We start from the raw sequence: 72089 nt of genomic DNA on the forward strand, positions 1-72089 counted from the left end.
GGGGGTGTGTGAGTGCGTGTATGCTTGCGGGGGTGTTGTGTGTATGGGAATGAGTGCGTGTATGTCTGTGGGTATGTCTGTATGGATGTGTGCGTGTATGTTTGAATGTGGTTGTGCGTATCTGACTGTGTGTGTGGATGTTGGCATGTATGTCGGTGTGTGTGCGTGTAAGTATGTAGATGGTGCCTGCGTGCGTGTCGTGTGGGTATGGGTGAAGTGATGTTGGGGGCCGGGGTGGGGAGGGGTGCCCTGCCACCTTTGGGGGGGGGCAGGGGTGGTGAGGGTTTAGGGGAGGGAGTCGGGGTGGGGGAGACCCCTATCAGTGCCAGGGAAGGAATTCCCTGGCACTGATAGTGCTTACCGCCATGGATTTCATGGCGGTTTAAACTGCTGGAAATCCACGGCGGTAAGCCGGGTCAAAATCCAGCCGGCGGTATAGTGACGGCCTCCGGGCTGGAGACCTAGGTCTCCAGATCGGCGGTCGTCTCCGCCCTGGCGGGCGGAACGGTGAACCGGCGGATGACCTTGGCGGTAACCGCCATGGTCATAATTCCATGCAGTAAGACCGCCAGCCTGTTGGCGGTCTTACCGCCGGTTCTCCGCCTTCCGCCAGGGTCGTAATGACCCCCTTAGTGTTACAAAAATATAGGTACTTTATTTTGGTGACATAAATACCAAAAATACCATAGAGACTATACTCCCTTAGGGGGTAAGTAATACACAAATTATATACACTAGCATGCAGAAATAGGCATAAAAACTGTTAGAAAACTGTGCAATTAGTGAAAATCACAATAGTTAGAAATGGGCATAGGGAGCACAAACCATATACTAAGAAAGTGGAATACGAAAGTCGGTCCCCACCTAGGCAAGTGTAGTGTGTAGAGGGGAGCTGGGAGTACTAGAAACACCCAAAGGTAAGTACCACAGCCCACCCCGATGCCCAGGAAAACAGTAGTAAATCACAGTAGGTTTCCCAGAACACACACAGAGAAGTATAGGAGAATAATGCAAGACCCAGAAGAGACTGCAAGACACCAACAGTAGATTCCTCGACAAGAAGACCTGTTTAAGAAGGGGACCAAGCCCAAGAAGCACAGAAGAGTCCAGGAAGAACAAGAGCCCCTGCAAACCCGGATGAAGGTGCAAAAGGTGTACCACTGGTGGAGAAAAAAAGTCCCCCGCTAGATGGAGGATTGCAGTCAGGTTTTTGTCATCGGAGTCCACTAACAAGCCTTGGCACACGCAAAGCTCATGGTTAGCAGAAAAGTGCACTGCTGGGGCCCAGGAAGGACCAGGTGGACTCTACCCAGGAGAGCAGTCAGAGGGAGGCCCTCAGCGACACAGAGAGTGCACAGAAGACCAGGTAGCGCACCCAGGAATCCCACAGCACGGGGATCAGAAAGATGCAGCAGAGGCCCACGTAGCACTAAGAAAAAGGCTCCCATACCGCCAGAGAACCACTCAGGAAACTGTGCATCACAGGATAGAGTCTGGGGGGCCGGAGCATCAGGATGCACAAAGACCTTGGAGGAAGGACGCCAACAAGCCTTGGCAGCTACAAAGGACGCAGTGCACGGCGGTACTGTCTTGCATGGGGAGGCAAGCTCTTACCTCCACCAAAGCTGGAGAGTTGGAAGAGAGGACCATCAGGACCACTTTAGTCCACCACCTGTGATGCAGGATCCACACAGCTTAGCAGGAGAGGGGATCAACGCAGCTGGTTGTCATCGCAGTTGCTGCCTGCAGAAGCAGGGGAGTGAATCCTTCATCCCAAGGGAGATTCCTTCACTCTTCTGATGCAGGCTGAAGACAGGCTGTCTTCGGAGGATGCACGACCCAAAAACTGTTGCAATTGCTGGCACAAGCCAGAGATACAATGTTGCAGGAGGCATGTTGCTTCTTTGTTACATCTTGTAGGTTCCTGGATGTTCCAGATGCAGTTTCGTCAGTGAGAAGTCGAAGTGGTGGGTGCAGAGCATTCCTGCTGGTGTCTTGCAATCTGAATCTGAGGATCCACGCAGTGGAGAGACCCTAAATAGCCCTGAAAAGGGGATTGGTCACATAACCAGGTAAGCACCTATCAGGGGAAGGATCTGACATCACCTACTGTCACTGGCCACTCATATGCTCCCAGAGTTCCCTGCCAACCTGGAATTCAAGATGGCAAAACCCACGGACCCTCTGGATGAGCTCTGAGCACCACCCCTGGGATGGTGATAAACAGGGGAGTAGAAACTCCCCTTTCCTTTGTCCAGTTTTGTGCCAGACCAGGGACTGGGGATCCCTGAACCGGTGTATGCTGGTTTATGCAAGAAGGGCACCACAAATGTGCCCTTCAAAGCATTTCTACTGGCTTGGGAAGGCTACCCCTTGCAAGCCTGTAACACATATTTCCCAAGGTAGAGGATGTAACACCCCTCTCCCAAAGGAAATTCTTTGTTCTGCCTTCCTGACTTGAGCTTCTCAAGCAACAGGAGGGCAGAAGCCTATCTGTGAGGTGGCAGCAGCTGGGGCTGCCTGGAAAACCTCAGAAGGCTGAAATGGCAATACTGGGGGTCCTGTAAGGAGCCCCCAGAGTGAATGGAATCATACAACCAATGCTTGCAAAAGCCTTGGGGTATGATTCCAACATGTTTGATACCAAACATGCCTTTGTTCGGAGTTACCATTATGTAGCTGACCTATGTCCAGTACACGTGTAAAATGGTGTCCCCGCACTCACGGAGTCCAGGAAAATGGGCCTGGAGTTCATGGGGGCACCTCTGCTAGTGTAGGGTTGCCCTCTCACACAGGTACTTTGCACCCTGCCCTCAGGGCTGGAGGGCCTGCTATAGGGGTGACTTATAAGTGACCTGGTGCAGTGAAAATGGCAGTAAAAGGGTACTTGCACCTTTTCATGCAGGCTGCAATGGCAGTCCTGCAGAAGCCTTTGCATGGGCTAGGGGGACCAAAATATATGCTGCAGCTCATAGGGATCCCCTAGAACCCCAATTCCCTGGGTAACATATACTAGGGATTTATAAAAGGGCACCAGTATACAACTTATGGGTGAAATACTGTGTTAACAGTAACTAACAACCAATTTTAAGGGAGAGAGCATAACTACTTGGGTCCTGGTTAGCAGGATCCCAGTAGACACAGTCATTCACACTGACATCAGGCAGAAAAAGGGGGTAACCATGCCAAAAAAGAGGGTACTTTCTGACACATTTTCCGGATTAATCTGCCTTAAACGTGCATCGTGTTCCATGTGGGAGAGTTTCCAGATTTCGTTGTATATGGCATACAGGAATCGTTATGAGCATGGCTTCTTGGGTCCTAACAGGAAATCTTGTAAATTGACTTCCTCTGAAAGGAGTCTAAGGTGTTCTTTGACAGCTGTTAAAGTGGAAGAATGTTACCATTGTTGGCACAGTTTACCTATATTGTATGTAGTAACAATACTTGAAGCGAGACATAGCGAGGATCTTGCACTGAAACCCCATGAGGAATTAACAAATTGGGCCGGGCACCATCTGTGTCCATTGTCTACAATAACCACCCGCCAGGACTCAAGAGTGAGGAATGAAAGGTACCATTCTGAACCCAAGCAGTGAGCTGTTCTTCAGTAACATTTAGAAATGTTTGCCAATTGTGAAATTCAGCTGGTGTGGGGATACTGGGCACATTACATTTTTTGTTTACTTTTGCTAACCCCAAACAGATATCTTGTTGGACGGAGTCACTTAAAAATATCATTTGTATAAGAATAAGGCATGGTCTAAACAAAGCTTCCCTGCCCTATATCTACCAATCTTTTGTTCCCCACTCTTCAAATCAATTGTGTTTTTCCAATACTCAGAGCCTTCAACAGCAAGCCGGGAAGCAAAGGAATCTGAATAGATACATTTTGTGCCGGTTAGCAATATTTTCCTCATTCTAGAAAGCATATTTGAAATAATATGACTCAGCATTTCTAGTGTCAGGCCCAGTAAAATACTCAAACTTGTCTACATACATTTTGGAACTCCCCATAGTTGGAATTCAACAATGTTCCTATTGTGTGTAATTGTAAGCTAATCTTGGTGTACTAGTGCGGTGCAAAAAGTAATGTGAGTAATGGTGATAACAGAACATTTCCCCATAATTCACTGAGTTCGTATACATGTATTCACTTTCAAATACAGTATAATATTTAAGCTCGGAAAGCATAGAATCAACTGTTTGAACATCCCATTCATTGTAAACAATAGCAGGTGTAATAACATCACTCATTGAAATTTTAAACACATATGGAATTTGAATGACCTCAGTAGGACTGAATATATCAAATGGCACTTTATTCCAAACAATCCCATCTGGAATCTGATTTCCTGAAATGTTCACAAGGGATAAGTCTCTTCGGAGCCTTTGGGAAGATAGGTAAAGTGTCTAAACCTCATCAACCAGCTCAACAGCAGAGCGCTCAGGAAGATAATGACCATTTATCAAGAGAAATAAGACAATAATGAAACCAACCCAAAGCAGAAAGGCAAGCAATGTCAACAGTATCCACAGATACTACCATGGATAAATCAAGTAATTGTTTTTGAGCCACATAAACAGCTTCCATTTCTTTGATATAGTCTCAGATGATTCTAAAAAAAAAGTCATCAGTGTTGATGTAATAACCAGACGCAGTCTGTGCAAACACAGGAGCCTGTGCAAAGCAAATGGATGGACCCATTTGCTGTGGTGGTTCATAATAGACAATGTCATCCATATGTGTCCAATTGGAATAATAAAGTTCCACATCTTCAGATATTTCTTGTCAATTAAGTGGTAACAGAAATCAGCTGAAGCTCATTCTCCACCCTCCCCATGCTCTAGTAGGCAATAGTAGCATTGGTAGCAGAAGAGTTGTTTACTGCTTGTAGAGATATATTCTGTTGGGTAGTAAAGTACAAACCCGAAGGACCTCTTGGTCTACTGTGCAGGATCGGCAACATGATGCAATTTTGACGTTATCAATTGAAACAAATCTGTTCTGTCTGAAACCAGGCATAGGTGGTATGATGACAGTTCAGGGAGCGTGGAGCCCCAGGACTGGAACCAGTGCTCTGTAGGATGGGCCAAAATCCATCTTCAAAGCAATCATTTCACAGACTAGATCCCCGACTTTAGGAATCCTGCATGTAAATGCTGTTGGCAAATCTCTTATTCACTAGGTGGCTCCACAGGCAGATGAATTCTCATCACAGAATCATTGTAGCTACTGTAAAACAGGGACATGTTCATTTAGGTCAAACGGTGTGTCTGCTGCCTAAAACTCTTGCTGTTAAGGACTGCTTTAAGTCTCTGTTCCTTCTTTTCACAACACTATTTCCCTCTGGATGTTAGGGTGAGGAGTAATGAAGCTGAACACCCATCATTCCCATGGTGTCCCTGAACGCCCTAGAGGCAAAGGCAAGGCCCTGGTCTGAAGGGAATGCTTCAACTGCATATGTACCGATAAAGACTTGCAAATCTTTAGTAACAGTCTGAGCGTCATCCGACCATTGTGGCCATACCGACAGCAATCTTGAACAGGAATCAGCAATGATGAAGATGTAAGGGACCACAATGGTCCAGGTACACACATTTTAATGGTTTGTTTGAAATTAGGAGAGATGTCTGGTGGACGTTTGATGGTGGACTGTTTAATTTGTTGGCAAATGTCACAACTAAGGGCATATTGCTTGGTCTGTTTGTAAACACCTGAAAACTAAAAGTTTTATTGTAATAGAGATATTGTAGCCGCCACATGTGCATGTGCAGAAGCAACACCCTCAGGCACTGAGATGGTCGGAATATTTTGAAGGGTATGATTTTGGTAAAGGCTTGCCATCAGCTGAAACATTTGCAGCATCCAGTGTCTCATTATCCAACCTCGTATAAGAACGAGTTATTGCAGCAACAGACGCAGTAGCTACTGCAGATTTTGCAGCTTCATCAGCCAAAGTGTTTCCTAAAACATGTATTGCTACACATTGATGGCCCAATGTATGTATTACATGAGCCTTTGCTAGTCTGCCCCGAAGGTCAGCAACTATCCCCTACAAGTTTCTGTGTTTGATAGTGTTCATTTTGGAATCTCTGAAGCCATTCAGGTGCCAGGTAATTATTGTAGGACTAGACACAATAGCATGAATGACATACAATTAATGTTGGTAGGTCCGGATCCATATGTTCCAGTGCCAAGACAAGAGCCTTAAACTCTGACAATTGTGCAGTGCAGTCCCCTAGGGTCTGCATGTAGGTTTTTTGAGGGTGGAAGGTACCATCCCTCAACACTCTGCTAACAGCTGCTCAAGCGGCTGAGTCTTGATGTTTAGTACCTACAGTTAGTTGTGCTGAATTATCAGTGTAAATGATAGTTCAGTATTGATCAAGTGGTAATATATTAGTAGGTGCAGTGTACTCCTGTTCATATTGGAGGAATTCTTGCGTCTGAAGCTTTGAGTCAAAAATGTAATCAACATCAGTGGCAGTCAGGGAAGTTGACCATTGAATCCAGCGTGGATGTAATGCTTTAGTGACCGCCTCATGGGCTGGCACTGGGGTAACAACAATAATTAATTTCCCTTGGGCAAGCCACCTCTCCTTAACGGCAGCCATCTGACAGCAATCAGTATTTTTTGTGTGGGTGCAAAACATTGTTCTTAGTTTGAGTAGAAATGAAATTTGTATGCTATGGGTACTGCGTAACCTTCATTGAAAGTGACATAGGTTAATCCTATGGCACCAGCAATTATTCTGATGACCATATTTGTTTTGTTGTCACGTGTGTGTAACTGTTTTGCTTCTAGCATGTCCTGCTGCAGTTCTCTAAGAATGAATGTGTGTTCTGCTGTCCAGAGTTTGCTTGAATAATCTGGACGGATTAGATCATAAAGTGGTTTTATGCACTGTGCATAATCAGATATGTATATTCTGCCATAGTTAAAGAAACCCAGCAATGGCTGCAGCTTCTTAATGGTGTTTGGATGTTGAAGTTGAGAGCATTTTTCTAGAAAGTGCAGGGCCAGGCTCTTGCCTTCATCTGCTAGCTCGTATCCCAAAAAGAGGACACTGAAGAAAGTAATTTTAGTTGTCTTAAAATTGAATTTTTAGCCCTGGGCAGAAAATTCTAACACAATCTGATCCACCCTGGCAAGATGTATAGTGAGGTCATGATCTGTGATATAAATTTCATCCTCATAGGACAATGCCTCAGGATCATTTTCAGTAGTATTGATGTTACTCGGGCTGAAAGCAACCCTGGGCTGTTCTTATATGCTTGTCGTAAATGACAAAAGCTCTGCAGCAACCCTAATGAGCTAAAGGCACTAAGATCCTGACTTTCAGGTGTTAGATTTTGGCAGAAAACCATTTGGAAATATCCAAGGTTGTTTTGTATTTTTTCGCACTATATTAATAATTAGTGTTGTGTGCATTTTGTATTGCATAGGTGCGTGTGTGGCCATTTAAGTGTCTGTAGTCTAAGACTTTTCTGTATGAATGATCTGGTTTTGTAGTGGGGAATAACCGGTTAGTCATTGCAGAGACACAGGGCTCAACTACTCCCTGGTACTCTGGTTGTGTCAGAATCTCTCTAACTGGAGATGTCGCCCCATGTTTAATAGGATATTGCGGTTGAGGCTGTGGTGAAGATCTAATGGGTACTACATGGTAGGAGGAATCTTTATCCCACCCTACAAGGTTGCGATACAGCGTAGGAGCCTGCCCCAGAGCCCAAACAGAGGCATATGCTTCCTTTACAACATCTGGAACCAGGACTCAGAAAGAAGGCAAAATGACATCTTCCCCATGTGGGAGCTTGCAGACAAATCCAGGTGGCCAATCTTTTTCTGCCAAAAGTATATCACAGTTTAGGTTCTCCCAGAATATTACTTCAGTGGTGGGCTCTATGCCCCCCTCAGCTTAGATATTTAACTCAAACCTTGTCAGGTGGGTGGATGTGCCTGTCCACTGTCTCAATTACAAGAAAATCCTTAGTCGTTGTCACATCTAAATTATCTATAAGAGTCTGGCAACATATCATGACCTCTGCCATGCTGTCTATCAGTGTCACTGCCTACGTCCTGTTCTTCAACAACATTCTCAGCGTGGCTGGCATCTTTGATTGAAATTGCAGCCACCTTTTCCTTTTTAAATTAGGGCTTTTGCTGAGGAGTTTTGTCCTCTTTTTTAAATGTAAGCTTTTGAGGAACGTTGTGAGTCTTCAGCTTGGTATAGTCACTTCACATTTGTGATCATCTCAGTCTCTCACTTCATTTTTCCAGTGTGTTGTGAAGGGAACAAGAGGGATGTCTAGCAGTTTATTGCTATCAGGAGAGATTTTCTTAGAGGTCTGCAGCTGCAGAGAGTCTCCTCCCTGGCTTCTTCTGTCTTTAAGTTGTTTTTGTTTGTCATAGCATTTTTTAGAACCTTACAGTGCTTTTTTAGTACCCTCCTTAGGGTTGATACTTTGAATCTGTAGTTTAGTTGGTCTTGTCCCTAGGCTATCCCATCCTATACTATTATAGGTTTTTAAGGTCATTTTTGGCAGCTCATTCTCCTGTTCCGGTTGAGGAATCTCCCGGGAGCCATTGGTAAACGGCCAACACTGCTGCTTCCCTGTTAATGTTGCTTAAAATAATTTAGGACACTGTGTAAAAATTGTGTTTTAGTTCCACCCCAAGTCCAGGATCAGGGCTGCCCCATGTTCAGTTTTTATTTGTCTTAGCACTTCCGGTGAATTTGCAAGTGTCAGAGTACCATGTGTGGTAGTGTAAATTCTGGCAAAGACTGTACCCCAAGTGTTACAGTCCTCTATTGAGAGAACCATACCAAATGGCAATCACATTGTGAGAATTATGTGTTTGTCTTTGGGTCCCGTATGGGGAAACACTGCTTCCAGCTGATTTGTTTTTTGTGCAATCCAGAAAGGATCTTCTTCCACTCTCTGGGTGCTTTTCCCATTACTGAGTGGATTGTTTGTGGATGAATTCCTTGAACGGCCAATTGATAAATAACTGGAGAAGCCCTTGCTGGGGCAGTGTTTAAAGTCTGCATTACGAATTGTATTACACATCTATATATTGCTACTTGCTCATTGTAAAGCGTGTGTACTTCAGCTACTTTCTCATTGGGATGTGGTGTATGCATGCCAAGTGTTGGTCACATCAGTCCATCATTGCCTAAAGGACCTAGGGGAAGATTCATGGAAAGTAGCGGTGCACCGAGTGCAGCACCGCTTTCCCTGTGCCACTTATCACCCCCTACCACCACCATGTGTGCACTGTGTTTAAAATACGGCGCACCATGGCGCAGGGTAGGGGGCAATAGCATAATTTCTCATGATGTTATTGATGTACTCTGCAGGCATAGTGGCAAAATATTGGCGCTAATCCTGCAGAGTACTTAGGGTTCCATTCTAAAGAATGGAAGCCCCCTTTTAATGCCTGCTCTTCAGCAGGCCTAAAAAGTGCCGTAAAAAATGATGCAAGAAAATCTCATAAATTTCCTTATGCCATTTTTCCGGCTCCCCTAATGGGGGAATGCCCCCTTTGCATACATTATGCCTGGTGCAGGCATAATGTAGTGCAAAGGGTTACAGAGTGACACAATGCATGCATTGCGCCACTCTGTAAATACGGCGTAGGGATTTCAGCCTTGTTGGGCCACATTGACATAAAAAATAATGACGTTAATCTGGCGCAAGGTGGCCCTAGGGCATTATAAATATGCCCCCTAGTCTCACGGGTTGTATTACATGTGGAAGGGCACCATTAAACTGGTTTTGATGTTCTTGATAAGAGAGAGGTATCTCTAAGTATTGATAAGATTGGTACCTCTGTGGTTCGTTTGCTTTTCTGTATGCGTGAAATGTATGCGTAGTTGCATCTGTTTGCGGAAAGTTGACCTAAGGGTAAAATATTTCTGTTCTGTATGCATTGTGGGCTTCCACGATGAATGTAACTTTCCCACCTGGGAAAGCCATTGGCTAAAAGAAACTGCGTGCGCGGATGTCTGCAGTTCTCCCGAATGTTTATCACATTTGCCATATTAAAGAATAGGTATTAGAGTTGGGAACATCAACGGGCGAAAATCCTTTTGAGGGTCAAGCTTGTACAACCTACAGCTTAGTTAGATGCGCCCTATTCAGCTGAGGAGGATTGTCCCTAAGATCATGGAAGTCTCTCTATAATGGTACTTAGGGTACCTTCAGTGTGTGTTTGAGAGAGAGAGAGAGATGCTCAGGAGACTCATAAAATGAGTGCCTATACCATCTTTGATGCCACCATGTCGTAAGGACTCTTGAATCACAAGACTGCTGGATTTGGGAAGGCAGCACCTCTGCTTGTAGGCTATTGGGTCCCTCTCACACCAGTTGGTAACTGTCGGCCCAACCCTCCCGACTCTCTAGCAGCACCTCACCCAAACCCAAACAGTAAAGGTGATTTGTGGCAGCCTAGCGCATGGAGCTCTGAATAGCCCTCAGGGAAATCCTTGTGAACAAGCCTTACCCTTTTCTGTCCATATAAAAGTCTCTTAAATACATATATGGTGAAGAAAGGAAATACAGGAGAGCTTTCATTACATTTATTGAAAAGATTGCAATCTATGATGAAATGCATGAGCTGCAAAGATCATGATAATGAGGAATAACAAAATCAGGATTGTGAAAATCAGAGATGTAAATATAAACAACCCTAACATATTGCAATAACATGGATATATAATTCCTACCTAAAACCTAATCTCTGGTCCCTAGTGAGAGCATGGTGGTATAAGCCAAATCTGTCCATGCAGTGTCCATGAGAAGCACTCCCCACCCCTGTTACTTTGGTACAAAGCCAAGCATCCAGTCTCCAGATCAGGCTTCCTGGAGACACAAAGACTGAGGTCTTCAGTAAACAGGCATAAAGTATGGATGGAAAATCCTGTCCGAAATCTCCTCCGATGCCTTTTGCCCTACAAGATGTTTATATAGGGAACATGTTTTGATCCTGCAAAATAAGCCTGAGGCGTGTATGTACCTGAGTGCTGGACTGTTTATGCAGTCTTGTGGCAGCAATATTATCCTTTGTACCTCGCATTCTGTTCATGTTGACCCGGGGTAAAAACGCAATGAAAAGTATGACAGCCAAAACACTCATAGTGACGCTCTCTCAGAATACCAACTGATTATGAAAATTAAAACATTGCTGCTAAAACAAGCTGTGCTAAAATTAATAAAAATGAATAAATGAATATAGAGCATGTTATCTGGGTGAAAGAGCATAGGCTGCAAGCCTTGGCTAAGCCAAATACTGTGCCCAGACAGGGAGCTAAAAATGGACCCAAGACACAGTAAATCACTAAGCATTAAGTTTACTTTAAATATCATAAATTAGTAACATCTAAACCTAACTACACTACACTAACACTTACTCTATCTAAACGATGACTAAACTAACCTGTTCTAACTAACCTGCACTACTTAAACCTATCTTATCTCCCACTACTGTACACATACAATTTAATTTACATGTTAAACATCAATCCCGACCCCCTTAATAACATAGTCACACAATACAAACACAAACTAGCTATACATAAAAACCCAAACAGATACATATCCCCCTGCTGGTCCTTGTTGCCCTGGCCTTGAGCCTCTGCCTTCTGAACATCCACATCCTGGCACCTTCCTTTCCTCGTATATCCATCCCATTCACCTGTAGGCCTTGGCAAAGTGCCTGATGTGGCAGTATCGCTCCAATTAAATACAGTGCACCTTTTCCTGTTCGGCTGCCAAATTGTCTGGTGGAGAAGAAGGAAATATGTATCAGACAAAGCTGAACTTGTACATGTTGTCAACATTAAGGCCCTCACTACGACCACGCCCGCCAAGATCGGACCGCCGGGTGGCCGCCAATGCGGCCGCACTCCCACCGCGGCCATTTGGAGATCCCCTCGGGCCCAGCGGGGATCTCGGCCGCATCACAGGAGCTGGCTCCAAATGGAGCACCTATTGTGCTTTTCACTGTCTGCATAGCATGTCGGTGGCGTGGGCAGTGCAGGGGCCCCCAGGGGCCCCGTGACTCCCTGTACCACCAGCCTTTTCCTGGCAGTCCAAAAAGTGGAGGGAGGCAGGCAAAAAGTTAGGGGTGACCACCCTAAGGCATGTCAGGTCTAACATTGGTAAATTATTTTGATGCCTTTCATGGTCTGTGTGCCACTTGCCGACACTGCTTCACTTTTTCAAAAACTTGTAAATATCACTGTGTCAGCCTTACATTAGTATTTACTCGGGAGCACCTACCTTACATATATTAAATGAATGTGTGTCGCACAGCCAGTTCAGGCACAGGTATTATCCAAAGCAAGCCAACAAAAAATTATGCATTGGCCTTAATGTGTCCCTTTGTAAATATGGAGTACTGATGACACCCCAGGTGCATCAAAACAAATTACGCACCGGCAGTGCAGGGCCTATATAAATATGCCCCTAAGAGTGCATCAGTAACTCTGGGTGCTTGGAGGCAGGCTAAATTACTTTTTTATCATGGGATTTTGGGGAATAACTGTCAGGAATCTGCATTTGTTTGTCTATTTCCAAGTGTTCCCCACTAATGCTTCACCTGGAAATTTCTGTTGCTGTCAGAAGCCATGATCTCTGGATGAAACACTACAACTTGTAATCTACAAGGGCTAGCTCATCATCACCCCCAATCAGATTACCAGGGTCACTCATAATCATGTGATGAAGAGCATGTTTTTCAGCTCCACCTCTTTGATGATTGGCATAGTTTTTCCAAACAATCTATTGCAGCGGTTCCCAACCTGTGGTCCGTGGCCCCCCAGGGGACCATGACACAGTCCCAGGGGGTCCACAGGCCTCAGCCAGAAGGAATAAACTTCTCTAGTTGGGGCCTCTTAAAACGTGCGTATTTTTATATTTATTACTTCCTTTGCGCAGCAGTTTTAAAAGCACTGCAAAGTTCCTTTTACATCCAGCAGCTTTGAGGCAAAATCAAAAGCATCAACATAACTCTAGTGATTAATGTACCTGCTGGAGAGAGATGGGACTTTTGTCAAGTGTTAGTTTTGACTCATCTAAGATAGTGCAGATGGTTAATATGCCTGTTACAAAGAATGTATTTTATGCTTAGTACAGTATGATACTTCTTTTGTCACAGAGATTACTTTGTTACTGTGCAGTTCACAAATTACAATCATAATCCAGTGAGCTATGAACTGCCATCAATGAGCTCCTTGCAAAGTGCATGGCACAAATTAGAAAGTTATGCTTTTTCTCCAGTCTTTCATTTTCCTTATGCTGCAAAAAAGGTTTGCTTGCGTAGAAATACATTCTTATTATTAACGTTAATGCTAACCACTGTTTTATGTTCTGAATCCGGAGTTTCTGCATCTACAGAGCAAGCACTCTTAGAAAATGCCTATGAGTGTAGCTGACGTAAATCCTACACCTTGTAGCCCCCTGTAAAGTGCTCTGACACACTGGTATGAGAGGTGCTATAAAACAAATGGAGTACATGTGACAGAGAGGCTATGGAGAGATGAAAGGCCCTTATGGTTTTGCTTCCTTTCCTCACTGCATATTTATGTGAAAACGATTTCTCAGATCTTATGTACCTTAAAGTTAAAAGCAGAAATCACTTGGGAAATGTAGAATCTGACCTGAGAAATTCAGCTTTCCTAAATAAAACCAAACATTGAAAAGTTAGTCACCGAGATGCAGGGTCAACCTTCTCATTAAAATGTTATGATTTTTCCATATTTTTTCAATATAAAATAATTATATGTTTAGAAATTCAAGTATTTGTTTGGTGTGTACTTTTTTGCATATTACTGTTTTAGTATTTGAAATTTAAATCGTTCAAATTGCTTGAGCGTCCCAGGCTTTCAGTAGTGATTCAGTTTGGGTCCTCCGGAGTCAAAAGGTTGGGAACCACTGTGCTATTGCATTGCTATTATCCTGATATTGCTTATGGAAATTAGATTGATGGGATGCTGATAGCCAAAATTATGGGAATTTCCTAATGGTATAATGCTATGTAGGTAACCCGGTGCATAGTCTTGTGGTACGTCATCGCATTACACAAGTGTGCAAGTTTACATTGACTAGCTTCCAAAAATAAGGTTTTACTCTGATCAACTGTTGAAGGCCAGTGATTCCATAACACCACTCCAGATGCCGAAGGTCATTCTCTAATCAACTGAGATTGTTTTGGCCTAAGTTCGAGAAAAGCAGCATAGAGCCATACAGTCACAAGGCAAATCCCCTTGCACCATATTCGCCTGCCCTATCATGCGAAAAAGCTATCAAATAGCTGTGAAGACTTTCTCCTCTGCAAATTCCCCCATATATTTGTTTACATCCCTATAATGTGAATCCCGTCCCCTTTTTTTCCCTGCAAAGCCGCCTGAAGCAGCTGTCAGGTAGTATAATCTCTATTCAAGAGCAATAAATAAAATTAAAATAAATTAATTCACATATCACTTGATGATACACTATCAGCATTTCCAAAATCACCGCCTTCTACATCTGTCATTCTCATGTAACTGTTAAGTGCTCAAAGCACAATCAGTTTGTGCCACTAGGGAACTGCTCTCTTCTGTGAGAAGCAGCCCCCTCCGGAGCACGGTAAGTGCGTTGTCATATTTACAGTTGTACCAAACTTTAGAAAGAATTTAGCCATCTGGCAAATGCATCTATTATCCTGCTGTGCTGCTCCACTGAATTCTGCTGCATCCAGAGTTCCCCTAAAGACTGACTGCGAGAATCCACTTTGAAACATGGTCTCTGTTTGATGTTATGTTAATTGTAGCCTTTAAAACGTGCAACGAAGTGACATTTTTTGGGCCTCCTGGGGTTGGAGAACAAAAGCGACAACGTACTCAATGTGCCAGCAAGAAAGGAGCATTTCAAAATACATGAATTTAATTTTGTCACAAATAATGACATTTTGAGATGTGGCATTGTCATCAATCGGTGACAATTATTGAAAAGAAAGGTCATCTATGGTGACTAAATTAGAGACAGCGAGGTAATGGGATAGCGTGGAAGCTAAACATAGGCTTCTTCCAATTCCTTGCAGTGCAAGGACATAAGCCCTACACCTTCAGGGCTGGAAAACCTTGAAATTCTCCATCGATCACATCTTCCTTACAGCATAGAACAAAATTTCGGTTGCAAAACCTTAATAATTAAGGACTAGGGGCCAGATGTACGAAGCTTTTTGCATGGCAAAAGGCACATCGCGATGCTCATTCCGATTTTGCGAGTCAGTAACCTGGTTACCGACTTACAAAATGGCAAATGCGTTTCGCAAATAGGAAGGGGTGTTCCCCTTCCTATTTGCGATTCGCATTGCGATGCAGAATTGCTTTGTGACCGCGAACGCGGTCGCAAAGCAATTCGCAGTTACCACCAGTGTCACACTGGTGGTAACCCATTCGCAAAAGGGAAGGGGTTCCCATGGGACCCCTTCCCCTTTGTGAATGGCCCTGAAAACATTTTTTCAGAGCAGGCAGTGGTCCCATGGACCACTGCCTGCTCTGAAAAAATGAAACAAAAACGTTTCATTTATTCGTTTGAATTGCAACTCGTTTTCCTTTAAGGAAAACATGCTGCAATACAAAAAAAAACTGCTTTATTAAAAAGCAGTCACAGACATGGTGGTCTGCTGTCTCCAGCAGGCCACTATCCCTGTGAGTGCTGCGAATCGTAAGGGGGTCGCAAATTGCGACCCACCTCATTAATATTAATGAGGGGGGTCTTTGCGACCCCCTTGCGATTCGCAGATGGTGTCAGGGACGCCATCCTGCATCCGGGTTTGCGACTCGCAATTTGCGAGTCGCAAACTCGGAAGTTGCTACATCTGGCCCTAGATGTATGAAGCATGCTTGAGGTTGCAAACAACAGCGAAAACCCTTTTTGGGATGCACAACATGCAAATTGCAATTCGGTAACTTGTTACCGAATCGCAATTTGAGTTTTGCGCTTTGGTATTTGGAAGGGTCGTTTTGAGGGCGACCCTTCCTAATACGAAATCAGAAAGGTTTGTACGAATGTATTGTGACCGAAACGCGGTCTCCAAACATTTGCAATTTCCTACCAATTGAAGGTTGATGGTAACTCATTCCCCTTTGAGAACGATTGGGAAAATATTTTTAGGAGCCCCAAGGACCACTGCCTACTCTTATAAAATGAAACTTCAAAGTTTCATTTTTTTTCTTTTTAAATGGATCCTGTTTTCCTTCAAGGAAAAGCAATCACAGGCATGGTGGTCTGCTGACCCCAGCAGGCTATCATGTCTGAGATGGCTGTGAATCATAGTGGGTCACGAATAGCACCTACCTCATTAATATTCATGAGGTAGGTCTATTGGCGACTCACTATGCATCACTAATGGAACTCAAAAGCGTTTCCTACATTAGGAATACCAATTTCTTAATTGGAATTCGTAAAAACTTGCAATTAGGAAATCGCTATTCCTATTCCTATTTTTCGTACATCTACCCCTTCCTGACTACAAACATGTAGTGGTAACCCTTTCGCAAAAGGGAAGGGGTCCCCATGGGACCCCTTCCCCTTTGTGAATGGCCCTGAAAACATTTTTTCAGAGCAGGCAGTGGTGCTATCTATGGACCACTGCCTGCTCTGAAAAAATGAAACAAAAACGTTTCATTTTTTTGTTTGAATTACAACTCATTTTCCTTTAAGGAAAACGAGCTGCAATACAAAAAAAAAACTGCTTTATTAAAAAGCAGTCACAGATATGGTGGTCTGCTGTCTCCAGCAGGCCACCATCCCTGTGAATGCTGCGAATCGCAAGGGGGTCGCAAAGACCCACCTCATTAATATTAATGAGGTGGGTCTTTGCGACCCCCTTGCGATTCGCAGATGGTGTCAGGGACACCATCCTGCATTTGGGTTTGCGACTCGCAAATTGCGATTCGCTCAGACTCGCAATTTACGAGTCGCAAACTCGGAAGTTGCTACATCTGGCCCTAGATGTACGAAGCGTGCTTGAGGTCCCAAACAACAGCGAAAACCCTTTTTGGGATGCACAACATGCAAATTGCGATTCGGTAACTTTTTACCGAATCGCAATTTGGGTTTTGCGCTTTGGTATTTGGAAGGGTCGTTTTGAGGACGACCCTTCCTAATACAAAATCAGAAAGGTTTGTACGAATGTATTGTGACCGAAATGCAGTCTCCAAACATTTGCAATTCCCTACCAATTGAAGGTTGATGGTAACTCATTCCCCTTTGAGAATGATTGGGAAAATATTTTTAGGAGCCCCAAGGACCACTGCCTACTCCTATAAAATGAAACTTCAAAGTTTCATTTTTTTCTTTTTAAATGGATCCTGTTTTCCTTAAAGGAACAGCAATCACAGGCATGGTGGTCTGCTGATCCCAGCAGGCTATCATGTCTGAGATGGCTGTGAATCATAGTGGGTCACAAATAGCACCTACCTCATTAATATTCATGTGGTAGGTCTATTGGCGACTCACTATGAATCACTAATGGAACTCAAAAGCGTTTCCTACATTAGGAATACCAATTTCTTAATTGCAATTCGTAAAAACTTGCAATTAGGAAATCGCTATTCCTATTCCTATTTTTTGTACATCTACCCCTTCCTGACTACAAACATGTAGTGGTGACCCATTGGCAAATGGGGAAGAGGACCCCCAGGGGCCCCCTCCCCCTTTGTGAATTAAATACAATGTTCATTTAAGAATAAGCAGTGGTCTACAGGACCAAAAGAAAGAAACTTTTGCATGGCCCCATTTTCTTTGAGGGAAACAGGCTACATTAAATAGACTCTTTTACTACAAAGCGATCACAGACATGATGATCTTCCAACCCCAGCAGGTCACCATCCCTTTCATGGCTGCAATTCCTAGAGGGACACAAATTGCCACCTAACTCATTCATATTCATGAAGGAGGTCGATTTGCAACCCACTAGGAAATGCTAAATTACATTTAACGCTTTAATGCAACAGGAATTGCGATTTCCAAATAGCAATTCTGTAACAATCGCAATTCCTAATCTAAGTACATGTGGCCCATAGTCTTCTTCCCAGAATGAAAACTGATAACTTTCCTTACAAGTTGTGGCTGTATTATGTTCACTAAGCATCACACTTGGCAGCTGCTAAATGTTAATTCACTGCTCACACAGAAAACCAGCAGCAGAACATCAACAGTCACTTTTACTATACTTTACATTTCAGCCAATTTTATATGGGTCACAATCGAGCAGTGGTCAGATGTAAAAAGCTAGTTGCCCTGTTCATAATCTTAGGGTTTAGGCTAAAATGGAAGTCAGAATCCTTCAGCGGGGCAAGGTCTAGGTTGGGGACAATGAGTGTCCCTCAAAGTCAGATATATTTTTGTCGATCAACTGCAGAAGATGTTGGTTTGGGCACCAAAAGCTGCGAGTGGGCCACAGTTGGAGTTTGTAGCAGCCTGAGTTGCTATGTCGCAGGGATGATTCACCACCTTGCCCAACGTTTTACATTGTCACCTTTTTGGTTCTCAAAATCCTTCATCAGGGCAATGCTGGAATCCTCAACTTGGCAGACCTCTATGAGGCCAGATACTTTCTTCGAGAGGACCTGCTGAACCCCATCTCAATGACATAAAAAGCTCAGAGCAGGCCAAACTTGTTTTTCTTCCCAGCTTAGGGTGTCACCTCCTAGGGAATACCTCAGGATCTTTTCCCAGTCCACTAGAGCTCAAAACATTCCTTCAAGTCCCACTTTTCTCCATCTACTCACAACATTTCTTCTAGTCACTGCTGGAGACCCCAGATCGTTAGGGCAGGGTTTTAAGCACCAGGTATAAATTAGGAGTCAGGAGCCTTTGTTCATCCAGTAGAGTTGTCTTATTTAAGTATGTTATTCCCAGATCAGGAATGTTCTGAGGAGGTAGTGGAGTGGTGCCAGTCTTATCCTGCTCACTAGCCAGTGGTTGTAGAATTGTCCTTACCCATTCTTGTCTACATTCTCACCATATATGCACCTTGTGTTTCAGCATTTCCTCTTTCCCTTACAATGAAAGTCCCTAAGATTGATGACCACTTCTTCCACTAGGAGTGTCAATGGATCAATCCAAAAAACTCCACTGTTTAGATGAGGTCTCCTCCCATCTGGCAGCATCCAAACTAGTTAAGGATGCCCTTTGTTCTGCTAATTGTTCTTAACTCCTCTCAGATAGCTAATCTCTGCTAAGTGACCAGTTGTTGACAACCCCCTTGCTTTCCTGGGTCAAGAAGCAATGCTTATGTCCTATGGTAGGCACAGTTGTCAATTTCAGCCAGAAATGTACATGGGTCGATGGAGGTGTAATGAGTGGCAAAACTGGTTTTAAGCCAGTTCTGGCTCAGGTAGCCCAAAGTAAATTGCATATAGACACATTTTCACTAATGTTATCAATAATTTGATTTCACATTTAAATCAAATTTTTAAAATAAGTTGAAAGTAACTTTGAATTAATTTTCTAGCTTTTTCACAAATGGAGATGTGAACTATATATTTTATTCACACCTAGGCATGCTTATGGAAACTCTAGCCTACACTTTCACAGTGAAAAAAGCTTTCAGTCTCTGCGAGGACAACCATTTCAATGATATATTGTGCCACTTTTTATACGCTAGGCCCTGTGGACTTACAAGGGGTGACATTAATATATAATTATATATTAATATGTATTTATAATAGATTTCTTCCATTGCAAAGGCATTTTGCTTGACATGTGCTACTGCACTGCCTTTAAACTGCTGCCTGATAGAAAATCCTCTGGTGTCTGCAGAAATCCTAAACCTGGGTTGAATCCTCCAATGGAGTTTGTCTCAAAATAGGTATAGTATGGCGACTGAAATTCTTCCTGTGAATGCTCATCATTTATAATATAAATATTAGGAGACCAAGCAGCCAAAGGCAATCTCAAACTGCCAGTCCCTCTTTCATTGCTGCATTGTCAGTGACAGAGGTGTGGGTTTGCGTGTGCACTAGGGTTACCCCCTTTTTTTTGTAATGTGGATCCTGGTCCCGATGTGCACCAGCATCCACCACATATTGGGACTGTACGCCTTATGAATGTAAAGGAGGCTGTGGTTTCTTGTGGAGAATACTGCATTGTTGAAGCAATAAAATCATAAAGGGGAAAGGAGAGATTATTAGATGAGGCCCAATGGTGGGGGATAATCAGGGTGTATAGGGATTACTGCTATTACATTTGATGAGCTTGTGTTGATTTTCTTTTGTATCTTGGTCGGTCGAGAGAATATGGCAGATGCTAACTTTGCATCTAATTCATGCTGTTGTGTAGATCAAAGGATATTTCTGCCATTCCTTAATTATTTTTCCATCATTTTCTAGAGACCCTCAGCAATTAAAGTAACTAATGCAATTCTTTGTAAGTGAAGAAGTACTGATTATGTACAAGCATAGCCTTAAATAACTAAGTATGCAGTCCACATTGCCAAGCTCTTTTTGAGCTCATCACATGTTTTTCTCCTGAACTCCATCCCTGTGGACATGTCTGGGAATGGGTGCGCAGGGCTATCCTTACTGTGCACAACTTCTTTATTTCTTGTAGCATGTTACACATAAATGTGTTCAGTTTGGGTTGACTCCATAATCCTCAAACTCATTACCTGACAAATCTTTATTTCTTGCCCTCTTCGTGTATTGCTAGTTCTTCTCACAGTTAAGAATATATAACGCTTTGTGACTCCTTACCTTCTTTTTAAGAAATCCAAAGGAGTCTTTAGTCAACCAAACATCTATTCCTTCAAAAAAATATGTAGAAAACACATTTTTCCTAAATCCATCTCAACTAATTATGACATGCAGAACTTCTGTCTTGTGCCTACATACAATGTGTGCTATTTCGCAATTCTTCTGTAGTTCTATTATGTCTAACTATACAACATTTGACCAGTTTGAATTAATCAGGTATAATTTTTTGTGTTGTCTAGCCTATTACTTGTTAACTTCCACTGTTAGATATAAAGCACACTAATGTAGTGCAGATTGATGTAGAAATACATTGAAACAAATATATTAACATGTATATATGACATTGTACCTACCATGGTCTCACCCATGCATGTATATTCACCATCACTCAATGGGATTCATATTTTCCTTTTCCTTGCATATTTCAATTTCTGATTGCAGCATCCACCCAATTAAAGTCTCTATTATGTCATCCATTTTTCCACTTTTTAGTTTATGAACCTGTAATTTGTATGCTATTTTGCAACAGTGCCAATACAATCTGCCCTGGGTGGGACTACTGCCGGCAACATTTTCCGATGTACAGTTTCACCCTGAAAAGGAAAGATGTCTTCTTTCTATTTTCCAGTCCTTTCATGGCTGCCATGGGTTATAATATACTTATAGTCTGTTTACCTTCTTCATTGATTATTTCTCATAAAGGATGCAACAGTGATTAAAATACTGCCTACATTAACCCTTATGACATTACTAAAAACGTATATTGTTGATTTAAGAGAGCGCTAGTCCACAAACATCTCCTGTCATATTGGAAATTATACATTCTTGAGAAATCAACCCATGTGTGAAACAGTCATGAAAATAAGGTGAAAGCACATACAATTCTGTGAAGCTCAAAGCTGCAAAATATTTGATGAATAACCAACATGTTTACATAATGATCTATAAGGTACAGCATGACATACTTTGTGTCTATTAAGAGCTATATTTTTGTATTCTTGCTTTACGTATTTTTTGACTCAGCAGTTTATCAAGACACAATATCTTTAAAGCACAAAAGTGCTGGGAATGCAATCAGAATAAAGGGCCTGATTCTGACCCCGGCGGTTCCTTACCGCCGGGGCCAGGGTCGGCGGGAGCACCGCCAACAGGCTGGCGGTGCCCCGCAGGGCATTCTGACCGCAGCGGTTTTGCCGCGGTCAGATGCGGAAAACCGGCGGTCTCCCGCCGGTTTTCCGCTGCCCTTTAGAATCCTCCATGGCGGCGCAGCTCGCTGCGCTGCCATGGGGATTCTGACAGCCCATACCGCCATCCTGTTCCTGGCGGTTCTCCCGCCAGGAACAGGATGGCGGTATGGGTTGTCGTGGGGCCCCTGGGGGCCCCTGCAGTGCCCATGCCAATGGCATGGGCACTGCAGGGGCCCCCATAAGAGGGCCCCACTTTGTATTTCAGTGTCTGCTTTGCAGACACTGAAATACGCGACGGGTGCCACTGCACCCGTCGTACCTTCCCACTCCGCCGGCTCAATTCTGAGCCGGCGTCCTTGTGGGAAGGCTCTTTTGCACTGGGCTGGCGGGCGGCCTTTTGGCGGCCTCCCGCCAGCCCAGTGCAAAAGCCAGAATCACCGCAGCGGTCTTATGACCGCGGAGCGGTGTTCTGGAAGGGGGAACTCTGGCGGGCGGCCTCCGCCGCCCGTCAGGGTTAGAATCACCCCCAAAGTGTTTCACTTTTGTGTGAGTTACAATATTTCTTTCTGCTCTGACTTTGAGCATGAACCAATCAAGTAGATATCTAGCACAATAAAACAGCTGGCAAGTGTTTTGTTCCTTAGCTGAACTTTTCCAAGTCTAAATCATTATGTTGAGAATGAAAAATATACTTATATTGTGTCAGAGACAATCGTAAAGGAGGACAACATTTCTAATGAATGAAGTCTAAGGTTCTTACAACCGGTCAGGACTGAACAGTCGTGGGTGTGAAGAACCCATAGATAGAGCTGAAGTGAAGATGATACATTTCGTAGAAAAAATTTAATAAAGGTTGAAGTGGCAGACCGATAGTATAAAGATGGATGTTACTTACACTAACTATAGCCGCAGTCAACCAGTGCAAAGACCTTTTCTACATCTAAAATATGATTAGAGGTAGTAGATGATTAATTGTAGCATGCTCCACAAGTTCAAACAAGATATAGGGGGTCATTCAGACCCCGGCGGGCGGCGGGAGCCGCTCGCCTGGCGGGAACCGCCGAATGACCGCACCGCGGCCAAAAGACCGCGGCGGCCATTCTGTGTTTCCCGCTGGGCTGGCGGGCGACCGCCAGAAGGCCGCCCGCCAGCCCAGCGGGAAACCCCTTCCCACGAGGAAGCCGGCTCCGAATGGAGCCGGCGGAGTGGGAGGGTGCGACGGGTGCAGTTGCACCCGTCGCGAATTTCAGTGTCTGCACAGCAGACACTGAAATTCAAAGTGGGGCCCTCTTACGGGGGCCCCTGCAGTGCCCATGCCATTGGCATGGGCACTGCAGGGGCCCCCAGGGGCCCCACGACACCCCATACCGCCATCCTGTTCCTGGCGGGCGAACCGCCAGGAACAGGATGGCGGTATGGGGTGTCGGAATCCCCATGGCGGCAAGCTGCGCCGCCATGGAGGATTACGTCGGGCAGCGGAAAACCGGCGGGAGACCGCCGGTTTTCCTCTTCTGACCGCGGCCAAACCGCCGCGGTCAGAATGCCCTGCGGGGCACCGCCAGCCTGTTGGCGGTGCTCCCGCCGAAGGACCGCCGGGGTCGGAATGACCCCCATAGTTATTAGTAGATAGCTACCAGCCTCTGTAGGAAAGTACCATCTTGCCTGGCATGTTACCCCTATTTTTACATATATGTAAGTTTGTTTGTGCCTGTCTCACTGGGATCCTGCTAGCCAGGACCCCAGTGCTCGTAGTTTGTGGCCTGAATGTGTGTACCTGTGTAATGACTAACTGTGTCACTGAGGCTCTGCTAACCAGAACCTCATTGCTTATGCTGTCTCTGCCTTTAAAACTGTCACTATAGGCTAGTGACCATTTTTACCAATTCGAAATGGCACACTGGAACACCCTTATAATTCCCCAGTATATGGTACCTAGGAGAAACCTATGGGCTGCAACATTTCTTTTGCCACCCATAGGGAGCTCAGACAAATCTCACACAGGACTGCAGCCTGAGTGAAATAACGCACACGTTATTTCACAGCCATTTTACACTGCACTTAAGTAACTTATAAGTCACCTATATGTCTAACCTTCACTTAGTGAAGGTTAGGTGCAAAGTTACTAAGTGTGAGGGCACCCTGGCACTAGCCAAAGTGCCCCCACATAGTTCAGGGCAATTTCCCCGGACTTTGTGAGTGTGGGGACACCATTACATGCATGCACTACATATAGGTCAATACCTATATGTAGCTTCACAATGGTAACTCCGAATATGGCCATGTAACATGTCTAAGATCATAGAATTGTCCCCCCATGCCAAATCTGGTATTGGGGTGCCACTCCATTGCATCCCCGGGGCTCCACTATGGACCCCAGGTACTGCCAAACCAGCTCTCTGGGGTTTTCTCTGCAGCTACCGCTGCAGCCAACCCACAGACAGGCTACTGCCCTCCTGGGGTCTGGGCAGCCCAGTCCCAGGAAGGCAGAACAAAGAATTTCCTCTGAGAGAGGGTGTTACACCCTCTCCCTTTGGAAATAGGTGTTAAGGGCTGGGGAGGAGTAGCCTCCCCCAGCCTCTGGAAATGTTTTGAAGGGCACAGATGGTGCCCTCCTTGCATAAGCCAGTCCACACCGGTTCAGGGAACCCCCAGTTCCTGCTCTGGTGCGAAACTGGACAAAGGAAAGGGGAGTGACCACTCCCCTGTCCATCTCCACCCCAGCGGTAGTGCCCAGAGCTACCCAGTGTGTCCCAGACCTCTGCCATCTTGAATCCAGTGCCAGCAGGTGACATCAGAGACACCTCCTGATAGGTGCTTACCTCACTAGGTGGCCAATCCTCCTATTAGGGCTATTTAGGGTCTCTGCTGTGGGCTCTTCATCAGATAACGACTTGCAAGAATTCACCAGAGTTCCTCTGCACCTCTCTCTTTGACTTCTGCCAAGAATCGACCGCTGACTGCTCCAGGACGCCTGCAAAACTTCAACAAAGTAGCAAGAAGACTACCAGCGACATTGTAGCACCTAATCCTGCTGGCTTTCTCGACTGTTTCCTGGTGGTGCATGCTTTAGGGGCTGCCTGCCTTCATCCTGCATTGGAAGCCATGAAGAAATCTCCCGTAGGTCGACGGAATCTTCCCCCTGCTCCAGCAGGCATCAAACGTCAGCATCACCGGTACTCTGGGACCTCTCTCATCCTGACGAGCGTGGCCCCTGGAACACAGGTAGTGGACCCAAGTGACCCAGACTTTCCAGTGGTCCAACTATCCAAATTTAGAGGAGGTAAGTCCTTCCCTCCCCTATCCAGACAGTAATCCTGTGTACCATGTGAACTGCAGCTGCTAGGGCTTCTGTGCACCTTTGCAAGGAATCCTTCATGCACAGCCTAGCCCAGGTCCCCAGCACTCCGTCCTGCATTGCTCAACTCGCTGAGTTGACCACTGGCTTCATGGGACCCTCTTTTGTAGTGTTGAGACAACCACTGTGCTCAGTTTTCTTGAACCCATGTTCAAGTACTTCTGCGGGTGCTGCCTTCTTGTGCATGGGCTCTCTGTGTTGCTGAGGGCCCCCTCTGTCTCCTCTCCTAAGTCTTTCTCTAAAGAAACAACTCTGCATCCTCCAGCACTCCGTGGGACATCTTCGTACAAAGGGGAAGTTCCTGGCACCATCCGTTGTTGCAGGATCTTCAGCTTCTTCCACCCAGAGGCAGCCATTTTGCACCTTCATCCGGGGTTTAGTGGACCCCTGCCCCCCGGACACTTTCACAACTCTTGGACTTGGTCCCATTCCTTTACAGGTCCTCAGGTCCAGGAATTCATCTTCAGTACTTTGCAGTCTGTTGTTGTCTTTGCAGAATCCTCTATCACGAGTTTAGTGTGTTTCTGGGTAAGTAGTATCACTTTACTCCTACTATGCAGGGTCTTGGGGTAGGGTAACTTGGACACTTTTAGTGTTTTCTTACACTCCCAGTGACCCTCTACACACTACACTAGGCTAGGGGTCCATTCGTGGTTCGCATTCCACTTTCAGAGCATATGGTTTGTGTTGCCCCTAGGCCTATTGCATCCTATTGTATTCTACAGTGTTTGCACTACTTTTCTAACTGTTTACTTACCTGATTTTGGTTTGTGTGTATATTTTGTGTATTTTACTTACCTCCTAAGGGGGTATAACCTCTGACATATTTTTGGCACATTGTCACTAAAATAAAGTACCTTTATTTTTAGTAACTATGAGTATTGTGTTTCTCATGATATAGTACCTATATGATAGTAGGAGTTTTGCATGTCTCCTAGTTCAGCCTAAACTGCTAGAACACTACTGATCTACTAATAAGGGATAACTGAACAGGGCACAAGGTGTAAGTACCATCAGGTACCCACTATAAGCCATGCCAGCATCCTACAGCATCTAATAAAGCCCATTTGTTCCAGCATTATGAGAAAGTGTTTTTCTCCTCTCAGCCAGTGTGAAGCATATCATATAGGGCCAGATGTATGAAACTTTTTTGCACTCGCAAACGGTGCGAATCGAAAAAATCGTCTGTTTGCGAGTGCAAAAAAGTGGTCTGCGATGCATGAAAGGCATTCGCAGACCAAAAATAAGAAATCGCAAAATTTGCGATTTTTTGCGTTGCGACCTGGTTTTGCGACTCGCAATTTGCGATTTGGTATCTTCAGTAGGAAATTGTGAGGCGCAAATTGCGAGTCGCAAAATCCAAGTCACAAGTCGATGCATCAAAAAATCGCAAATTGCGATTTTTCGCAGAATGGCATTTTACACATGCAAAATACCATGAACTGAAACCAGGTGGTAACCAGGAGCAACCTATATAAAGAGGCCCAGAATGCCTCAAACTCTTTTCAACAATGGCTGCACTCTACATCATGGCAAGGAGGATGAGGATCTTAGCAGGTTTGAGGAGAGGGAGGAGGAGACAGGAGTCCATTTTCAGAGTGCGCATTACACTTTTTAACCTGACAGAGGAGGAAATATATGAGAGGTATAGGTTGATCTCAGCCATGATACTTGATCTGATAGCTGAGCTACAACCCATAATGCAGCGCAGAACACTAGGGACTCACAGCATACCCACCCATGTGCAGGTATTATGCTCCCTCCACCTACTTGCCTCAGGGAGCTATCAAGGGGTCATAGCAGCAGCTGGAGCGGTCTCACAGAGTACCCTCTCTAGATTTTTCAATGCATTCATCAACGCCATGCTGAGTAAACTACAACAGTACATCAGATTCCCCCACACCCCACAGGAATTACAGCAGACAAAAGTAGATTTTTACCAGATAGCACAGTAACCCCACGTCGTAGGTGCCATAGATGGCACACATGTGGCAATCTGTCCACCATCAGCCACAGAGTATGTGTACCGCAACAGGAAATACCAATATTCCATGAATATACAGGTGATATGCAATGCCTCCTACATCATTACTGATCTTGTGGCCAGGTGCCTAGGGAGCACACATGATTCGTACATCTTTCGCCACAGCGGGATTCACACATGACTGCTAGCTGGGGAGCTTGGTGAAGGATATCTACTAGGTATTGTCCCTCTGTACACTGGCGCATTGATGACGTGCCGATGTCAGATGGCTCAGTTACTCATCATACCCTCTGTCCCTTCCAGAAGACAGTGCTTACGCAGTGCGCACTTACATTATGACGCCCTACCTCAATCCTGCAACACCAGCTGAATGGAGATACAATGCAGCACACAGGGCAACCCGCAATGTGGTGGAGCGCACATTTGGACTGCTGAAGAGTCGCTTCCGGTGCCTCCACAAAAGTGGAGGGGCACTACAGTAAAGCCCAGAGACGACATGTAGAATAGTGGCTACTTGTGCAATCTTGCACAATATAGCTACCACCAGGGGCATACCTGTAGAAATATGTGATACTGAATCTGATGAGGATGATGAAACCATTCCACCCCTACAGCCAGCAGACAGGACCAGTGCAGTAGAGGGAAGGCAAAGGCGTGCCGACATCACACACAACCATTTCAGACGTGAGTATAAATGACACAAATCCTCTGACAACTGTACCTGTAGTGAAATAAATTTATTACCTTAAGTCAGGTAATGTACGTGTGAGTAATAACAAAAAACAGGTAATGTGATAAACTCAAAACAATGAAGGACCAGAGTAATGCACTAATACTTCATAGTGTCAACAGAAGTCCACTGGCAGCTAGAGTAATTTTTTGCACCCACGCACACCACTCGGGTGCCCAGTTACATCACTGGCACCTCTATTGTCACCCTCAGTGGCAGTGCTGTGCCTGGCACTGCGGCGTCTGGTGTCCGCTGCTGGTATAGCAATACTGCTGAGGCTGGAACTGTCCTCAGTGTCCCCCAGTGCAAGCTCACTCGGAGTGGCTGACCTTGGTCCCATAATGTGTTCGATCACATTGGTGATCTGCACAAGTCCATTCACAACGTCCCTGCTGCTGTGTGCTGCCTCCACCTGCGCACCCACTGCACGATGGGCAATCAGTGCTGTTGAATTTACCACCCTGTTAGAGGAACGACAGAAGCTGCCAAACATGTTCCAAAATCTGCACTCCTGTCTGCGCTGGCTCACCCTCTCATGGCGCAGCTCCTGGCAGAGTTCACGGACAGCACTTGTGAGGTCCCTGGTGTCCTCTGATGCCTGCACCTGTCACTCACGCAGCTGTACAATGTTATTATTGAGGGAGTCAAGTTGGCGATGCAGGCCCACCATGTTGTGGTTATGTTTGCGCAAGTTCTTATCGAATGCGAGGATCCGCTTATTTTGTAGACGCTGCTGCTGCAACATAGCAGCTTCCAGGCCACCAAATAAGGAGGGACTCTCACCTGCCTCATGCTGCTGTGCCCAGGAATCTGTCGCCATCCTGCGTGGTGCTGTGGTCTGATGACACCTGTCCTCCTGCATCTGGCTGCGCCTGCCTGTTGCTGATGGGGTACTTGGCCCTTCCTGCTGCTCATCGGAGTCGTTGCTGAGCTCTGGCAGTGGCAGTGCCCTGGGCCTGCGTCGTACAGTCGCAATGTTGAGGGATCCACTGGTGTTTGAATCGGAGGCCAGATGGGTGTCTGTCTCGCCTACCCGTGCTGATGCTGTGGCTGCTGGGCCTGGCCCACCTGCAACAACAATATGCAGCATGTCAGTTATGTATGTAACATTTACGGTCAGACAATGGTAATAAAGGTACAGGTACTTCTCTACACGGTGTTGTGTGTGTTGTGTTCCTCTGGGTGTCACTCTACTTAAATACATTGTATGTGCTACTTTCAGTTCTGGGTTGTGGACTGCCACTCCCATAATGCATTGTTGTGCTTCTTCTAAGATGTGGACTGGACTACTTCTCACACTGTATAACATTACTTGCTAATTCCTAAGGGGCTTTTGGGCATACAGATATGGGGTTACAAATCAATATTGCACTTACCTTGGCTGGTACTTGGTGTGCCGGAGGTGTCGATCTCTGTGACCCCAGTCACAGCTTCAGGGAGGAGTGTGGACTCGACTAGGTCCTCCAATGGTGTGGATGGTGCCTCTGTGGGTGGACCGCCTCCTGTGCCCCTGGCCTCGGCAAGTCTTCTTGCCACCCTCTCCTTCGCACGGGACCACAGGTCATACCACCTTTTCTTGATCTCTTCGATGGAGCGTTGTGCCATTCCAATTGTGCAGATTTTTGACTGTATGTCCGCCCATAGTCTCTTCTGACTCTCAGGCACCTGGAGTGAGCTTTTTCCAAAAAGGCGGTCATGGCTCCTGACCACCTCCTCATTCAGCACCTCAAGCTCCTGCTCGCTGAATTTCAGCTTGCGCTTTCTTTCACCCTTCTCCTGTGCTTGGCCTGGGGTATCCATCCTTGCTCAGGTGTGCTGGCTCCTTCTGAGTGCTGCTCTGTGTGGCTGTGCTGCTCTCTCTCAGGATGCTGGTTTGTGTGTGGCACCTGAAACTGCCTGGGATGACCCATTTCCTGCTGGTGATGTCATCAGGCTCCTCCAGGTGTGCTTTCTCGAACTTTCTCGCAATTTGCGATTTTTTACTGAATCGCAAAAAAATAGCAATTTGCCAAAATGCAAATTGCGATTCGGTAAATGGGCCTCGCAAATCACAAATAGCAATATTTAAGAAACCGCTATTTTCGAATCGCATTATTGTTACATGGCCAATTGCGACTCGGAAATAGCGATTTCTTAAAAATCACTATTTGCGATTCGCAAGCCACTGTTTTCATACATATGGCCCATAGTCTGCAGTCTGCAACTTTACTGACTGATAGGAACAGCAGAGAGTTGAGCCATTATTCAATTTAGAAACAAAATGAATGCTCCTTGGTTAAAAATGGCTGGTGAAAAACTGTTGTCCCAGATATAGTTAAATAATATTTGAAGATGGAGAACTTATTCCAAGCAAACATTTACAAACATCTATATGAAACCCATATGGGCCGCCATGTCTTCCTTAATTGCATTATTGCTTTTTCAGATTTAATCTGAGGTGTGAGCCTTTCAAATTCTTTATCATTTAGCCTAGCAAATTCTATGTTTTCTGAAAAAGCACTAATCTTGCAGCAGGCTGGCCAGGAATCAAGTCTGTATAACTCTTCATAATATTACTAGGAGATTTCTGGGATTGTGTATTCTCTTCCATTTTTGGCAAAAATATCATGCATCTTAATCAATCAGGGAATTTGTAAAACGCACTACTCACCCGTGAGGGTCTCCAGGTGCTGAGGGGTGGGGGGGCTGCTACTGCTCGAACAGCCATGCCTTGAGATGTCTCCTGAAGGTAAGGAGGTCCTTGGTCTGACGAAGGTGGGTGGTAAGAGTGTTCCATGTCTTGGCGCCGAGGTGCGAGAATGATCTGCTGCCAGTGGTTGTTCTGCGGATGCGTGGGACGGTGGCGAGGGCAAGGTCGGCAGAGTGAAGCTGTCGGGTCAGGGTGTAGAAGGAGAGCTGTCTGTTGAGGTATTCTGGTCCGGTGTTGTGCAGTGCCTTGTGAGCGTGGGTGAAGAGTTTGAACGTGATTCTCTTGTTGACGGGGACCCAATGTAGGTCTCTCAGGTGGGCTGTGATGTGGCAGTGGGGGGAATGTCCAGGATGAGGCGTGCAGAGGCGTTCTGGATGCGTTGCAGTCTTTTCTTGAGTTTGGCCGTGGTTCCTGCGTAGAGGGTATTGCCATAGTCCAGTTTGCTGCTTCCGAGGGCTTTGGTGACTGTTCTTCTGGTTTTGGTGGGGATCCATTTTTAGATCTTCTGAAGCATGCTGAGGGTTTTGAAGCAGGAGGAGTGTGCCTAACTGTTGCATCAAAAGGAAGAAAGGGTCCAGACGGATGACTTCCTGTGTAGAATGCCGATTTATCTGGGCTGTGGGAACTTAAAACCGGAGGGCCTGGACCCCAGTCCTCCTCTAACAAAGGCACTATATTACTGAATGGTAAGATCCCACAGTTGAAGTAACTTCTAATTCAGAACACAATGTATGCAATAAGTCACATAAGTCCAGTTCAGCACACTTTTATTTTAAAGTGTTAGGAATTCAAAAGTCAACAAAATTTCAGCCTCTCAATTGGCACGTTATGGTTAAGGAGAAATGGTATGTCCCAAAGGGAATGAGAACAAAGGTGTTTCAGGCTGAGAAAAATTTATAATGTTCCAAGAATTGAGTTTCAACGTTCAGCAGGGTTGCAGCCAACACATGTTTCGCCCCACACTGCAAGTGCATCAGGGCTTTTTCAAGGCTGTAAAAAATATATAAACGGAGTAAGACTCAAGATAAATCTCACACTAGAAAGAGGTGACACCGAATAGGTGATTACCCTGAGTGCAAAGGAAAAGAGCATACAACCTTATCTGCTGTGCTCCCAGAGAAAGAAAAATATATGTGTCCCCTTCATGGGGTTCACTAAGAAAAAATTATTATTAATATTGATCAGTGTGTTATAATAAGGACAGCATACATATTGCTGTACTCACCTCGAAGAGGAAAGAAAAGTCAATTAGAGGCAAAAGTGAAAAACCCCTTTAGAGGTTCTCAAGTGATGTATGAGAAAACAGAGTGAAATGGGAAAAAGGATAATAACGGTGAACAAAGGATTAATGCAGCTATATCGATCATGTGATTACATGCTGGCACTCAACTGCGTGGTATTAATAAAATGAGAAACAAGTCAAACTAAAAAAGTGACTAAGTGTAGTATGTAGATCTAGAGCCTTGGCCTATATTGGTTACATACCACGTTATATAAAGTAGAGAATTCTTCCGGCATAGTTGCCACAATTGGTAAAAAAAGATCTGGGCATAGAAATATATATAACATTTAGAAAGTCCACAAAACATAATGTTATACAGATAATAATTAATCCATACTCTATAGAGCCATATAATGCCCCACACAGTCATAATTTTCCAAACTGATTGGTTAAAAAGTAAAAGACAAATCCAAAGTAGATTGGTAAGAGTTAAAGTCACGAGAGATACGACAAAGGCCCCAGAATTAAGGGAGAAACAAAAAGTTCGTATTGCCATCTGAAGAAAAACATTAGCATGCGATAGCTGAAAAGAATTTTTTCTCTAAATAGGGTGTAGCCGCTAGACAGCTCGCTGTTCTATATAACGGGCTAATGAGGATGCAACTATGCTCTTACCGGGTTATTTAAAAATTGGCAAAGTATAACGTTCCGCCGCGTCCTTCGGTGAATCTCAGAGGATGCGCCGGAAAAAACCCGCATTTAATAGCGGTAGTCCTTCCTCTGATCTGAGGGCACAGATACAGAGGAAGGACTAAGGAAAACTTAAAAGAATTGAAATACTGGCGTCGTCGAAGAATGGCGGCGCCATTTTGAGGAGGAGGGAGCTAGTGAAATCTAGCTAACGATGAGTGATAAATTCATAAAGAATATGGTGGTAATGAGACGTAGGAAAAATATTTTATGGGGCAAAAAGAATGACTGGAAAAATGGCACTAAATCTGACATTTAGAAATGTCCAAAAGAGAACTGAAAACATGCCACTGAGTTGATCCCAAGGGATAATTCCTCCCCATATAAACAAACAACAAATTGGCAGAAAAACAAAGGATTATATATAAAGACAGTGCATAAGAACAAAAAGTATGGAGCTCATCGTGCTCATTATAGCAACCAATAATGCCACTCATGGTCCTTATTTAAGCCATTATTAACAGTATCATAATGAATAATCATCCGACTTTCTTCTTGGCATAGACGTAGAGGTAAGTTGCCCCCCCCCTTGGGGACAATATAATGTGCTGAAGGCCGCAGAAGGTAAAGTTACGTTCATTGGAATGAGATACAATGTAATGTTCCACAAGGGGCGCCTTGGCCTCCAATTTTTGGATATTGCAAAAGTGTTCTTGAATTCGAACTTTTAAAGGACGGATAGTACTTCCAATGTAGACTTTTTGACAGGGACACCAGATTATATATACAACATTGGTGCTTTCACAGTTGATGAAGTCTTTGATCACAAATTCCTTGCCATTGATGGTGATTGTAGTGGATCTGTTAAGACCTAGCTTGCAAATCGAACATTTGGTACAGGTATAGAACCCCTTTGGTTTTGGAAAAAAGGGTCCGGAAGATTTAAGTTTGAAGAAAGAGGGGCAAAGTTTATCCCTAAGATTGGGGGCTTGGCGGAACCCTATTTGTGGATGATTAGTAATGTATTTATTAATAGAGGGATTGTTGTGTAGTAAATACCAGTGTTTCTGAAGGTATTTGCGAATAGAATGATGACCGTTATGGAATTCAGTAATCAAACGAATAGTTGTGTCCTATTTGTACCGGTGTGATATATTAATCATTTTATTCCGGTCCATGTTGCCTAGCTTGTCTTTAGATCATTTGATTGTACCCCCTAGCCATGAGTCGCTCCGTTATTTGAGAAGAAGTGGTGTAATAATCACGGAGGTTAGTACAATTCATTCTGGCTCGTCTAAACTCGCATTGTGGGATATTTTTGATTATGCTGGGAGGATGGCAGCTGGTTTGCGTGCAGAATTGAATTAGCCGCTGTCTTTTTCCTGAAAAATCTAGTCTGTAATTTGTCATTGTCTACATAAATCAGGTATTCAACCTCCGAGTCCGAGATGTGGTATGTAATATCTATATCCCATTTATTGGGTACTAAAGACTGTAGAAATTGAGTCAATAAGGCCTTATGCCCTTGCCATATCAACAAGATATCATCAATGTAGCGTCCCCAATAGATGATGTTTTGGGAGAAATGTTCATTCCTATCACTCCAGAGCCATTCTCGTTCAACTGCACCCATTAAAATGCAGGCGTACGGCGGCGCGAATTTGGCCCCCATTGCAGTCCCTTGTAGTTGTAAATAATAGTGACCATCAAATAAAAAGTAGTTATTTTCTAAGCAGAACTGTAACATATCCAAGATCATTAGGTTATGTGTTGTAAATGTCACAGGTTTGGTCGAGAGAATTTTTTTGACTGCCTGTAAGCCATCCTGATGTTTGATGGAAGTATAGAGACTAACAATGTCAATAGTGACAAGAAGATAGTCTGGTTGCCAATCAATGTTTTGAAGTTTCTGAATTATGTCTTTAGTGTCTCTAACAAAAGATGGTAAGTTGATCATGAAAGGTTGTAGTACATGATCAATTAGAGTGCCTAGTTTCGAGCATATTGAGTTTACACCAGATATGATTGGCCTACCTTCCGGTGGAAATTCTTTTTTGTGAATTTTCGGTAAGAGGTACAGAGTGGGAATCGTGGGGTGAGATAAAAAAAGGGCAGATTTTTCTTTGTGTGAAATAGTTTGTCGGGAAAGCCAATAGTCAAGAAGGACTGATAGTTTCTGTTGTATTTGTGCTGTTGGGTTGGAGGTGAGACGTTTGTAGCACTTAGAGTTATGGAGTTGTCGATAGGCCGCCTTGAGGTAGTCAGTAGTGTTAAGAATAACAATATTCCCTCCCTTGTCAGCTTCCTTGATGGTGATATTGGGGTTGCTACGTAATTTCGCTAGAACTGTTGCTTGTTGACGATTGATGTTAGATGGAAAATATTTACGCTTGTGGCAGTATCGTGTGTATTCTTTGTCAAGATCTCTCAAAACTGCTGTTGAGAAGAGATCTATAGAGTTTCCTGCTGGGAGAGTAGGAGTAAAAGTGGATTTAGGTCTAAGATCCGAGGGATGATACTGATTGATATTCAAGTCTAAGTCGTGAGCTACTGAGGAAAGAGAAAGATCTGATTCAGTGGTATTGGACAAATTTCATAAGAGCCTAATGTGTTCAAGGTCCTGAACGGAAATGTCACATGAGTAAGATGGGAGAGATGGTGGGAGGGAAGAGGAAATAAATGTGGAGAAAAAAGATTTAAGTTTGAGTTGACGGATAAATTTGAAAAAGTCAATTTTGGTTTGTGTAATATTCCAAAAGTTAGTAGGGCAGTAGGACAGGCCTTTGTTCAAGATATGTTGTTCTATTGGAGAGAGCTCATAATCTGACAGGTTGACTACTAGTTGATCATCAGGTTTTATGGTCGAAGAATCTTGCTGCAAGCCCTTGTTTGTATACCTGAGGTACCTGGTTTTGCTGCTGAGGTATCTAGTGGTTTGGCCATAGTATCTTGTAAAGTTTCAAGGCGATGTCGCCGTGCTTCCTCTAAAAAATTTACTCGAGGTCTGGTGGATAGGTCCCTGTCAGAATCATCAGAAGTTTCTATTTCAGAAGATGGAATAGTGTCTGGGCAACTTTCTATGTCAGATGGGGAGTTAATTTCTTGAATATTATCGTATTTTTTACTAAAAGTATAAACTCTCCCTTGTTGGTAGTCACAAAGGTCTCTTCTGAATTTTCGGTTCTTTCTTTGGATAATATCAGACTCATAGTTATCTATTATACTGTTAAGAATGGCAAAGTTCTTGGTGGTAATATCGCCCCAATTGGCCTCTTCAATCCATTGGGTAAGTTGGTCAACCTCTTGTTTGTGTCGCTCATATTGCTCTTGGGAAATTTCAATAAGTTGTTCAATCATATTAACGGATGCCATTTTAAGATTAGCTTCCCATTTTTGGAGACGTTTTTGGGAGGTGGTGTCAGTAGGCGGAAAGATAAGTATGCGAAGCCCCTGGGGGATGCGGTAATTTTCCAGATATTTTTGGAGAGAGGCCACCTCCCACCATTTAGCTGTTTCCTTTTTGAGTGATTTTTCTAGGGCTAAATAGGTACTTTTTGCAGATGCAAAATTGGTATTAACAGGATTGAGAGTGCCAGCATCAGACGTGTTGAAGACTTGATCCAGTTTCGAATTGCGTTGTTCTCTTCTGTTCAAAGGGAAAGACATCGTGAGGAATGGCTTAGACAGGAAGTATGTTCGTTAGCAAACTGTTGCATCAAAAGGAAGAAAGGGTCCAGACGGATGACTAGGAGTGTGCCTAACTGTGTCTGACTCTAAGAAAGTAACCTGCCACCAACACAACTGAACTCACAAATTATACATTATATCTCATTGCGATGTGTTTTATCTGCTTCACTGCGGTGGACAACCCTTTGAGGTCTCCTTACTGGCTCCGTAGTGCATAGGACGTCAATGGGTCATCCACCTGAGGGATCATGAGGAGAGCTTCTGTGATCTCACCAGAGGCTTCCCCGCATGCCTGTTGATGTGGGGGCTGAAGCTAAATCCCATCAGCCTCCACCCCTGCCCTGCAATTCCTTGACATCGGCATGCTGCATGACACACCAACATCTTTTCCAACTGGACCCGAGAACAGGAGAAAGTAAGGCATTCCTGTACCTCTGATTGGTTTTGCCCGGCAAGCCTGCTTCTCATTGTTTGAGTTAGGCATCACTGGAAAGGGCAGAGTTTCTCCTATCCAGCGATGCCTGTTTTAAACCAATCCCTGCTTCTGGATTTTAGACACACCACAATCCATGAGTAAGGACCACTAGATTCCAGCGATTCAATACTGGAAGAGTAGGGGTCGAACCCTGATGGGCAATATATTAAATACACTTCTGTGTCCCCCACAGGAGAGATTGGCCCCCAAAGGGTGGCATGTTGGCCCCCTCCATGGAAGTTAAAATTGGCAACCATTTTGAGTTCTAGTTTTGGGTTGCCTGGGGCCTTTCAAGGTTCCTTGAGCAGCACAAAATGTGTAAAGTTATTGTTGGGAAGGGTAGATTTTCCTCTTTCCGTTGAGACATCTTTCCATTGATGTCTTACTGAAAACATACTGAAAAGGGAAAGGAGAATTTGACACAGCCCATGGCTTTTATGGTACTCATAGGCACCAACAAAGGTCAGGGTCTCCCCCCCCCCACATACATGGTTCGACCCTTCAGGGATCAGTGTATTATATTTGTCTGTTTCTCCTTTTGACCCCCAGGGAAGAGAAACTATGACTGTCTTTTTTATGCATGTGTGGCCTGTATTTTTGAAGCCATATCTTAATTACTGCTGCCTTGTGGCTTTTAGATTCCCCCTAAACAATAGTTCAACAATTGATTAGTGTGTCATTCACATGTTATTCCCACCCAGCACAGCTTACATCATGGGGAGGTTTTTGAGCTCACTTCATCTAGTGATCAGATATTTAGCCATTCTCATTTTACTATGGCCAAGGTATTTAGGAGACAGTGGTAGGTAGGGTGATGCATTTCTCTATGTTGTGGTGGGTTGAAGCAAAATGTGTCTGGCCAAATAACTGAGCAGTGGCTGAAGTGTATTCAGCCATTGACATATGATGTCTTCCACGCTGGGTAGAACTACCATGTGAATGCACAATTAATGATAAATGGCTGAAGTGTGCTCATCCATTTTCCAATGATATTTGCAGTGCTGAGTAAAAGTAAAATGTGAATTACACAAGAACTGATCAGTGCCTGATGTGAGCTAACATACTGCCCTATGCTATGGTAAGTGGAAACAGAGGGGCACATGGTGCAAAGGGCTAACTTCATTGTGAGTCATCCGCATTCTACTCTTTCACAAGGAGCACATCTCACAAAACATTGTCTCCTGGTATCATGGACAAATGTTGCCTACCGTGTTTTTGTCTTTACGTGTGGGTTGCTGTATGAACGAATGTTTTTCTCATCATTTTATCTAAGCTTTGTTGGAGAGGGTTTTGTCAGCATTGAGTCTTTGAAGAGATTTTTTGCAGCATTGAGTTTGAGGCTGTTGTTGTTATGATCACACTTTGCTACTCTCTCACACCATCACATTATACTCTTTCAGTTCATAGCACAAATCCCTCTCTCCCACACACAGGCACACAGCATTCATTTCTACGAATATCTGTGCATTCTACCTTGCCAGAAAGATTCAGTCAGAGACAGAGATGGCGTCCCAGTTGACTGCTTCTGAGGGTCTAGCTTGAATAATGGAGAAGTGCTCTGAAGCAGGATCTGATACTGAAAAAGCATTGGAGGGAGAGGATAATGGAACAAGTTCTAGGCTAATGACAGGTAGGCCAGTGTAGAGTGCAACCAGAAACTGTGCCAAACACAGACAGAGTGTTCTCTTGGCACTCCTACTTTAATTCAGCCAGTAAATCCTCCATTCTCTGGAGAAATGGGACTTAGGGGCAATGCATCAAATTGTTTGTCTATTAACTACTTCTATCTTTTTTGGACACAGTCTTCCTTGAGGAAGTTGTGCAATAAATAAATGTGTATGCTGAACAGTTTCAGAGGGAGCATGGAGGTACCCTGGCACCACCCCCTAGGGTATGCCTGAAGACCCTCTCTTCCCTTCGGGAGCTGAAATAAATTCTGGGCCTAACGCTGAAGATGGGAATAGTCCATAAACCAACAGTACAGTCCAAATGGTCCACTCCTGCTGTTTAGATAAAACCTATTTTGTACTGGTCATAAGCTGAAACATGTTTTTGGAGCGGATAAAAATGGCCAGTTTTCTCAACCGCATATTGTGAGTCGTGGTATAAGAACTTGGCTACTGATCTTATTCAGTTGACAGCACACAATGTGTATGTTGTCTATTGGCACACCACCACTGGAAGACGTATGTCCTTCCTTGACTTTCAGTTGTCTGCTAATGAAAGCCTTACTGCAGGTAAAGCAATACTTCTACTTCATCTCCTGCGGAGGACATTGTAAGGCTGCAGGATCTGCTCATTGCCAACCGCATTCCTGCAACAGAGCAAAAGAGTCACCAATATCTCCAATTTAGACTTTGTGCTCAGCAAGGCAAGATAATAGTAATTATTGCACCTAATGCCCATCTCAGCCTGGCGTGTGTTTGCTAACTTGCTTTAATGTGTACCGCATAAATATGAAGTTCTGGGAAACTGACTGAAGTGGAGCACAGGGATTAGGAGTTACTATGTGCCCCAAATGAATGCTTGTGGATATATAACCTTCTATGGGCCATTACTTGAGTAGTTGTGTGGCTTTGGAAATTGAACATATTGGCCATCATTACAACCCTGGCAGTCAGTGATAAAGCGGCGGTAATACCGCCAACAGGCCGGCGGTAAAAAAATTGGAATCACGACCACGGCGGAATCCGCCAACACAAACAGCCACTTGAACACATCGACCGCCACGGCAGTAGCAACAAACACCGCAGCGGTAACCGCCAACAGCCAGGTAGAAGACAATGTACCGCCCACTGCATTACAACACGCCTATCCGACAGCTTTTCTGGGGCGGTACCAATGCCATCAAAAGCACGGCAGAAACACTACTCTGATGGGAAATGACTCACCTCTCGACACTCAAGGAAGAACCACTACCCCATGGAGCCCGAGCTACACTTCTTCCCAATGCTGCTGTACCTTCTCATACACCAGGAACACGAACTCCGGCGAAGATGACCACGGTGAGTACTGCACCTAGCACACAAGGGAGAGGGGGAGGAAAAAGAGAGTGATACACACACGCAACACCCCCACCCCCACCCCCATCACCATACACACAAACACATGCAACAACATTACATTTACACCCCGTAACCCTCAGCAATAACACAAGGACAAAAGGAATGGAGGAAAATGACTGTAATATTAGAAATTCTGAGAAATACGTTCTTAAAGCAATAAACAGTATGTACAATATATTCAATATATACAAAAGGAGCGACAATGCCCACTCCAAAATGTCCGTGGCCCACTGGGCCAAAGGCCAAGGCCACACTTGACTCCTGCCTCAATACGGAGAGAACACTGCAGGGGCATTAGGTCGAAAACACACAGGCACCTCAGGGGGACGGGGAATGGGGGGCACCTCAGCTGGAAGACGGTACAACGCCACTGGACTGGAGGGGGCTCTATGCCCACTGCTTGGTCCTGGGGAGTGCAAGGCCACAGTATCTCAAGTGGGTGGTTTGCCCACTGCTTGGTCCTGGAGAGTGCAAGGCCACAATCTTTCGAGTGGATGCCTTCTTCCACTGGTTCTGGAGGGGGCTTTGTGCCCAGTGTGCTTCATCCTGGCAAGGAGGGGGTGAGTGGATGCCTTTTTCCACTGGTTGTGGAGGGGGCCTTGTGTCCAGTGTGCTTCATCCTGGCAAGGAGGGGGTGAGTGGATGCCTTCTTACACTGGTTCTGGAGGGGTCTTTGTGCCCAGTGTGCTTTATCCTGGCAAGGAGGGGGTGAGTGGATTCCTTCTTCCACTGGTTCTGGAGGGGGCTTTGTTCCCAGTGTGCTTCATCCTGGATGGGGCAAGGTCACAGTCTCTCACCTGTGTGTCACACCGACAGGTGTTGCAGGGGCCAGGACGCACTGCAGCCCATGTAGTCACCACTATACACTGCATGCCGGCGGTGACGGCTGCTCAGTGGATGCCAGTTGTGCTGCAGGTTGCGGTGCTGGTAGTGGTGGTGGTAGCCTCCAGGCCTTCACCTGCAGCCTTGGACGGCTACCCACTGGGGCTGCTGCTGCGGGCAGTGGTGCTGCTGGTGGCGGTACAGGTGGCGGTGCTGGCCGCGGTGCAGGTGGCGGTGCTAGCAGTGGTGGTGGTAGCCTCCAGGCCTTCACCTGAAGCCTCGACGGCTGAAGTGCCATGGCTGGTGTTGTGTGCCCCTTCCTGCCCTTGGCAGATGGTGGTGCCTCCTTGCTTCTGCCAGCTGGTGTCTTTGTCTTGCCCTTGCTGGCTAGTTGTGCCTCCTTCCCCTTGCTGGCTGGTGTCCCTTTCTTGCCCTTGCTAGGTGGCGGACCCTTCTTGGCAGGTGGTGCTGGCACACTGGCTGGGCTGACGGGCGCCTCCTTGGAGCATCTCACACCTGCAGTAGCTTTAGAAACCACAGTGTCCGTGGACTGGGTGGCTGAGGTGCTGGGCTGGGTTCTGGCCACCCTGGCCCGAGGTGAAGGACGGGTGGACGAGGTAGGGAATACGTCAATGTTACAGAGGAAAAGCTTCTTAGGGACACTGGGGCGGGAAGAGGGTGAAGGTTTGGGAGTGGAGAAAGAGGGAGTAGTTGTAGGACCCCCGTGTACAGACCCCTGGTGGACCTGGCGACGATGGAGGACAGGCACATTATCCTGACCTACAGACTTGATAGGGCCACAATCCAAGAACTGTGTGCCCAATTGGAGCCAGACCTGATTTCAGGTATCCGCCACCCCACAGGTATCCCTCCTCTAGTGCAGGTCCTGTCAGTGCTCCATTTCCTCACAAGTGGTTCCTTCCAAGCGACAGTGGCCATGGCATCAGGGATGTCTCAGCCAATGTTCTTAAATGTGCTGACCAGAGTGTTGTCTGCCCTGCTGAAACACATGCGCAGCTACATCGTATTACCCCAGGTGGAGGATTTGTCCACAGTGAAGGCTGATCTCTATGCATTGGGACATATCCCCAACATCATTGGTGCCATTGATGGTACACATATTGCATTTGTCCTCCCCTGGAGAAATGAACAAGTGTTCAGAAATAGGAAAAGCTTTCCCTTTTTGAATGTGCAGATGGTGTGTTTGGCAGACCAGTACATCTCCCATGTCAATGCAAAGTATCCTGGCTCTGTGCATGATGCCTTTATCTTGAGGAATAGCAGCATCCCATATGTGATGTCTCAACTCCAGAGGCACCGGGTGTGGCTAATATGTGAGCCCGTGGTCCCCACCCAGTTGATGTAGGTATATGGGTGTGGGTTTGGCCCTAAGGGTGAGTGTGTGGCTTACATGTATCCCTTGAATATTTGCAGGTGACTCAGGTTACCCCAACCTTTCATGGCTACTGGCCCCTGTGAGGAATGCCAGGACAAGGGCAGAGGAACGTTACAATGAGGCACATGGGAGAACAAGGAGGATCATTGAGAGAACCTTTGGCCTCCTGAAGGCCAGATTCCGGTGCCTCCATCTGACAGGTGGATCCCTGTACTACTCACCCAAGAAGGTGTGCCAGATCATTGTAGCATGTTGCATGTTTTACAACCTGGCCTTGAGACTCCAGGTGCCTTTTCTGCAGGAGGATGAGCCCACGGGATGGTCGTGTGGCCGCGGTGGAGCCTGTGGACAGTGACGAAGAGGAGGCAGAGGAAGAAAATGTGGACAACAGAAGTACACTAATTCAACAGTAGTTCCACTGACACACAGGTAAGACACTGTAACTTCACCTTTCATTGCAGTTTTGTGTTTGACATTGAACATGGCAGCCTGATTTCCCTATTTCTATGGCCACTTACTGTACCCTTTGGCATCTCTATTTTCAGATCTCTGTGCCCCACTCTGGCTCCTGGTGTGTTTACTGCTGCCCACTAACGGTCATACCTATGTAAATATTACAGTATATTTGAACTGCAATGTTTACAGTTTGTGAAACAAATACATTTGTCAAAGAATTGACAGACTCCATATTTGATTTTGTTCCAAGGGTGTTTATTTCTGTGATAATAAGTTTAGGGGGTATTGCAATGGGCTAGGTTGCTGATGGAGGAAATTCCAGGGTAGAGTCCAGTCTATTTGTATCACAGGTGCATTGTCCAAGGGGGCATAGGAAGGGGAGCAATGGCAGTTCAAGGTGGACAGGGTGACAGAGTGGGACAGAAGGGTGACAATCAGGGGAGTCTTATTTCCTGGCGGGGGTCTTGGCAATGTTCTCTGGCTTCTGCCTGGATCGCAGGGACTGTTTGCGGGGTGGTTCTCCTTCTGCAGGGGGTGGGGTGCTGGTGGCCTGTTGTTCCTGTGGCAGGCCTCCTGTCCACTAGCGCCGGCGGAGGTGGAGGGTTGTTCTTCGGTTTGGCTAGTGTCAGGGCCCGTTGGTGTGCCACTGCCTCCCTCATGTTGTTGGTCATGTCTGCCAGCACCCCTGCAGTGGTGACCAGGGTGGTGTGGATGTCCATCAGGTCCTCCCTGATCCCCAGGTACTGTCCCTCCTGCAGCCGCTGGGTCTCCTGTAGCTTGGCCAGTATCTGGCCCATGGTCTCCTGGGAATGGTGGCATGCTCCCAGGATGTTGGTGAGTGCCTCGTGGAGAATCAGTTCCCTGGGCCTGTCCTCCCCCTGTCGCACAGCAGTCCTTCCAGCTTCCCTGTTGTCCTGTGCCTCTATTCCCTGAACCGTGTGCCCACCGCCACTGACCCCAGGTCCCTGCTCATCCTGTGTTTGTGGGGTTGCCTGGGGTCCCTGTAGTGGTGGACACACTGTTGATTGACGTGTCCTGGGGACAGAAGGATGGGCCTGCTGGGTGGGTGCTGTGGTGGTGTTTCCTGAGGGGGGAGGCTCTGTGGTGGTTTGGGACTGTGCCTGGGTCACCAACTGTGCAGAGGTCCCTGATGGGCCAGGTTGGTCATTGTGATCCAGGCGTGCAGAGCTGCTGTCATCACTGTGGGCCTCTTCAGGGGGGGGCTGGATGAGGCTGGCACTCCACTCCGGTGACATTGAGTGGGGGTCCTGTGAGGATGTAAATGCAGTGTTATTGTATCTGCATGTGCCATCTTGTGCATGGATATGGTTGTTATCAGCAAGGCAGCATTGGCTTGTGTGAGTTGTGCTTGGTTTGGCTAAGTGATTGTCACTGGTGTGCATAGTGTGGTGATGGGTGTCCATGCAGGTCTGTAATGGGGGTCCATGCATTGGTGTTGCATGCAGGGAGGGTATTGGGATGGGTTGATTGTGATGGTGGGGAATGTGTGAGGTGGTGGGGTGATGGGGGTGAGGGTAGGGGTTGTTGTTTGTGATGGCATGCAGGTAGGGTGGGGGATAAAGTAGTAAAGATTTGACTTGAGTCTAGTCCTCCTGCTACTCCTGCCAGGCCCTCAGGATGCATGATCGCCAAGACTTTCTCCTCCCCTGTTGTTAGTTGTGGGGGAGGAGGTTGGGGTCCACATCCAGTCCTCTGTACTGCTATCTGGTGTTTTGCTACCACAGAACATACCTTTCCCCGTAGGTCGTTCCACCTCTTCCTGATGTCATCCCTTGTTCTTGGGTGCTGTCCCATGGCGTTGACCCTCTCTATGAGTCTCCGCCATAGCTCCATCTTCCTAGCAATGGACGTCTGCTGCACCTGTGATCTGAATAGCTGTGGCTCTACCCGGATGATTTCCTCCACCATGACGCTTAGCTCCTCCACAGAGAACCTGTGGTGTCGTTGCAGTGCCATGAGTGTATTGTGAGTGCTGTGGGTGAGGGTGTGTGGGGTGCTGTGTTGGGGTGTGTGATGTAGGGTGCGTGGATGGCGTATAGGTGATGGTGGTGTGTGTCTGTGGTCTTGTCTGTGGTCTTCCTATCTCTCTTGTGGCACTTGTTTGTATTGGTAAAAGGTTGTGGGTAATGTGGGTGTGTGTTTTATATTGGTGTTGGTGTGGTGTGTGTATGTGTGTCAGGTGTGTGTAGTTTGAATTGTCCAATGTGGCGTTGTTTTGTTAGCGTGTGTATTTTGAGCGCAGTGGTCTGTACCGCCAATGGTTTACCGAGGTTGAATGTCCGCTGCAGTGATTCGTGGGTCATGATGCTGTGAGCGTATTTCTGTTGGCATAACGGTGTGGGTTTTGGTACCATCATTTTATCACTGACTTTTGGGCTGGCGGACTTGTGTGGGTGTCTGTCTAGTGGCAGATCTCTATGGGTGGGTCATAATACCCGTAGTGGTAAACCACCGCGTTCACGGTATGTTGGCGGCAGTCAGCATGGCGGTAAGTGGCACTTACCGCCAATGTTGTAATGAGGGCCAATATTTTTTCTTTCTAAGTTGGATATAAACCACCATGTAGTTACTGACTCCAGCTCCAGTAAGGAGGGACACATTGATCTTCTTTATAGATACTTACCATCTTCACTGTACTATAAGTGCATTTCATAAGGTGCACTGCACAGAATGGTCAACAGGACATGCATCATGCTTTAACTGAGTACCCTGTCCACCAAGCCCTAAAGCCCTTAGTCTTTCCAGCAGTGCTCGTTAGGGAATTCAGTAGAGTCTACCCAGAATGTTTAGTCCCATTTTCAAAGGTAGATTAGTTTGTACTGTCAAAGGAATGGGCTGAAATGCATCCTCAAACACTGGCCACTTACTTACACAAGAAAACGTTGGATTCAGTGAAGTGGGTGCAAGGAAGGTGCATGAAAAACAAGTCTTCCTGAACTTAAGTAGGCTGCTATATGAAAGTGTTAGGAAAGGTGAACATGGCACCCTCACATTTTTAGGACTCCAGGTGAGAAACAGACATGAACAAGTAATCGAAGGTTAGTCTAGGATTGATGTCATAGAAATATTGTGTAGATAAAAGGCAGTTGATGGTGGTGGGAGTGAAATACAGTTCACTGTGCCCACCACTACTCACACGCCATAGTTATGGCCTGTTTTCCATCTTCATCCTCTGCCAGAACATTGTGGATATTCCATTCACTCTCTAACTAGTTGAGACCTGTCAGCCTTAGGATGGTCTTCCCCTAAACTTTTGCCTTACTCCAATATTGCTGATCTCATTTCTATTGGCCTTAGGACTCTGTGCACTTTACCACTGCTAACCAGTGCTAAAGTGTGTGTTCTCACTCCCTATAACATAGTAACATCGGCTTACACCCAGTTGGCACATTTAATTTACTTATAAGTGCCTAGTACAATGGTACTACCTGTGCTCAGGGCCTGTAAATTAAATGCTACTAGTGGACCTGCAGCACCTATTGTGCCACCCACTTAAGTAGCCTATCAAACAGGTCTCAGGCCTGTCAATGCAGCCTGTGTGGGCAGTTTTAAACAGCCATTTCAACCTGGCAAAATAAACCTTGTACCGGCTCTACATTTCCCCATTTAATACATAGAAGTCGTGACTAGGGTGGGCCCTACACATCACATAAGACATGGTACAGCATACTTACAAATGTGGATGTGTACTTTTAACTGGTAGTCACTACTGCAAGGCCTGCCTCTCTCAAATGATAACATTGGGTTACTTTATTATATTTAGTGAGTGGTAAGTTTCAACTAGCAGGAGGTAGAAATATGAGTCTGGTGTCTGAAGAATTGTAATTTAAAAACCTTTTTAATGGTAGAGTCAGATTTTAAGTCACAGTAATGAAATGCCACTTTTAGAAAGTTAGCATTTTCTTGCCACAACCATTTGGTGCCTGCAGCCTGTATCCTGGGTCACATTACAAGGCGTAGCTTGTTGCTTGCCTTTGTGTATTGCTTCCAGAAATTGAGACAAAGAGGGAATAGTGGTTGGCAGGATGGGCCATTTTTGACTTGAAAGGTGTTAGACTTGAAATCCTTGGCGTGGTCTCCTGTGTCTTTTTCCCCTCTACTTCCCATGTTTTGACTGGGTGCTGGACTCTGTTTATGCTGTTTTGGTACTCTGGGCACTTTACCACTGCTGAACAGTGCTAAAGTGAAAAGTGTTCCCTGTGTAAAATGTATGTGTAATTGGCTTTTCCATGATTGGCACATTTCATTTACTAGTAAGTCCCTAGTAAAGTGCACTAGAGGTGCCCAGGGCCTGTAAATCAAATGCTACTAGTGGGCCTGCAGCACTGGTTGTGCCACCCACATGAGTAGCCCTGTAAACAATGCTCGGACCTGCCACTGCAGTGTCTGCAGTTTTAAACTGTCAATTCGACCTGGCAAGTGTACCCACTTACCAGACCCAAACATTCCCTTTTTATACATTCCATGGGCAGGGTGTAGTGTATGTTAAAGGTGGGACATGTACTGATGTGTTTTACATGTCCTAACAGTGAAATACTGCCAAATTTGGTTTTCACTGTTGCAAGGCCTATCCCTTTCATAGTTTAATATGGGGACTGCCTTTAAATATCTCATAAGTGTAGTTTCCCTTTGGGAACAGATGGAAATTTAGAGTTTGGTGTCTCTGAACTCACAATTTAAAATACATCCTTTGGTAAAGTTGTTTTTAAAATTGTCAGTTTGAAAATGCCACTTTTAGAAAGTGGACATTTTCTTGCTTAAACCATTCTGTGACTCTGCCTGCATGTGTATTCCCTGTCTGTGTGAGACCAACAGTTGGGCTGTTTGTGAATCCCTTCTAGACAGTGACACAAATGGAGCTGGGGTGTAGCCTGCATATCCTGATGAGCCATCTGGGTGAGAGTTGAGGGAGGAGTGGTCAGTTACACCTGAAAGGGCTGTGCCTTCCCTCACACAATGCAGTCTCCAAGCCCCTGGTGTGAGTCAGGAGCCAGGCCTGGGCAAGGCAGGATCTTGTGAACAACAGAGACTTTCCTTTGAAGTTTGCCTAATTCAAAGGCAGGTAGGGGTAAAAGTAGTGGACTCAAAACCTCTGATTTTCAGATTATTTATGGAACCAAAAGCAACCTCTGCCAAGAAGAAGAGGTGAAGAGCTGGAGGAGGAGTATTGCCCCTTTGCCTGTGACTGTGCTTTGCTGGGTTGGCCTGCAGTTGCTTCTTCTGCCTGAAAGAGGACAAAGACTGGACTTTGTGGTATATTCCTGCTTGTGAAGAATCTCCAAGGGCTTGGACTGAGCTTGCCGCCTGTTTTGAATTCTCAGGGCCATCAAAGACTTCCTCTGCAAGCAACTGGACTCTGCTGAGACTCCTGCCATGCCAAGTGGTGCCCTATCCAGTCCCTGGGCCCCTGAAAGGTAAAGCTTGTAGAACAAGGACTGAAATCCATGCACAGGAAGCTGTGCGAGGAAGCTTTTGATGCACCACCAGCAACACAGCTGTAAAAACAGCGCACCACACGCTTTGCGGTTGAACTTGACACACCACCTGCATCGCAGCTGGGAATTCGACACATCACCTGCATCGCGGCTGGAGAAATGATTTAAACACCCGCTTGCAGCTGCTGAAAACGATGGAAACCCCATGCAGCGCAATTTTCCATCACTGTGCGACCAAGATTTCTCATGCATCGTCGCTGAGCATCAAAGTCATCATGAACCTGAGCCGATCCGAGGTGTCCAGTCTGGAAATGTATGCATCGCTCTCTTGCGGGAGAGAAAAATAACGCATTGCCTACCTGATCGAAGAAGAAACAATGCACAGCCTCACTTGAGAGTAAGGAATTGACGCTTTGCTGACTTTCCAATGCACCCTCGCCCGTGTGGCTTTATTTTTTACGCAAACCAAGTACTTTGTTTAACAGCGTTTCTATTGTTTTCTATGGCGTTAGACTCTGAGGTGCATATTTATAATTGGCTTGCACCATTTTAGCGTAAAATTTGGGATGCTAAAACAGGGCATAGCTAACTCAATATTTAAATTTTGATGGTAGACCCATCTAGCGTCAAAATATTGGAGTTAGCACCATGTTTAGGATGCTCGAAACCACTTTGTGTCAGTGAGATGCAAGGTAGGCATTCCTGTCCTAAACACTACGCTAACCCTCATGTGCCATATTTACCTCCTGGCGCAGAAATTACGCACAAGGAGGAGGTGGACTTAAAAAATGGCGCAAAAAATGAACACCTGGTCAGACCAGGTATTAAAAAGAGGTTCACACACCATCACTCAAGGAAAAAAGACAGAAGGAGCCTTGAAAACTGCCAGGACAACATCGAAGTGCTACTGCTCCAGCTTGGCATATGCCACAGACGTCTGCGAAGACAGCAGATCCAACTACCTCTGCAACCTCAAACCCCACCACAACAGCCACAGAGGCAGCGCATAAGGAGGGAGAGAATCTTTAGACAGTGAATCACCATCTTTAGAAAAGGAAACACGATGTGGTCCGGATGTACAGACTCAACCGGGAGTCCATCGTACACCTGCTGCACCTGATAGCACCACACATCATGGGAAGGCTGCAAACTCCCCAGAACATTCCATCCATGACAAAACTCCTCACTGTCCTGCACATGATGGCGTCTGGATCATTCCAGACAACGGGTTCACTAGTCACTGGTATCTCCCAGTCATCCTTTTCCATCTGCCTACCAAAGGTCCTGGATGCAATCCTACGCCTCATGGCACAACACAGCTGTGTCCCAAACACCAAGCAGCTGCTGCAGGAGACCAAACAAGGTTTCTATCAGATTGCTGGGTTTCCACATGTGCTGAGTGCAGTGGACTGTACCCATGTCCAACTGGTGCCACCCACAGCAACGGAACACCTCTACAACAACCACAAACACACACATTCCATCAATGTGCAGGCCATTTTGGAGCACTGTGGGCTCTTCAGCAACATTCTGGTGAAATATCCTGGCAGCAAACATAATGCATGCATCTTTCGCCATTGCACCATCAACCTGAAGTGCCAGGATGGCCAATATCACAATGGGCTACTCATAGGTAAGTCACCATACCAATCATACCACACAACACACCAACAATCAGGAACAAACAAGACAAACAACAATAAATACCCATGGGCAGGTCCACAGAGATGTACAGGCAACAACACATAAGCCACATGCCACATTACACACATTGCATGTCACAAACACATACACCCAAATCTACATAACACAGCAACGCCCTGACTGGCAAACCACATGTGGACAGGTGGAGCCAAGTCTCCCTTGCATGCAGAAGCTGCTCACAAACCACAACAAGGGACATATTTATACTTTGTTTGTGCCTGATTTGTGTCATTTTTTTAAATGCAAATCCGGCGCAAACTTAACTCCATATTTATACTGTGACGCTAGACCCGTCTAGCGTCAAAATATTGGAGTTAACATAATTTTTTGCCTGCAGCCAACTACCTTGCGTCAATGAGATGCATGGTAGGCGTTTCCAGGCAGAAAATTACTCTATGGCCTCTGCGCCTTATTTATCCTCCTCTGCAAAAATCACGCATGGGAGGAGGGGGGCCTTAAATATTGGCGCTAAGCCTGTTTAACGCCATTATTTAACACCTGGGTCAGGGCAGGCGTTAGGGGACCTGTGGGCCATTTTCTATGGTCAAAGGCCATGGAAACAACCCACAGGTGCCCTTCCCTGCACCCAGGGACACTCCCACCCACCCACACCCACGCCTGGAGGACACCTAAGGATGAGGGGACCCATCCCAGGTAAGTCCAGGTAAGTTTTTTTTTTTTTTTTAAGTGCCACAGGGGAGCCTAACTTGGGCCCTCCTACATGGTACTGTGCCCAATGGCCATGCCCAGGGGACATAAGTCCCCTGGGCATAGCCAATTGGGCAGGGTGCCATGACTCCTGTCTTTACTAAGACAGGAGTCATGTCCATGGAGGTTGTGTGTCAAAAAATGACGCTAGTCAGGTTAGAGTCATTTTTCTGACTCTAACCTGACTAGCGCCATTCTTTGACGCACAACCTCCTGTTTCCTCTACGCCTCCCCCACCCGGTTAGCATCATTTATTTTGACGCTAATCGGGCCTCACAATAGCCTAGCGTCATTCCTTGAATATGACGCCCGGCTGGCATCCAGGAATGGCGCTAGCCGGCGGTAAAAAATTTTACGCAAACCTGCGCTAATGCAGGTTTGCCTCAAAAAGTATAAATCAGGACCCAAGTGTCCAAGTGTCCACAGGTTGACAACTAAATACAGATCACACACACACATTACACCAAACAAAGAAGCGCACAGGCATGTCAGTGGCATAGGCTATGGTCATGTTGAGGAAGTCACACATAGGCACAGTTCCACATAAATCGTGGTGTGTAAGCCTCGGGCAGAACCTAAATCCAATGCCACCCAAGTGGTGCCATAACTAAGTATACATCAGCTACACATACCTGACATACTTGTAGTGTGCACATACACCTGTCTGCTGCATTGTGTCCCACACATACATATACAAAAATATTTGTCTTTGAAGACCATGGGGCTGAATCATGAGAAATGAGGCAGCACCTACTCCAGTGCCACCTCACATGTGCCCCTAGTGCCCACTAAGAACGCCATGTCTGTTCCAACTACCAGAAATGGTAGTTGTGTCTGTGAAAAAACACTACCATTCATGGATGACATAGTAGGATGCGGTAGCTGTATAGTGGCGATAGCTGACCTTATATGCACCGTACTAAGGGGCCCAAGTGAAAAATAGCTGTGGCCCCTCCCAAAGCCTGCACTGTGCATGTGTAGAAAGTGTCTATCAGAAATCATTTCATAGAAGATAGGAGATACTTCTGCAACAAATTACATCATCCTACCAATGTGGAACATACACTCCAGTACAGTTCATGGTTGGCACAACCATCATCTGCCACAAAGGATCACTAGGGCCCATAGTTAATGGAAAATGACAGAGTGCGAAGCTGCACCAAATTTGGCAGCCCCATGCTCCATCATTTACACAACGCAGGGATGCACTGTATTTAAATGAATACAGCATACCCCGGTGTTGTCCCCTGCGCTGGTGCGAAAAGTAGCTACCAGCACCAACGCAGGCATCCTTGCACCAACGTGCAAGGATGTCTGTGTTGAGGGCTGTGATTGTTTGTGTGTGGGAAGGGACACTTCAATGAACCCACACACTAATGCTTTAGCTACATGAACATCTCACATTGTCAGGGGCATGATGCATGTGCACAGGGGATTAAACTGGGGCTCCGTTGACTTACCTCTTCACATATTGCTATAGAAACTCACACTGTTGTGATGATGAGTAGGCTGGCAGCTATGCCAGACTGCAACACTGTGACACAGTGGTATGCCATTGTTTGTGACAGTCAATTCTAACATGATGCAGACAAATATCGGTGCCTAGTTGATGGCATACACACATATGGCACATGCATCAGCACACATGTACCACTGTATAGGAAATGGAAATGTGTAAGGATTGAGAGCAAAAGGCAACCTAGCACAAAAGTAGGGCATAGGTCTCACTAGATCCGTGACTATCAGAAATGAGCTACACATGTGTTTTGACATACGGAAGCGTGGGTGGCACTGATGTGACAACACATGCATTTGTCAAATGGCAACATGTGTCCATGCAGGAAGATAGTAATGTGAGGTTTCACATCCCATGAACATACCACTGTCGTCATATGTGACAGAAATCACAAAACACAGGTCCATACACACACACAACAGATACCAATCTTCCACAACAGATGGCTGCATGACATCTCCTGCAACTACGGCGCATAGGGGCAACAAATGGCACTCGTGTAGCAGAGCAACTTGAAGGGAAATCCAACAACACTTCACAGAGTGAACACACATACACAGGCAAATCGTCAGGGTTGACGTGATGTTCATACAATCCAAGTCCACTAAGTACTCTCTGTAGAAACGTTCATGGTTGTCACATGCATTACTATGTTTGGTGTTGTAGGTATGTGTCCATCTGTATCTCAGACATAACAATGTAGTCCACACCCAAATTAGGCGGTCATTCTGACCGCGGCGGTCGGCGGTCACCGCCCGCCAAGCGTTTCCCGCCGAAAGACCGCTCCGCGGTCAAAAGACCGCGGCGGCCATTCCGGCTCTCCCGCTGGGCCGGCGGGCGACCGCCAGAAGACCGCCGGCCGGCCCAGCGGGAAAGCCCCTTCAACAATGAAGCCGGCTCAGAATGGAGCCGGCGGAGTTGCAGGGGTGCGACGGGTGCAGTGGCACCCGTCGCGATTTTCACTGTCTGCAAATCTTTGTGGGGCCCTGTTAGGGGGCCCCTGCACTGCCCATGCCAGTGGCATGGGCAGTGCAGGGGCCCCACGGCACCCGTTCCCGCCATCCTGGTTCTGGCGGTGGACACCGCCAGAAACAGGCTGACGGGAAGGCGGTTGGAATCCCCATGGCGGTGCTGCAAGCAGCGCCCCCATGGCGGATACCCTGGGCCGGCGGGAAACCGCCGACTCCCCTTTTCTGACCGCGGCTTTACCGCCGCGGTCAGAATCGCCCAGGAAGCACCGCCAGCCTGTTGGCGGTGCTTCCGCCGCCCTCCGCCATGGTGGTCATGGACCGCCAGGGTCAGAATGACCCCCTTAGTCTACATACACATGGATACACATATAGTACACATATAGGACACAGTGTAGCTACACGTGCAAAAGTGCATGAGGTATTGAGTAATCACATGCAGCAGACTCACAAACTAACCCAGAGGTCCAACATACCATTGTCACCATAATGACAGTACTGGGCATTCACCCACATGTTGCCATACCACATATGCAGCATTTTTGCACACTCCATGTAACATGTGAAGTCACTCAGGGTTCACTCAAGGCACACAATGCAAAAATCCACACAATGTTGCATCCGTCGTCAATGTTTTCATGCTTACGCATATGCCATACAATGCCCCTAAGCTAATAGATGCATATCCCCTGTGCGTCTATCACACATCCGCAGGCCTTTTTCACACTAATGGTGTGAAAATGCGACACATAACCGTCATACGTAAACAAAAATGAGGCATGACTGAAAAACGCGATATCATGTCCAGGAAGTGATGTACCATGACATCCTGCCTTCAAACATGCTACAGTGAGTGTAGTTTCACTTTCACTTCACTGTGACTGTGTGAGATTGTGTGGTTTAGGTACTGGTGGATTTGTGGAGTATTTGCTGTGTTTGCAGTGTACATTGCGCTGTGTCCTGTGTTATTTTGTTTTTTTATTGTCCATAAACTTGTATTTTGTAGAGTGAGTGTACTGTTTTTGTCTCTGTATTGTCGGGTGTTAGTCTAGGGTAGTTTAGTAGTTTGGGTAGTTGGGGTAGGTGGAAGGTTTAAGTTTTATTTCATTTTTTTTGGGTGAGCTCTATTCACCACTGGGAATGTCTGGGAAAGGGAGGATGAGCTGGATGTCTGCAGATGAGCTGGGGGTTCATCTGGCTTGTGGCACACTACCTCCCCAAGATGCTGCAACTGTGTGCCTGCATGATACTTGGCTACCCCACGGAGGCAAGGCGGCTGCGGTGGGGCAAGGTGTTCCACCACCTTACCTGGATATTTACAACACAAAGGAATAACCACCAAATCAAGCATCGCTGGGCAGATCTGGTGTTAAGGGAGCAGGATCTGCCCGACCATTTGGGAATTGAGATTGGTGGAACATTTGGTAAGTGTCCCATTGCCATACAATCTCATTTTGTTACTGTTAAGTTTGAGTGCTGCATGCAATGGATGTGGACATGTCGTATGCAACTTGTATGAAGAGTCCATGCCCCACGTCAGGGCTGCATTTCAATTATACAACAAGGAAGCAAATGCAGGACAGATGTATAATTTACCCTGCACAATCATCTAAAAGTGTTGTAATGTATGCATAGTGTAACTAGGTAATGAGCAGCTACAAATGAGGCCTGCGCCATGCAACATACATGAAAGAGGGTACCAAAACATTATTGGGATCCCAAAGTATTATCCTCTGAGTTAGAAGATAATTCCCTATGTATCATTTTCCAGCACTCAGAACGGCTGCTGAGAGAAGGTGTGTAATGTGGGCATATAAATGTATGAGAAGGGCCCCCATATACTCAGCAGTAGTTGTGATGATCTGTTGCATCTACTGCTGAGTGCATCATTGACCTTCACATGATTAGATGATGTTGGATGCCCCCTGCATCATGCTGTGACTTATTTCTGACTACACACACACATGGCGGTGAGTAAGGGGTGCACTGAGGTCCACAAGGACAATACAGATGCAATGTGTAATGCACCACTGTAGTTCTATCGGGCACTTTGCATGATTACTCATGGCCTGTGGTGCTGGACTTCTACCTCCAGTCTGCAGTGCTGCCTTTCTGTTCTGGCCAATTTCTCCTTAGTTCTGCACTTGCAATCATGCCAGCACTTCTTGCACTCAGTGACAGTTCTCTTCACCTCTGCCACGCAGTTGATTTTGTTCACTATTTGCTGTCATATAGCATCTCTCTTACCAATTGGCAGTTTGGAGGTGACAAACAGCTGGTGTTGGGGATCCATCACCTCTCTAACAAGGATGTTGTATGTCTCCTCACTAAAGCAACACTTGCACTTTTTCTTCTCCTTCCCCATGGATTTCTGTGGATCCTCCTGTTTAGTGCTTGGGCGATTGAGGTCTCCCTGAGGTCTCTTCTGGCCTGATGCTTCTATTTGAAGGTGCAATTGCACTCTTTCCTGCTTGTGCGTTTATATTTGGTGCTAATGTGGGCTACAAATGGTGGTAACCCTTTCGCGACATGTTTACATGCCGCAAAACGGTTTTGCGCCACTTTTTCAGCATTAACGTAATTTTTCATTACAACAGGGCACAATGGTTACTGTCATTTTTTTTTACGCTTACCATTCCTTTGCGCCTTGTACGTCATACATTAAAAATGGCGCACAGCTGGCGCTGTGGAATGGTGCTAGCTAGCGCTAAATTAAATGACGCGAAACTGGGTTAGCGCAGTTTTGTGTCATTTGTATAAATATGGCCCTTATTATTTTAAAAATTCATATCTTGACTTGTGTATGTTGGATTTTTGTTGTTTTGGTCTTGTTTGATTTAGATAAATATTGCCTATTTTTCTAAACTGGTGTGGTGACCATTTTGTAGTGTTTTCACTGTATTACTGTGTGTGGTGGTACAAATACTTTACGCATTGCCTTTGAGTTAAGCCTGACTGCTTGTGCCAAACTACCAAGGGGTGAGCAGAGGTTATCCTAACTGTGTATCTCCATTGCCATGACTAGAGTGAGGGTCCCTGCTTGAACAGAGTGCAAACTGACAGCCAACCAGAGACCCCATTTCTAACATTGGTGATCATCGGTGAGGACTGAACTTGTATTTGTACTTGACATACAGTGATTAAGTGTACACTACTGTTTCCAGTGCACCACATACTACTTGTTTTTGCTTTTTCTCTTTTTGGAGTTTTTCTGCTTCCCTTTTTTGTGATTTTTGAACTTCTCTTGGGAACTCTCTGAATTACTTTTGGAAGTTTGCATTTTTGAGTGAACCTTACCAACATGTCTCAATCTGGGGATGCCCAAGCTGTGGTTACAAAGGCTGTTTTTGAGTTGGAGAAACTGGAGGAGTATACAGTGGCTCAAATGAAGCAGGTTTGCAAGGATCTTCCCTGCCCATTCAAGAGCTCCTCCAGGAAAGAGGAGCTGCAAAAGGCATTGAGGGCCTGGGTGGCAGCCAAGGAGGCTGGGAGGCACACGGAGGAGGAGAATGAGGGTGAGGAGGTGCAGAGTAATCCAGGTGGTGTGGTGGATGTACCTGTTCTGCCTGTGGAAAGGGTCTCCAGGGCAAGTAGCAGTGGGTCATCCAAGGGTCTGATTCCTGAGGAGTTGCAGGAAAGACAGGCAAAAAGGGTGCACCTGTTTGAGTTAGAGAAGCTTAAGATGGAGAGGTAGATGGAGGAGCGGAGGCTGGCCATTGAAGAGAAAAAGATGCTCTTGGCTCATGAGCTCAGTTTAAGGGAGCGGAATCAGAGGAGCCAGTCTAGCATAGATGATGGTAGCAGTACCTCAGTGCAGGCTCAGAGGAGGGTACACATTTCTAAAGATCTGGTGAAGGATTACAAGAGGGAGGATGACATCTATCTGTGGTTCAAGGGGTATGAGTCTGCTCTCCACATGAACATGGTCCCTGAAGTACTTTGGGGGTGGGTCTGTGGAAGCACTTTGAGGTACAGAGGTGCTCTGACATCCTTAGGGGACCCTCAGGGACTCACCTACTCTACAGTGAAGGACGCCCTACTCACAAGATATGGTCTCACCCCTTAGCTGTACCAGGACAAGTTTAGCTCCTACAAAAAGAAGGACTCCCAAACCTGGTTGGACTGTGTAGACTAATTTTGCAGGTCACTGGATGGTTGGGTGAAGGGCAGTAAGGTAACAACTTATGATGGGCTTTACAACTTAATTGCTTGGGAGCACTTTGTACAGTCTTTGTTTTCCAGAGCTGCATCAGAACCTAATTGACAACAAACTGACTGACCCCAGAAAGCTTGCTGAGGAAGCGGACCGGTGGGAAAGCACCAGGGTCCAGAAGAGGTATGGAGGAGACCATGCCAATGGTGGGTAGGGTCCCCATCAGAGGAAGTGGGGGGATCTCTAAAGGGCCCCAACCTAGTTCCCAGGGTAAGGATTCCCAGCCCCCAGTTGAAAAGAAACCATGGATCTCTATAGGGAAACCTTTAGAGAGGGGTCCCCTCAAATTCTTTGCAGGTGGGTCATGTGAGAGGGGATTCTACATGTCCCAAGGGGACACAGGCACCCACTGGTGCTCAGTCACAGGGTTTGGCCAGTGTAGCTCTTGGGAAGGAGTTGGTTCCAGGTGGGTGGGAGCCAGCTGAGATGACCCTTGTCTCACTAGGGGACAGTGAGATAGTCCAGAGGACCCTCATGCCTGAGAACACTAAGAAGTACAGGCAGTGGGAGACCATCAATTAAAAGAGGATGGAGGCTCTGAGAGAAACACGAGCCAGTGTGACTACGGTAAGAAGTCACCTGGTGTCTGAAGAGCAGGTAGTTCCTCATGCACTTCACCAAGTAGTTGCGGTAGACAACTCAGAGTGCCTGTGCAGAGTGGCACAGGTTCCCTTTGAATGGGGGGGTCTCAGGTTCCTTGAGGGTAGCTGTGAGTCTAACCATGCCTGTAGATTGTCTGCTTGGCACTGACCTGGAGGGTACCTCTTGGAATGAGGTGGAATACAGGCCTCACTTGGAGATGTTAGGTCTGTCTGGGCGGTTGTGTGTGTCCACCCGGTCAATGGCAGCCCGTCAGGGTGATCAGGAGACCCTGGAGCCTGAGAGAGTGGCCTAGGTGTCTGCCAGAAGGAGGAAGAGCAAGGGGCATGGGAAACCAGCTCCAGAAGTCCCAACGGTCCAGGAGGAGGCTAAAGGGAATGCCCCAGAGCCTACAGGGGAACAGGTGGCTGAACTGGGGGAGGTCCCTGAGCTGACTCAGTGGTAGCAGGAAGGGGGACCCACCAGGGAAGCATTCTGTGAGGCACAGAAAACATGCCCTACTCTGGAGGGTTTGAGGCAGCAGGCTGCAGACCAGGCATCTGTAAAGGAGTCTGCTTCACACTGGATTATTTGGGAGGATGGACTCCTATATAGCGAGCCTAAGGTTGGTGAGCCTGGGGCAGCCCGTGTGCTGGTGGCACCCCAGTGCTTCAGAGTCTTCCTACTGAGTTGGGCTCATGATGTGCCTTTAGCTGGACATTTGGGGAAGGACAAGACCTTTGAGAGGCTTGTCACCCACTTTTACTGGCCCCAAAAGCACAGGCACTCAGATGCACACTGTAGGTCTTGCCAAACTTGTCAGGCAAGTGGTAAGAGTGGGGGAAATGTAAGGCTCCCCTCCAACCTTTTCCTGTTGTCAGCACTCCCTTTGAAAGGGTTGGTATTGACATTGTGGGGCCTCTGGATCCCAAGACAGTCTGGGGCAACTGGTTTATCCTGGTGGACCATTCCACCAGGTACCCAGAAGCCATTTCTTTGAGATCTGCCCCTGTGGTGGGATGTGCATCGATGTTTTTTTTTACCCACATCAGGTTTCCCAAGGAGGTGGTATCTGGCAGGGGTACAAACTTCATATCCACATATATGAAGTCTCTGTAGAAGGAGTGTGGGGTAACCTACAAGTTTACCACTCTTTACCACCCCCAAGGAAACCGTCTGGTTGAGAGATTCAACTGCACCTTGAAGGGCATGACCAAGGGCCTGTCAGAGCCTTGAGTTGCAAGTGAGACGTCCTCTTGCCATGCGTTCTCTTCCCCTACAGGGAGGTGCCACAAAAGGGTCTTGGATTTAGCCCTTTTGAGTTGTTGTATGGCCACCCTGTGAGGGGACCTTCGAGTCTGGTTAGGGAAGGCTTGGAGAAGGCCTCCAGTAAACCTTTCCAGGATGTATTCGGTTACATGCTGGCTTTTAGGAACCAGACAGCCCACTTCAGGAAGCTCGCTCAAGAAAACCTGGAAGCAGGCCAAAACGATATAAAGCAGTGGTATGACCAGAATGCCACTCTGGTTAAGTTTCATCCTGGACAAAAAGTGTGGGTCATGGCCCCAGTGGAGCCTCGCACTCTCTGAGATAAGTGGACTGGGCTTTTTGAGGTGGTGGAGCGCAAAAGTGATGTTACCTATTTAGTGAACTTGCGGACTCCTGGGAACCCTCTGTGGGTCCTACATGTGAACTGCCTCAAGCCTCACTTTGAGAGGACGGAGGTGACAAACCTCTTGGCAACAGATGAAGGGGTGGAGGAAGAGAGTGAGCCTCTTCCTGAACTCCTGTCTGCCAAAGAGAAATATGGTGCAGTGGAGAGTGTGAAACTCTCCCCCTCCCTGACTCTAGAACAACAGAGGTACTGTTGCCAAGTGTTGGGACAGTTTGCCTCTCTATTTTCCTTGAGCCCAGGGGTCATTCACTTGTGCACTCATGATGTGGACACTGGGGACAGTCCACCTGTGAAACATAACATTTACAGGGTGACTGACAAGGTTAGAGCCAACATTAATGATGAGGTATCCAAAATGTTAGCTCTTAGGGTTATTGAGTTTTCCAGTAGCTCTTGGGCCAGTCCTGTGGTCTTAGTCCCAAAGGCTGCCACTCCTGGTGCCACTCCAGAACTCAAGTTCTGTGTGGATTACCGGGGACTTAATGCAGTCACAAAGCCTGATGTACACCCCATCCCCGAGCTCATGAACTCATTGATCGGTTAGGGGTGGCCAAATATCTAAGTACTTTTGATTTGACCTCTGGAGATTGGCAGATTGCTCTGACTGAGGGGGCCAAGGAGAGGTCTGCATTTTCTACCCTAGATGGGAACTACAAGTTTAGGGTGATGTCCTTTGGAATGAAAAATGCCACTGCCACTTTTCAGAGGCTGGTTAACCAGGTGCTGGCTGGATTGGAGGATTTCAGCACAGCCTGCCTGGATGACACTGCTGTGTTCAGCTCCACTTGGGAGGAACACTTGCAGTACCTCAGCAAAGTGTTAGAGGCCCTGCAGAAGGCAGGCCTTTACTAATAAGGCAAGCAAGTGCCAAATAGGACAGGGTTCTGTGGTGTACTTGGGACACCAGGTGATAAGTTGCCAGGTGGCACCCCTGCAGCCAAAGATTGATATAATACTGGCTTGGGAGACTCCGAAGACCTAGACTGAGGTGAGAGCGTTTTTAGGTCTCACATGTTACTAAACGAGGTTTGTTAAGGGATATGGCACCATTGTTGCTCCCTTAACAGAGTTAACCTCCAAGAAACAACCAAAGAAAGTGATCTGGACTTAGGGCCTCATTATGACCCTGGCGGCCGGCGGTAAGCTGGCGGTAACACCGCCAACAGGCTGGCGGTGTTCTGCCAGGTATTATGACCGTGGCGCAATAGCCACGGCCATACCGCCGGCCCCTCCACTATACCACCAGGCTTTCGCCTGGCGGTCATAATCCCCAGGGCAGCGGTGCAAGCACCGCTGCCCTGGGGATTATGAGTCCCCGACCGCCAGCCTGGCCACAGTGGTAAACACCGCCATGGAAAGGCTGGCGGTAAGGTGGACTTAGGGCCCCCATTTGAGGCCCCTGCACTGCCCATGCACTTGGCATGGGCAGTGCAGGGGCCCCTAGGCATAGCCCTGTCACACATTTCACTGCCCGAATTTCGGACAGTGAAATGCACGACAGGTGTTATTGCACCCGCTGCATATCAGCATTGCCGCCAACTCTATTACGAGCTGGCAGCAATGTTGATGTGACTTTTCCGCTGGGCCAGCAGACGGTAACACTGTTACCATCCGCTGGCCCAGCGGAAAAGTCATAATAGGGAGCCAGAAATACTGCCAGCACTGGCGGTATTCTGGCTCTCGCAGCCTCGGCGGTCTTTTCAAAAGACCTCCGAGGTTGTAATGAGGGCCTTAGTCTTGCCAGGCAGCTTTTGATGCCCTGAAGGCAGCCATGTGCACAACACCTGTGCTGAAGGCACGTGACTTTTCTATGGAATTTGTTGTGCAGACTTATGCTTCAGAGCATGGTGTGGGAGCAGTGTTGTCACAGCTAGATGAAGAGGACCTAGACCAGCCTGTAGCCTTCATTAGTAGGAGGTTACTTCCCTGGGAAAGTAGGTGGAGTGCAATTGAGCATGAAGCTTTTGCTGGGTTCTGGGCGCTGAAGAAGCTAAGGCCCCACTTGTTTAAGACTCACTTCCGGGTTCAGACAGACCACAAGCCCCTCAGATGGTTAATGTAGATGAGGGGTGAGAACCCAAGACTGTTGAGGTGGTCTATCTCCCTACAGGGAATGGACTTTATGGTGGAACACCACCCTGGAACAGAACACGCCAATGCTGATGGTCTGTCAAGATTCTTGGGCACTTTACCACTGCTGACCAATGCTAAAGTGCAAGTGCTCCATGTGTAAAATGTATGTGTAATTGTTTTTTCCATGATTGGGACATTTGATTTACTAGTAAGTACCTAGTAAGTGCACAAAAGGTGCCCATGGCCTATAAATCAAATGCTACTAGAGGGCCTGTAGCACTGGGTGTGCCACTCACATGAGTAGTCCTGTAAACATGGCTCAGACATGCCACTGCAGTGTGTGCAGTTTTAAACTGTCAATTCGACCTGGCAAGTGTACCCACTTACCAGACCCAAACATTCCCTTTTTATACATTCACACTGTGTTATGCGTGAAAGAGGTCCATACTTACAAGGCCATGGAGAGCCATGCAAGGTGGCTTTGTTTGGCCTTGTAAATATGAGCTGGCACACTGCGCCACCAGAGCCTAAAAAATTACGCTCTGGTGGCAGAGTGTACTGCTAGGGCCTTGTAAATGAGGCCCTTGGTCTTTCTAGAAGTATTCCTTAGGTAATGTAGTTGAGTCGTTCCCAGAATGTTTAGTCCCATTTTTAAAAGTACATTTTGTCACAAAGATTGGGGAATAAGCCGGCAATGCATCCCCAGATACCCCCAACATAATTCCACACACTGGAAGGAATTTGATTTAGTGCATTGTGTGTGCTGAAGATGCATGAAAGAAAAGCCTTTCTGAGCCTAATCAGGCTTCCACGGTACAGCTTCAGTAAAGGTGCACCTGGTACCATAGCAGTATTAGGACTGCAAGTGAGATGGACATGAAAAAGCAGCTAAACCAAAACCTAGTTGCTTTTCATAGGGATCCTGGGTGTGTAGAAACACATGTTTCTGGTCGTAGTGAAAGTGTGTTCAAGCGACTAATCCACCCATAGCAGGCAGTATGTGTGTGGTAACAATCGTGTAGCTTTTCACTGGTGGGATGTGTGACTGTTGGCTGGTGCAATGTGTGGCTGTTGGCTGGCGGAATGCATGTCTGTTTTTCTAGAGGTGTGTTTCTATAATAAGATGGCTGATGAATGGTTGACTCTCAATGTGATTTTTATTTCTGTCCTGTTTGTTGACGTTGGTGCTGGGTGTGTTGGGTTTATAGCAGGAGGTATGAATGGCTTTGTGTGGCATGCATGAAAGGCTCACTAGCATTAAGTGATGCGTGTAATATTCGGATATTGTTATTAGTATTGATCCTTTGACCCTATTACTATTATTGGTAGGGCCAAAGCCAACTGGCATGAATTTGTGCTTGAGTTGTGGATAGACTCAGAAGTAACATTTACTTCCCCTCACATTTTTGAAAGCTGAACCCCAAGAGGTGTCTAGGGTGGTGAGCCATGCATTAATCCCACTCACTTATCCACAATGCCATTCAAATTTCCAACTTTGCCTAATGGTTAAAGCACATGTTATTCACATTTCTATGACAGACACTTTCAGAATACCTGTCAAAGCACATAGGGCCAGATGTACCAAGGGGTTTTACGCATTCTGTGTCTATGAAAAAATGTTTTAGTACATATGGCCCACAATTTCTACTACTCTGTATTTCCACCCTTGTCCTTATTGAAAAGCTAACCCCTTTTTGTGGCTTGGCCTAGTGCCTGTAATACAAATGGTGCTAAAATGCAAAAAATGCTACCCACATGTGTAGTTGGGCTTTGTGCCCATGGCAGGAAGAAATCAAATCAAGTGAGCGCTGCCCCAAATTCCTCACTACCTCTACTGCTGATTTCTTCACATAGCACTTTAGAGTTGTAGTCGCTTGGCCCACCCAAACAATTGAGGTACCATTTTTATCAGGGAACTTGAGGGAATTCTAGATGATAGGAAATGAATTGCTTCCCACAAATTCCAGCACATGCCTTCACAAAATTAATGTGAAAAATGTATATTTGTAGCCTAAATTTGAGGATTGAAAGGGCTTATGGGTAAAAGTACCTGATGAGAGCTATGATGTGCAATTCACACCACCCTGGATTCTCCGGAGTGTCTAGTTTTGCAGCAATGTTGTAGGTTTTCCTATGAGCTATGAGCTCAGGCCCAAATTGCAAAAAAGGGTTGGTTTTAATCGGAAAAGGTGACATGTTGCATTTTGGGCCATTTCCTATTGTGGGGAATAGGCCAAACCACACAAGTGAGATACCATTTTTATCAGGTGACTGGAAGAATTGCTAGGTAGTCAGAAATGTGTGGCTTCCCAGACATTCCAAAACTTTATGACTTAGAAATGTGAGGACAATGTGTTTTCCAGCCAAATATTGAGGTTTGCAAGTGTTTCTGGGTAAAATTAACTGGTGATAGCCACACAAGTCACACCACCCTGGACTCTCCCAGGTGCCTAGTTTTTAGAATGTGCAAGTTTGGTAGGTTTCCCTTGGTGATGACTGAGCTAGGGCCCAAAATCCACAGCTACCTAATTGCAAAAAAGGGTTGGTTTTCAGTAGAAAAAGGTAACAGTTTGTTATGAGTTTTGCCCCCTTTCCTGTTGCGGGTCTTTGGCCCACAGAAGTGAGGTACCATTTTTATCAGGAATTTGCGGAAATGCTGGGTGTTAGGAAATGTGTAGATCTCCACAGATCCCAGAACTTTCTGTCACAGAAATGTGAGGAAAGTATGTGCTTTTTGCCAATGTGTGAGGTTTAAAAGTGATTCTGGGTAAAATTATGCGGTGAGATATGCCAGTTGCTCCACCCTATATTCTCCCACTGCTCCACACAGATTCCAGAACTTTCTGTCACTGAAATAGGAGACAAATGTGTGTTATTAGGCACAGTTTGAGGTTTATGAGGGCTTCTAAGTAAAAATATCTCATTAGAACCACAGAAGTCACACTACCCTGGACATCCATGGGTCTCTAGTTTTCAGAAATGTTTTGGTTTGGTAAATTTTCCTGGCTGGCAGCTGATCTAGAGCCCAAAATGTGCAGCTACCCACGTCGTAAAAACCATGTATTCTACTGGGTAAATTTGACACCTTCTGGTCGTGTTTTGTGATGTATTGCGTCACAGGTGCTAGGCCTAGCCACACTACTAAGGTAACATTTTTATCACAAGATATGAGGCGCTACAGAGTAGTACCGCACTTGTTATTATCAATAGGATATCTTTGCATTTGTGCCTTCCAAATATAAGCCAGTATGTAATAAAGAACACACTTTGCAAAATGCTCTCTGAATCACATTCTATTATGAGTCTCCACAAATTCTGAGATGTGCAAATAAAGATTGCTTCTCCAATCAGCATCTGTTGTACAATTCAGAAATACATAGGCTTCCTTCATACCCATGTTTCACTCTTTATATTTTAACCTTTGAATCTCTCTCTACTTGATACCTAATGAAAAGCTACTGTTAGGTACAGCTCAGTTGTTGCTTCTTGGTACCTTGGGCTCTTGTAGAACCTACAAACTCTATACACCCTCACGACCAAAAGAATTAGTGGATGTACTGTTGTATCACTTTTGTAACTTGGCCAACATGATAAAAAGTTGCAGATATAAATGTAGTACCAAATGACTCATTGTTCCTACCCAGTTTTCATATTTGTTCCAACAGTTACTTTCTTTAGGAAAATCTTGACAGAGCTAAACAAGTGACCCCTTGCTAAATTCAGAATTGTGTCTTCTTTTACAGAAATCTATAGCTTTCCACCGGAGTGTTTGTAGAATAGCATTATTTGTCCAATGGGTCTGCAATTTGGCACTATTGTTCACTACTGTAGCATAGAAATCTGCAAGCTTGGCTTTCCTATTTCACTCTGGCAATCAACCTCTAACTTTCCCTTCTGTTAATAGTTAAATCACTTTGGAGCATATTTATGAGCCCCTAGCTCCTACTTTCACCACAGTAGCGTGATTTTTTTTTTTTAACGATAATATGGTCGAACAAGACCAAAATCGCTGCACCATATTCACAAAGTGCAGCTCCATCTTTCTTGCGCCCCTTAGTGCCCCCCAAAGCCACCATGTGTGTGCCGTATCATGGCAGTAGTTAGGGAATTAGCGTCAGAATTTTCACCGCTAGTTTGGGTCAAAACTTCTGACGCTGATCCTGAAAGCACCCAGAGGCCCATTGAAACCAATGGGAGCCTGCTTTTAACACCTCCTCTGATCAGGCGATAAAAGTGCCAAAAAAATGACGCAAAGAAACCTCTTAGATTTCTTTGCGCCATTTTTTGGGGTCCCCTAACAGGGGAACGCCTCTTTGCATACATTATACCTGGCTCAGACATAATGCAGCACAAAGGGTTGCAAAGAGGCGTAATGCATGCATTGCACCACTTTGTAAATCTGGTGCAGTGATTTTGGTCTTATTGGGCCACATTAGTGTAAAAAACAAAATGCTGCTAATGTGGCGTAAGGAGGCACTAGGGGCTCTTAAATATGCCCCTTAATCTTTTTCAAGACTTGATCCTTTGACTCCTTTCTGAATTTAACTCACAGAACTAGTGTTTTAAATTGAACTGAGTAGTGTAATCTGTGGCTCTACAACATTTAAACTGAAGGAAGTGTAAGGATCCTGAGATGCATGGATGGATGGAATTTATATGTGTACACATGTGTATTCAATTGGTCTGATATTTTGCCTATGCGTGAAAATAATGTAATGCACATGTGTTTAATGTGCAATTAGACTAGATATGCAGAGTTGTTTTATAGATGTTCCACAGATGTTATTAAGAAATTGGCCTAAAGCATGTGATAATGTGCTCTCATGTTTTATGGCATCTGCCTCCTCAGGCATGGTGACTAGGTCTCAGCAACTGTATACTTGCTAAAACTATAGGCCTCATTTACAAGAAATGACGAATCGCTGCCGCAACGCAGCGATGTGATAACATTTTTAATGCTGTGGTACAGCAGATCCTAACGCCATGCTTGCATCAAATGTATAAAATGGTGCACCATAGCGTTAGGATGTGGGGAGTGTAAAAAATGACACTAGCCTCTGTCTCGCTAATCAAAATGATGCTACTGCTGCAAAAGTGACGCTAGCCTGATTTGGGGCATGTGATCTGAAATAACCCGTCCTAGCGTCACTTTTGCACCTAAAAGTGTCAAAAAACTGTCGGAAAATGCTGAATCTAAAAAAAAAAAATAACCGAAGACACTGCAGAAGTAGATATGGAGACCTCTGGAGACCAGAGACCCCAGAACAACATCAACAACCCTATTACCAGCAGGATGTCCGACAGACTCCGAGGAGAAGGGAAAGAGAAAGAGAAAGTGCGGGTTCAGTGAGGAGGAGAACAACATCTTGATCAGTGAGGTGACGGAGCATCAACACCAGGTCTTTGCCACCGCCAAATTGCTGTTAGGGAAGAAAGAGGCAATATGACAGTCTATAGTGGACAAAGTCAACAGTGTGGCTGAGGTGAAGAGGACAGACATTGACTGTAAGAAGCTCTGGCATGATTGCAAGCGCAGAACGAAGGAGAAACTGGCCAGCAACCGCAAGGCAGCATTGCAGACCGGAGGTGGAAGTCCAGCACCCCAGGAGTAGCTGGATGAGCAGAAAGAGATGGTGGCAGCTGTCATTCCTGTGGAGTTGGAAGTCTCAGGTCATGACAGTGCAGCATATGATGAACTACAACATCCACAGGGTAAGCCTTAGTGTGGGGCAATGTGGTAACTATGCAGTGTTAAAAAGGGGAGACAGACATGTCCCAGTGTTAAAATGCACTGTCTGCAGGCTAAAGGGTAGTGTGCTGGGACACTTCTGGTGAAACAGCAAATATATGCACACTTACCTACCACAATTAGTACATCCCATTTCAGAACCATCACCTCACTTTCTTCATTGTGTGAAGTTCAGCATCATTCCACTTTACCTCACTTTGTGCCTCATGCAAGAGAAGATGACGCAGTGTAGTGCAACCATCCAGCTTGCTGCACCATTTAGAAAGTGCAGGGATGAGTCATATTCACTGAAATTCAGTGCATCCCTATATTTTCCTCATTGATGGCACACAAATTGATGTCTAGCTCCAATGCAGACTTCCTTGCACCATATAGCTACTCGGTCTCACTTGGGCCTATGCACACTAATCTAGGATGTAAATCCTCAGAATGGAATGGCTGTGTCACAGGACAAACAACTCATCTGTGAGGGGGGCCAGGTGTGGGCGATGGAAGACTTACACACATAGGGACATGGCAAGAGACATGTCTATTGTATCCTGCATGAAACTAAATTGCATCCAGCTGGCATGGCAGGCAAGGGAATTTAGCTTCCATGGAAGGGACCACAGGAACTCATCCCAAACAGTCAATTGGAGGGTGTGTGATGTAAGAAATCACAAGACTGGACCATGTGTGTACAAACTAATGATTATGTGTGGGCATGGTGGGACACTGCTACTGCTCTGCTTGGTATATGCTGACTCTTCATGGCAAAATGACATTTGGTTTGAATGTGGAATCTGTGCATACTGGGGAGGTGGGAATGAACATGTGTACTGCATTGTAGCTGCACAAATACACAGGCACCCATGGGTCTGACTGTGCAACGTATGTGGCACACCTGGGAAGGGATGGCAGAGAAAAGTCCATGGGAGGACTACAACCTACATGTCATGTGGAATGGGGGAGCATTTGGCATATGCCAGGAAGGAGTATGATTCAATAATGCCTCATGGTGCCACATGTACAATTTGGAGGATATCAAACCGGGATTTGACAAGGGATACCAAGAAACACCTAGCCACCACAAATCTTTGGACCCATGGAGGAACTCAGGCTGACGTGGGTGGGCCTACTGATGTGGGATTCAGATGGAGGGGCTTGCCTCCAATCACACCACCACTACAATGTAGGGTGAGGCCCTAAGAGTTGCTGTCTATAACAAAACAACATGTAGTCCTACTGGATATGGACATTCATGATTGATGTGCCGTAGGCATCTGAGAATGAATGTATGATCTGGGTAGGATCACTGTGTGCCACTTACCTGTGTACCAGGACCCAAAAGTGGGCAATCTGAGAAGGTCTCTGCACATACAATGGCATGGGCCTGAGCCATATGACATGTGACATGTGAAACTCTGCAGATAAGCATGTTATAGGGGAATGTAAGTGAGCTAAACTACCCAGTAGGACATGCCCCATCCCCTCAGAGCAGGCACACAGTGCCAGTGAGATCAATCCATTTGTAATGTAAATCTTTATATGCATCAATAACCACGCTCAAAAGGTGTACTACACATCGCTGTTCAACTCAGAGCCCCATGTATTAGGAAATGATGCTATGTGGTGCTGCAAGCCAGCTTGCTGTGCTTTCCTGCATAATTGAGAAAGTGCAGGGATGCGGGATGCGTTGTATTTACCAAAATGCTATGCATACCTGTACCTTCCTCAGTGATGGTGCACCTACTGCTTCCTAGCACCAACACAGGCACCCTTGCTCCATGGTGTAGGTGTGCCGTTGTTGCAGGGATGATTGCTCATGTGCTGAAAAGGACACTTTCCTGACCTTGAAGAATCATGAATTGCGTCTTCCACTTTCTATGTGTGCTGCAAATGCAGCACACATTGAAATTGGAGCAAATAGGGACTAAAATGTAAATTCTCTCCATTACACCACTTCAGTGCCACCCCTGAGGTTGTGTAGAAATCTGACACATTTCCATATATCCAAATCTGGGAATGTGTCACATACCTTTGGATTCCATGGATGTTGCGGGGAAACACCCACAGCAACACCTATGGAGCTCACTTTTCATGCAGTGCAATGAGTGAAAGAGGTATAATTTTACAGGGGCATGGTAAACTGCAGAAGTTGGTGTGGTGTGGCCTTATAAATTAGGAGCCTGCACACTGTGCCACTGTAGTATCAAATACAATGACACTCCAATTGTGCAGTGTGCTGCTAAAATCCAGGATTTGTAATCCAGGATTTGTACAGCACGACAAATCACCCATGAGGGTCTCAAAGCGCTGAACTGTAGGCATGGGGAGATTAAGGGGGTCATTATGACCCCAGTGGTAGGTGATAATGTGGCAGTAGTACCGCCAACATGCTGGTGGTACATACCACCACATTATGCCGTTGGCGGGTTAGCTGCAGCCAACCCGCAAGCCGCCGGGCCGGAGATAACAATCTCCAGCCCGGTGGCCGCTATTGTACCGTCGGAGGCATTTTGACCCTGCCTACCACCATGGTTTTCGTGGCGTTCGCAATGCTCCAAAAACCATGGTGGTAGGCCCTACCAGTGGCAGGGAATTCCTTCCCTGTCACTGGTAGGAGGCTAACCCAGCCCCCCAAATACTCCCCAGATGCCCCCCACACCTTCCTCCATCCACGCTCCCTCTTTCTGATCCCCCACCCCCCATTCACGCACACTCCCAGACATGCACCACGCATCCACACTCACTCACACTGGCATACACACATTCATTCACGCATGCATCCATTCATTCTCGCACACATCCGTACACACATTCACACTGACACGCAGACACATTTCCATTCTTACACGCATTCTCACACATGCATACACCCACACAAACAACACTACACACACAGTCGCATTCACGCACACACTCACACATTCATGCACACAACCCCCCCACACACACACACAACACCCCCCACCCCCCTCCCCTGTCGGAAGCCCAACTTACCTGGTCTTACGGCAGGAAACAGGACGGGGCTCTGCTACCACCACCAGCTTCCGCCAGCAGAACACCGCCAGGCCGTTTCATTTGTCATAATACGTCTAGCGGCAGTCTGCTGGTGTGGTGCTGCTGGTGGTAGCAGTGCCACCTTAACACCATCCGCCATTATGGCCACAGCCGGATTTCTGCCCTTCTTGTGGCAGAAATCCAGCTGTGGTCATAATGTGGCGGACGGACATTAGCCACAGAGTCGGTCTTTTGGCAGCCGTCACCACGGCGGTAGACGGGTCATACCGCCAGTGTCTTAATGAGGGCCCAAGTGATTTGCCGAGAATCACAGGATGTGAGCTGACTCTGACGCCAAGACTCGAACCTGGTTCCCCCAGCTCCAAAGGAGGCAGCTCAGGCCATTACACCACACCCCTTTCCCTTGGGCCTTGGAAATGAGGAGTTGAAAGTGCTTCCTTGGAAACCTTGATTGTAAACCTGACTACTCATGTCAGCATCTAGCAGACCTCAACATTAACTTACCTCCAGTTCATTGCAGGGGATGACACCATACCTCCTGGCCAGCTGCCTGCCCTGCCCTTCTCTGATGATGTGGATGACCAGCTACAAACCATGCATCTGGATACCCTTCAGCAAACCCTGGGTGCCATCCGGACACCATTTCCTGTCCCAGGGAGGCTAGACAGTGTTGTGGGGTCTCCAGATGATCCACCCAACATCAAACATACACCACCTGCCAGCCCACCCAGAGTCCTGGATTTCCAGGACCCAGGATTACATTCCAACAAACCGGTAGGACACCAGGGGGAGATGGCATATATAGTGTGAGTGGGAATGGAGACTGTGGAGAGTGCCCTAGAAGTAGTCCATAGGTGCCTCAGTCTGAATAAGGATAACGCTTCTTCCATTGGAGGACTTACCCTCCACGTTGTGGCCTCCACCAGTCCCTGGTTGACATTTCTGGTATAATGAGGCAGAGGCACGATCAAATGCCCAGCCAAAGTGTCACCAGCGAGGTTGCCAACAGGCTGGGTGCAATACAAAATGTCTTGGAGTCCTTGGGGCAGAAGCAGGACTCCCTCATTGCCACATTGGGTGTCTTTCACCGTGACGTTGCTGCAGTGTTGCAAAGCCTGCAGGTCCTCCTTGCTGCTGTGCTGCCTCATGTGTTTGCCACAGATGAGAGTTACCATGAACACGGGATCCACATCTTCAGTCCCTGTTGTGTGAGTGCCTCCCTCTACTTCAGCAACTACAACACTCCTGTAACGGAAGGCGCCACATACATCAGAGGATGAAAATCTGGAAGGAACATCTCTCACCAATAAAACTATCCAATAGCATTTCTCTGTGGCACATGCCCCCTTTCTCCTTTGCCTTGTGCTTAAGATCATGCCGGTGTCACAACAACTGGCACTGTCCTCAGGTTTACTCTCCCACTGTTGACCTCTCACATATGTGAACTGTCATTGTGGCTAAACTTCCCTAATGGCAATGGGGTCCTCTTCCTCACTAAAACACTCCTCTCCTACAGATGTCCCATGGCATGTTACCCCCATCAACTCTGTCTGGTATCCAGTGGCTTGATACATCTGTTAGGGGTTGTTGTCTCATTGAATGTACATCAGTACTGCACATAAATGTACACATGTAAATAAAATCACATACTACAACCTTTGTGATGTATGTGTGTCTGAAGCTGGACCAATATGAACATGTTACATTGTGTGAAGAAAAGATTGTCACATACATTGCTCAATGATGTTTGTAGTTAGCTGAATTGGCCCCATTGCCAACCTGACAGGTACTTGCCCATAGGGAATACACCCAGTCACACATATTTCCAAATACTGCTTGCAAATCCAAAGGCATGTACCTAGCATAACCTGTGCAGACATGCTACCTCCTACACAGTAAAACATGATGCAGACTGTAATATAGGAAACAACAA

The sequence above is a fragment of the Pleurodeles waltl genome, chromosome 1_1, assembly GCF_031143425.1.
Source record: "Pleurodeles waltl isolate 20211129_DDA chromosome 1_1, aPleWal1.hap1.20221129, whole genome shotgun sequence".
NCBI classification, from domain to species: Eukaryota; Metazoa; Chordata; class Amphibia; order Caudata; family Salamandridae; genus Pleurodeles; species Pleurodeles waltl.